Here is a 71,075-nt window from a genome sequence, read left to right on the forward strand (position 1 = left end):
CATCTATCAGGGATATTAATTCTGCATCCAAGGACTTGATGACCAAGGTTTCTTATAACACTGTAATTTAATGTTTCAGGACACACACACCTGCCAGGAGCTAACCATCTAGATCCTGAACAGGGACGTAGCTAGGATTTTAGGAAAGGGGGGGGGGGGGTTCCAGACTAAGTGCCACCATTATAATGGGGCTTGAGTGTGGCAGCGCAGCAGCACACACCATTCATTTTTCTAATGGAAGGGGGGGTCCGGACCCCAAGAACCCCCCCCCCCCTTGGCTACGTCCCTGTCCTGAAAATCTAATATAAAATTATGTGTTCTGTTCTGGGTTCACCGTTCCCTAATTCCTAGCACCAGAAGTGAACTGACTCAGTAGTAGCATGCAAAAGGTCCCTAGTTCAATGTCAAGCATTTCCATTTAAGCTGGAAAAACTCATCCTTGAAATACCAAAGAGCCAGTGCTGGTCAGTGTCACAAGTAATTAACCGATATTGTTCACTTATTTATCTCATCCTACATCATGGGATCTCAAATGTGACATACATGCAAACTCAGTTTAAATAGTTTAAAGCAGTTTAAAATTTAAATTGAAGGATTTGACATGCACTCAGAGACGATCTCTTCATGTTTTGAGGCAGAACTGTAATTGAAAATGTATGGCAGGACTTATCACTGTTCTCTGTAGTCACTATCTGTAATGGACAAACAAGAAAGAGAGAGATAAAAGAACAGGAATAGAGATATTAGTAATGGAGATAAAGAAATGAAATGCCCAGTAGCAGTAGAGCAACAAGTGAAGCGAAACTAGGGAAGGATCTGATGAAATGGTGGTCTTCACAGTCCTGAGAAAGTAGACAAGACAGTAGCAGAAGAAAGAACAGAATAGAAGCTACTGTGAGAAGAGAATACAACAAAGAGGTCTGATGGAAGATGAACAATGAAAAGGAAATGGTGTGTGGTGAAAGCAAAGGAAGCTATATTAATGGGGTTCCATGTGAGGAGAATTAACCATGAGCCACCTTGAGTCCCATTCTTGGGAGAAAGGCAGGGTATAAATTAAAAGACTGATTCATTGAATGAGGAGGACTAAATACTTGAACTGAATAGTGAGAGACTGAAAACCAGTATTGATTCTGAGGAGCTTTTTCCTGGATTTAAGACACCCCACATGGCCATCGCATGAACATATCTTGTCTAGTCTTTCCTACAGTGCTCTGTTTCCCTTTCTCTGGTGTGGAACGAAAGAGAAAAATGATGCACCGCATTTGCAGCAGCACTTGTGACATGGCCTTGTGGCCTGTGGTCCTCGGGACCATTGCGCTCTGACCTGGGCTTCTGATCCGCCTCAAGCCTGGGACAGGTGGTGGTCTTAGTTGCTAATGAGCCCTTGCATAAAGGGGTCAGGCGCAAGGTCCCAGTGGACCCTCTCATGGATTGGTCACCAACTCTGTCCTTACCAGCCTCTCTCCCAGCACCTGGGCTGCCACTCCCAAGCCATGACGGAGTGAATTAGCACCTCTCTTCTCCCCCCATCCCTGGGCAGCAGCTGCACCTGACACGCCTCTCATTCTCTAATCACTGTGCTAAATATAATGCAGCTGGCGGAGTCCTCAATATGGGGTCAAAGGGATGCGTTCAGGGCCCATGCGCCATCCCCCTGCTTCTTTGGCATACTGAAGCCTGGGGCAAAAATATAAGTGACTCTGAGCTGCTATTTGAATGAAAATATGCGACATCATCACTTTGGGACAGTATATACTCTTTTTAGGGAGGGAATGAAACAGAGCATAGCTAGTCCCCATTGGGCAAGGGGTCTGATTGTAAGATTGATGTTACTTTCATTGTCTCCCGCCGGCGCCATTTGCTCCGCACGGGAGCTGCAGCAGCCAAACCGCGCGGAGCAAAAAAGAAGCTCCATTTCGGAGCTTCTTTTTGCGGTGCCTTTATGACATCGTGAGGCGCCGCTGGCACATTCACAACGTCATAGGCGCCGCGACACGTCTGGACGCTATGCGTCCAGTACGTAAACATGGCGGCCCCCATGTGGAAGGGGCGCCGCCATGTTGTACGTATTCTATATGTACTAGGGTTAGGGGGGTGCGGAAGCACCGCCCCTTCCTAACCCTAGTACGTATAGAATACGTACTATATGGCGGTTTGTATCCCGCCATACATTTTATATACATCGTTATCAGCCCTGAGTCCCCTTATTGGGAGAAAGATGGGATATAAATACATAAAATAAGAATAAATAATTGTAACATTCAGCATAATAGCCATGTTAGTTTGCAGCAAAAAAAAAAAACAAAACTTTTTGGCACTTTAAAGACTAATAAACGGGTTATTGCATAAACTTTTGTGGGCTTCACTTCACTGGATGCATCTACAGCCAGGAAAAACCTTATGTCATTGTAAGTTTATTCTATATCAGTTTATAAGAGCAGCATAGTGGTTTGAGTGTTGGATTGCGACTCTGGAGACCAGGTTTTGATTCCCCTCTTGGCCATGAAGCCAACTGAGGATGGCCATGGCAAATTTTCTCTGAACAAATCTTGCAAAGCCCCAGGGTCACCTTAGGTTGGCCATAAATTGAAATGACTTGAAGGCACACAAGAACAACAAACGGCCTTTTAAGGTATCATATGTTTCTTGGTTGTTAATTATTATGGCCCAAATAATGTTCCCAAATATTGTGGGAACTTGGTTATGTGAGTTCCATCATTCAATGGGTCTTACTCAGTTGAGATTATCAATTAGATTTAGGCCTATGATGATAACTAATTGCATTTTGAATTTCAAAGGGGTGTCAAGCAGAGACATTAATAAATTTAATAACAATTTCTCTGATGAAAGAACGTCTCTGAAAGGATAATTCATTGAATGTTCAGACTACTCTAGGAATCTTATTCAAGGTAGATAAGAAGCAGCTTAGGAGGCTCAGCTACAAGGTTGTGTCGATGACATTGTGGTGCTATCTGGTGGCCAGTTCTGGAAGTTCATTTGCAAGATTGCATTTGACTAAGCATTTCACAAAGCAATATAGATTTCTAAATTCATACTTCCAGACATTGAAAACCAAACACAATTAGGACAGATAAAATGTAGCATAGTAGAAGAGTGTAGAGCTTCTTGATTCAAATCTTGTCTGTACTACAAGTGGACTAAGATAGCTATTACTACCTCCACCTCACCACTCCTCCCATCTGAAAAGTAGTAAGAATAGCATCCATTCTGTTTTCAAATATTAGCATTTTGGATGTGGTCTGAACACTTGACATAACATATATACCATGATGATTGCTCAGGGATCTCATATTTATTTCACAAAGCACCCAGGCTTCTTCTCCCCAAATATTTGAATCAGCACTAACTCTTGAAATGGGAGATGCTGAGACTGAAGCCTACTTGGAATTCAAGATGTCAGGACTTGAAAAGCACTGTCTGTATGAAACCATTAAGCAAATAAAATATGCCAGGAATAAAAGTACAGACCTTCCAACTGTCCAAGTTTGGCAGAGATTGACCCAATTAATTCTGCCATCCCACTTTTTCAGCTCCTTATAAAATGTCCCAATTTATTCTCTCTTCCTCCCACCTTTGCCCTTAGCTTGCTTCAACTGCTGCACAGTGAATACAAAGTGTACGGGTAATGTGCACTCAATTAACTTGTCAAAGTGTAAGGGTAATGTGTACTCGGTTAACTCAGCAGTGAGGAGAAAAGTGAAATGAGTGAAATCTTGCCCTTCTTTGGAAGGCTTAGGCAAAAGCCTCCCCTGGCTTGTTAAAAAGTTCTTCCTTGTATGCCATCTTGACCACACTCTGATGTTGCTTAACTACATGTGTTCTGTAAAATGTTGGAGGATATGAAACCTTGGAACTAACTCAAGATAAGCGCTTACTCAAAATAAGAATATCTTGAGGCATGTTCAGTGTGAACATTCTTCACTGTTCAATTATCTTCATCCCCCCACTAGTGCTGGAAACTGCCACTGGATGGACATTGTACATATAATTCAGTAGGCCAGTACAATATTCCATAGACAAGTAATATTTGGTACCTGAATTTGCTTGCTTTCCTCCTCCTTCCCCATCCCTTTTTCCTCATATCTTTGGGATTGAAAGCATATGTGCAGAGACTCCTATTTGTTACTTTGCTAGTACTCTGGTGCCCTTTTAGCTGAAGAGTGTAAAGTACACTCATGTCAGAGGGTGGAGGAGGGGGAACAGTCGGGTTGGGGTCCCGCCCTGAACGAAGATGCTTTGGAGGACCCAGAGGGAGCCTTGAACCAGGAAGAAGCACCGGTCGGTGGTGAAGCAGCTGCGCCCAGGGCAGGAGCGGAGGGAGGGGCGGAGTCCCAGGATAGAAAAGGGGAGGTAGCGGAGGAAAAGGGGGAGGAGGAGCGTCAGGACCTGTGTGGCGGCCGGAGGAGACAGGATACAAGGGAGAGATAGAGGCGAGGGTAAGTGAGGCTTTAGCCACAGAGATTAACCGGCTACACTTTAGAGGCCCACGGTTTGGCCCAGGACGGCGGTCAGAGGGACGTCTCCCGCCTGAGAGGTGGTGGCCTACACATCCTACTGGGAACGACCCTGAGCCCTATCAAGCCCGGCCAGTGTTACACCCGGGTCCCCGGTTGTTGTGGGATATTCGAGGAAGGTGCTGGCCTGTAGGAAGGAGAGCCCCTCCCAGCCCTCGACAAGACCCCCGAGCCGGCTGCGAGGACGTCGAATCTGAGGAGGTTTAAGCCACGTGGGCTTACCCCGGACTCTGAGTTTGTTTGGAGGATTTTCAGTTTCAAGTTTGCAAGGCTCGGTGGAAAGAACCAGCCAACGGTTTGCTGTTCATTTGTTCATCTGTTATTAAAGTTACTTGCAGCATACTTTTGTCTTTGACTGTGAATTATGGAACCCATGGGACCACCTCCTCCCCCTCCGGAAGGTACTCGGGGCCCAGCGACAACTCACTTTATATATATAAAGGAATAAAACAATTTGAGCTGGATAGCTAAAGTTCTATTCTGCATGTCACAAAGTATATATGTTTTAGCTTTTTAAAAAATAGCTGGCTTAAAGTTAAATCCCAACATGAGCATGGTGAACATATTACATAGAAAGTGTATCTGGTTTACCAGAAAAATGAAAGCGAAATATCCATATTTGAAAAATCCATGACTCCTTCCATTAAAATTTAGTATATTTTAATAGAAAACACTTAGCCATCATGTAATTGTTACTTGTTCAAGTAATTATCCAGTTATCCATCCAGAAATTTCTCTTAGCATGGTCAGTACCCAGTCACAATTGGTTCTGCATTTCAGACATTGCCACATTTGATTCGTTATCCATCAGCCTCTTTGATTTATAGAATCTTAATATATGTATGAAACCTGTGTGTGTGTGATATATATGTGAGAAACATCATAAGATATATTCTCATGTATATTAATTAAAACTGGTATAACCTGGAATACTCCAAGCAAGAAGGTATGTTTGATACAAATCGGAAGGAGCAGCCTGAAATAACTGATCATGTCTTACAAATATCAGGAAATGTGTGGAAATGTATAGTATTTCTCAGCTCTCCCCCACTTCACTCATTAACACCTTTAGGTTATACATAAATGGACCATAACCAGCATGACTAGGCTATGGTCCACTACAGTCTCTTTCTGCAATGGTTGTGACCTCTGCTTACAGCACATGTAATTGCATGGGTTGATCTTGGGCCCTCTCCAAGCAGAGTTTGACTACCATAGATAGCATTTTGGTCCCTTCCAACTCTTATTTACCTGGTCTCAGAGGCAACTTCTGTATCTTTCAGGAAGTGCCCTTTTCATTTTAAGGGGAGTTGATTTTGCAGCTGATCCTCATGCTGCCAATAAGGAACAGAGGAGGACTGGACTGAAGCCTGTTGTCCTGGGATAGGCAGTGCCCTCACCAGATGACGCACAGAAGCTGCCAGTTCAGTTAGACTGTGAGCAATAGCTTCCAGCTGGGAACCTTGATGCTGAATAGTGGTGGAGAGGGAGCCCAGATCCCCACGGAGACCTTCCATTGCTTGGACCAAGTTTCCCAAGGCAAGCGATGAACTGCAGAAGTTGTGATGTTCTTCTTGTGGCTCTTGTCTAACAGGGCATCCAGGGGATGATTTACTGAGCTTAGCAGGGTTTATGACAGTCTCAGCTGATGAAATGTTAGGGCCTGGTGCTTTAGGCTGAGCTGATGCCAAGATGGTATCAGTATAGCCTGCAAGATAGAAAAGAACCAATGACTGCGTTATGCCTCTAACACCATTTCCCCAGCAACCAACAGAAAATAGTCCCAGGCAATGAGCCAATGTTTGATTAAAACTGTGTGACCAACTGAGCTGAAGAAAATTCATGGAAGTGGGCTTTGACTACAATTAACAAGAGTAGCTGAAGAATTATAAACTGGGGAAACTTTCTGTGTAAACTAACCTAGATCAAGGACAAATCACATTCCTAGCTGCTGGGCTTAGGCCTGGAAAATGAGGCATTTGGAATCATATTCAAGGGGCTCTTTGCTTAAACAACTTGTGCCAAATAATAGGAGGATTGTGCTTTCCAAGATACTTGCCACACTAAGGCTGCTAGTCTCTTATGTGACAGAGGGCCTGGCAGCTTCAGATATGGAGAAAATAGTGTGCAAGACCTTTGCATTAAAAAAAAGACCTTCAAGATTAGATTCTTTTCCTAACTTCCACCAAGAGGTTTTGTCTCAGATACTTACTTGTTCCACTTTCTGTGTCTCCTGAGTTCACTAAACCATCCTCAGATTGACCATACGCTAAGACTGTGTGTGGCACTGGACTTCGGAGCCATTCAGTTGTATTGTGAACATCTGTTTCATCCAAAGAACTCACATCACTGAGAGTGAAGGTGGATTCTGGTGTCAAGGGGAGAAGAATGTGGTTAACAGAGATGGGAAATGAAGCTTCCTTGCTGCTTCCAGGATTTTGCTCAAGAGGGATAATAAAAATCTACTTAAGTGAGTTAGTGGGCAATTGCTGCTGTTTTTCCTCCACTCCACCTGCCTTCACTTCTCCTCTGATGGGGAGAAGGATGAAAAACAGCCACAGCTCACAACAAAGAAGGGGCCAAATTGTGGTACCGTCTGCCTCCCTGCCCCTGCCCCTGCCCCCATCCTAGAGCAGGCTAGGGATGGTAATTCTCAATTTTCCCTATCTGATGGGAGCCTTATTACATGAGAAAAGAAAGCCAAAAAAATGGAGTGAGGAAATAGCACTTTCTCTGTACCTCTCTGCATATTGTTGTAACACTTCCATTCTCTTCCAGAGGGAGACGGTCATAACAGTAGTGGGTACTGTTTTCCCTCCTTTCTCACCCCAAAGTTACCCAGTAATTGTTAGATGTCACATTACAGCTGTCAAACCAGTGGAGAGCTGAGGGGGAGGAGAAAGCCTGAAACCTCTTGTCTGAGAGTTTGCAGCCTTCAGCCAGGATTTCTGTGGAGATTTTCAGACAAGGAAAAAAGCCAGGAGGAAAAGACATACTTCCAGCAAAATCACGTGATCACGCTAAAGATTTTCAGATGACGTTGTGCTGATCCAGGAGTTCTCCCAGGATGAACCAGGAATGCTCCAAAAACAAACCATTCATGGGACTTTGCCATGAATGGTTTGTTGCTGGAGCATTCCTGTTTCTTCCCAGAAGTCCTGGATCAGCGCAATGTGTCTGAAACTCTTCAGCACAGTCGCACAACTTTGCCGGGAGTATGCCTTTTACTCCTGGGTTTTTCCCCCGTATGAAAATCTCCTTGAAAAATTTGTAGTTGGGGGGAATTGTGGAGGAAAGTTGGGGAGGGGGAGAACGCACACAGCTAGTTTGACAGTTGTAAAATCTTTTCATAGCTGATGATTTCTGCACAACCTTGGGGCTGGAGTAGAAGAAGGGAGGGAATGTTACAGAAAAACAGTACCCAGAATGTGTCAGCTGGAAAAGCTGGGCATTTTCCAATGAAAACTGTGCAGTTTTGGACCTGGAAGAAGAAAAAAGTCCTGCCAAAGCTGCAAGAACTTTGTGGGGGGTGGTCTTACTGTACAATTTCCAAAGACACTGGGACCTCCAATTTCCACCCCATTTGGGAAACTGCCAAATTCCTATGCCACCCCTAGAGGTGGCTCCAGGGCAGTCTCTCACCTATGGGCTGTATGGTATGAGGATTTATATTTGAACTCTCTTGCTGCTTCTGACTGGTGTCCTCTCCAGAGTCTGCAAGGATTTTAGGGTAATCTTTTTCCATGTACATTACAGGGTGCATATTCTCTGTGGTGGTTGGCAGTTCCATCTTCACTGTAGCTTCTAAATTCTTTGAGAACAGAACCAGTTCCTTTGCTACATTATCAGTTGCCTCCCTATCTTTTGCAAGGTCTTGGATCCACGTGGCAGTGGTAGGTTGAACTTCCATTACAGTGCTGATGAATTCTACATCCTGTGTGATGTGAGACACTTCAGGCATATTGCTCCAGTGTATGGGAGGCACCATGTCTGTTGCAGGCTTAACAGTTTGTGTTACTGTGGGCAGTTCCATTTCTGATGGACTTGTTGACTCAGCTTCTCTCTCAGATTCCAGATCCCCTGTGACTAAGGGTGGCAGGAACTCAGTGGAGGAAGTAGACTTTTGTCCCCATTTGTGTAGGGTTGGCCTTGTCTTTGGGGAGCTATTTGATTCCATCTCTTGACCATTCTGCAGAATTTCCAAATCAGGTATGGATCTATCCATGGTCCTATGGGTTGTTGTGGTTGCTTCTTTTTCAGATTCCAAATCCAACATGGTTGAAGATGGCTGAGATTCTGTTGTAGCATGAATTAGCTTTTGTTCCCATTTGTGCAGAGATGTTGTGCTCTTTGGGGAGTTGGTTGATTCCATCTCTTCACTATTCTGTAGGATCTCTAGATTGGCAATAGTTTTATCCATACCCCAGCGGGTTGTTGTCTCTGTTTCTCTTTTAGATTCCAAATCCAGCATTGTTGAGGATGGCTGAGATTCTGTTGAGGCATGGGTTGGCTCTTGTTCCCAGTCATTTGTGTATGATTTTGTCTTTGGGTGGTTGGTTGAAGACATCTCCTGAACATACTGCAAGATCTGTGGATTAGGCATTGTTTCATCTGCGGTCTCCTGCAACCATTTGTATGTGGTTGTCCTTTTCCTTGGAATGTCAGTTGAATCTATTTCTTGCATAGGAAGCAGGATTTCAGGATTATGGGCTGTCTCAACTATGTCCATGGAGCTTGTTGGCTTTGTGTTATGTTCTAGTTCAAGCTCCACATTTTGTGTGACCCCTAATGGTTCATTGTGGTCCAGTGGCTGCAGTGTCTCTGTCTCCCATTCATTTGGAAAATTCCAAATGGCTCTGGTAGTCTCTGGCACATCCAGAGTGCTTTGCAGTCCTGGCCCATCTGCAGGCCTTGGGACCTGTGTTGTAGTGGTGGTAGTAGTGGTAGTCGTAGTGGTAGTAGAAGCAGTGGTGGTTGTAGCTGAATCTCTGGATAGCTTTGGTAATGACAGACGTTTCCACTTCCCTGAAATCACAAAAGTGCCACAGACTTACATCAGATATTAAAATGGTGTTGACAGTTATTCCCTGTCTCCCAGGTAACTGTAGCATGGTGGGAAATCTTAGCCAATTCTCACCAGCCCCATCAAAGTAAATTTACCAGATTTTTCAGCAGGAAACTACCCTAGTGTCATTTTGGGGACTCAACTATAGTTTTAGATCTACATTACAAGCATAGACTTGAGTTCCCAAAAGGACACTGGATTTAAACCAGTAGAAGAGTTAATACAAACACACACACACAACCCACTGAACTTTGAACTTTCCATTATTGTTTTACATGGAAAGTTCAGAACAGCTATGATAGCTCTCTGCCCAGAATGTTGCATACTCTGTTCCATGCAGAAATTAAAGAAATAACCATGTTAGTCCAGAAAACAGTAAGGAAAGGGATTTTGTAGCACCTTTGAGACTAGCTGAAAGAAAGAAGTCGGTAGCATGAGCTTTCATAGACTTGAGCTTACTCAAGTCTACAGAACTTGGTGTTATCAATTTCTTTCTTTCAATTAGTCTCAAAGATGCTACAAGATCCTGTTCCATGGAGAAATTAAGTAGTTCCTCACCTGTGCAGATGACAGAAGCATCTTCATGGTGATTGCAATTATGCTTTCCCCAGGGCTGAGAACGGCAGCGTCGTAGAGTGAATTCTGACCCAGTGCAGTTGACATCATCCAACCAGATAGGTCCGGATCCTGGCCCATAACGTGCATTGCCGGGACTGAGAAGAGGGGCCCCACAGCCCAACTCACGGCACACCACAGCTGCATCTACCAGATCCCAGCCATCATCACACACTGTTCCCCACTGGTCTTTATACAGAACCTCCACTCGCCCAGCACAGGAGCCAGGCCCTCCTTCCAGCCGTATCTGCCACCGGTCTGAAATAGAGAAGATGGAAAATCCTTAAATGTTAAAAGTCTGAACATCACAGTTCTCAAGTAGTCATAACAGTGGATGTAGAAGGTCTGTATTTCTTATTCACACAAAGACATACATAAGCAGAACCATTCTAAACAATCTGGACACTGTGGTGGTATAGCCGATGGCTTCTGGAAGCAGGTGAGGTTCACATTCTATGGTGGAGTAGATTCAGGCTAGATATCATGTAGAAGTTCAAAAGGCTTTAGAGATCATGGATTTCATCAAGTATCCACCTTTACCATTATAACTCAGGCATTAGCTTTTCAACCCTTTTCTGCACAATAAAACAGCACTGCAAGAGTTGAAACCATCACCACCATTTCAGCCTTACATTTAGTTTGAAAAATCACATTTCTTTATAAAAGCCTACCTTTGCTCTAAGATCTGCAGGGAAAGGCTTTCTCTTGGACCCACCACCATCCCAAGCATGTCTGGTGAAGACATGAGATAGAGAATCTGTATCTACACTGCAGAATGAATGCAGTTTGACTCCACTTTAAAGGCCATGGTGGCATTTGTTGTTTGTTGTGGCACCAGAGCTTTCTGACAGAGAAGGCTAAATATCTCACAAAAAAACAATTCCCAAAATTCCATAGCATTGAGCCATGGCAGTTAAAGCCGTTCCAAACTGCATTAAAGAACTTTTAGTGGCTCTTTTTTATTGTAGTGTATCTTTAAAACATTTTGGAGTCTCTGTTGAGAGAAAGGTGGGATATAATCTAAACAAATAAATAAATAATTTAGATTCTAAAGTCCGGTTAGTGGACATTTCCCATCAGCTTCCACTCTAGAGCCTTCATAAATCACCCATGCTTGTCGGAAAATCTTATTATGTATTCATGTATTCTCATTCATTGTCAGATGGCTTGGGAACCTCTTCTCAAACAGCAATGTGAAATACAAATATTTAAAATAAACAAATGTTTAGGCAAGGAACAACACATGAACAATTGTCTGGGGTTCTCAATCCTATTTTTTGCTACCACTCACCACCTAACATATCCTCTGAATGATGTTCCTTTGGCCTCTTTTCTGCATGTGGTACTTCATTAGCCACCGGTTCTTCCTGGCGCCTTGAAGGCTGAGTGGGACGTGGAATTCTCTTAGGGGCTACAGATCGGAGTCGGTGAGGTGCCAGTGTCCTTGTGATCATGGCCACACGTTCTTCCACCATGGCAAGAGGCATCTCACCTGCAAAGTAAGCTATGCGATAAACTCAAGCTAAATATCAAAGAACCTACAGTACTGCCAAATAATATTTTTGAGCAGTATTCATGTTTGTATAATAATTACTATCTCATTGGTCTTCTGTGGCCCAAATATATATTTAAAGCCAAGTAGTTCATCACTCAGGTTGCATCCACACTTCAGAAATAATACCTTTTGACTTAGCTGCCTTGGCTCAGTGCTATGGAATTCTAGGAACTGTAGCTTGTTGTGGCACCAGAGCTCTCTGAAAGAGAAGGCTGAATATCTCATAAAACTGCAGTTCCCAGAATTCCATAGCATTGAGCCATGGCAGTTAAAGTGGTGTCCAACTGGATTATTTCTGCAGTGTGGATGCAGAATTCCACAGTGGCAATGAATTCCACAGTTTAACAATGTAAGAGTTTAAGAAAAGATAGTCACACCTGGCAATTTGGACAGCTTTTTCAGTGGACAGTGGATAAATTCATTGAGGTTATGATCATCAATAGCTATGGGCCACGGTTGTTATGTTTCACTTCCAGTATCAGAGGAAGCCTGTCTCTGTACATCAGTTGCTGAGGAACACAAAACAAAAGATGCAATTGCACTCGTGTCTTGGTGTCAGGTTTCCTTATTCCAGGAGTGGGAATCATGTGGCTTTTCCAGATGTTGCTGGGCCACAACTCCTAGGATTTCTGAACATCAGTTGCGCTAGCTTGAGCTGCATGAAAGTGCTGGTTGGAAACAATGCCTTATGAGAAACAGTTTAGAGAGCTGGACATGTTTAGCCTGGGGAAGACGAGGTGAAGAGGTGACATAATAACCATGCTTTAAATATTTGAAGGGATGTCATATTGAGGATGGAGAAAGCTTGTTTGCTGCTGTTCCATTAACTAGGGCATGGAGCAGTAGAAGCAAACTACAGGAAAAGAGATTCCACCTCAACATTAGGAAGAACTTCCTGACACTAGGAGCTGTTCAATAGTGAAATCTGTTGCCTCGGAGTGTAGTGGAGTCTCCTTCTTTGGAGGGTTTTCAGCAGAGGCTGGATGGCCATCTGTCAGGAATGCTGTGATTGTGTATTCCTGCATGGCAGGGGGTTGGATTGGATGGCCCTTGTGGTCTTTTCCAACTCAATGATTTTATGATTCTAATATCTGGAAAGGTGCATGAATCCCAACTTCTATATAGGCCAATTAGCTTGCCACTGCATGATCAGAATGTTGGACTAAATAGGCCTTTAATCTGATGGTTCTTCTTCTGTACTTATATATGGCCTGTAACTACAAACTTGAATTTTATGTGTAGTGAACCTGATGCAGGAGGGTTTAGGTGGCAGGGAACAGAATGGAGTGGGTGTGATTGGTTTCTAGGGTAACATAAGAGCATATAGTTAAGATGGATGGTTGGAGAAAGGAAGAAATAAGAATATGGGAATGAGATAAAAATAGCAATGTTAGGTTTACTTCAGCACTATTGTTATCTAGTACTTTATATACTTGATGTACCCAGTTGCCCATGTATCTCTTGCTCACTATAAATATGCTGATTCTGTTAAATTGTAAAATTACACCTGTTCCTGCTTTTGAGTCATAGTAGTATGGCATAGTAGTTTGAGTGTTAGACCACAACTCTGGAGGCCAGGATTTGATTCCCAGCTTGGCCACGAAACCCACTGGATGACCTTGAGCAAATCACACTCTCTCAGCCTAAGGGGTAGGCAATGGCAAACCTCCTCGGAACAAATCTTGCCAAGAAAACCCCATGATAGGTTCATCTTAGGGTCACCATGTCAAAAATGACATGAAGGCATATAACAACAATCCTGCTTTTGAAAGAAACCAAAAATGGAGTAGTTTGGTAAGATTGTGAGAATTCCAGTAGAGACTTCCAGCCTCTTGCCCTCTTAAAGAACCAGAGTTTGCAGAACTTTAACGACTCTTAAACAATAAATATAACTGTGAACCAGAGTTTGCAGAACTTTAATGACTGTTAAACAATAAATATAACTGTTCACACGCCAATCTCACCTGAACACACAGCACCAGCGTCTTCACCATGTCGGCAGTTGTTTGTCCCCCAGGGACTGGTATGGCACTGCACCAGAGCTGACTCTTCTCCTTGGCATTGCACATCATCTAGCCAGATGACACTGTTCCCTTCGCCAAAAAAAGCACCACCCGGTGCTGCCAGAGCCTCCCCACAGTCTAGTTCCCGGCAGACCACGGCAACATCCAGAAGGTCCCACATGTCATCACACACTGTCCCCCACTGTCCCTCATGGAAGACTTCTACTCGACCAGAACAGTGGCTTCTGCCACCGACAAGACGGAGGGCAGGGGCCCCTGGATGAAGAAAGAGAAGAGTAGTATACTATAGGGCAACCTACAACTGGTGTGGGAGTAGTAGAAAGTTCCCCAATATCACATTACATTGTTTTTCAGCCATGAAAACACTCTTTCTTTACACATTTTGAGATATTAAGCCCACAAATGAACCTTAAGGCTTATGACTCTTTCAGATGAAAATCAGACATGTGGCCCAGCGTACACTTCAAGGAGGAGACAGGTGGAGTTTCCAGAACCTATTACCATTGCTTTCACCACTTGTATCTCCTTTAACCCAACTCAGGAGATGTATATTGTTCATGTAAGCAATGGAAGTAATAGGTTACTGGGATGCCTGTGCACTTACCTTGAGCAGGTGTGGGAGACACCAGTGGTTTTGCTGTTGTTACTGCCTCCATTTTGCCTCTCCTGTGAGTTGTATGAGGAGGGGAAGCAGTGAAAGGAGGAAAACGTTGTTCTGTAAAGGGAGAAAGGGAAAAAATTTAGACAGACTTGTTGGTCCATAAGGTAAGGAAAAACACCTAGCATCCTTTTTTCACAGAGACAGAGCAGCATGTTGCTAAGAGTTTAACTTTGCATCTAGTTCCATATCCATTCAGCCCAAACATCACCAACAAATGTTCTCAATGGCATTCAGCCAGCTCAATATATTCTTCTGTAAGGTGAAAAATGTATGCAGATGTGGGATTTTTCTTTAAAGGGATGCCAAGGTATAGTTTTGTATCTACATGAATATCATATTCTAATGCATCTTATGGAAGAAAGACCTCCTCTTCCTCAAGTTTAGCCAAATGCTTCTCTTCTAACCTTCTACGGACAGGTCTTTTACCGAAGCATTTAACGTGCATTTAAAATTAGCCTTTAGCAAATGTCTACTTTAAATTAGACTTCATAGAAGCCATCTCAGTGGCATTCTCTTTGACTGGAAAAAACAGAGCTCTTCAAAGAAAGGCAATAAATGTAGCAGGATTTGGGGTAGAGGCTGGTATAGGTGTATCCTGGAGAATGTTGTGTGTTCATCATGGTGATCAGTTTCTAAACAGAAAAAGTGCTGAACTGAAGCCATACCTTCTGAGCTGGAAGCACCCATGCTTAATTTGGCAAAACTGTGCTACAGTAACTCAGTGCTGAGGGAAATCTAATCCTTAGACGAAGGATGCACTTTGATGTTGTCTTGCTTAAATGAAACCCTGGCTGTGTGATATTCCTTTTCCTTTTTTGTAAAACCAGCATATACCAGTATGATAATTTTGGGTAACTTTAGTCTTACCTGAGCAAATGGCACTGGCATCTTCTTCATGGGTGCAGACATGCTTCCGGAAGCCCAGGTGGCGGCAAGAGTGCAAGTGCCACTCAGTGCCTGCACAGTGCAACTCATTCAGCCAGATGGGCCCAGCTCCTTCCCCAAACCAGGCCCCATGGGGTGCTGAAAGAGCCTCTCCACAATCCAACTCCCGGCACACCACAGCTGCATCCCGCATGTCCCAGTCATCGTCACACACCGTCCCCCACTCGCCTTGGTGGAAAAGTTCCACTCGTCCAGCACAGAGATTTGGTCCTCCAGTCAGACGAACTGGAAATGGGTCTGCCAGAAGAAAGAGAGGTCATCAAAGTCATATTCATACAGGCATGTATGTCTACACTTTCTCATTTGAAATGGGAAACAGAATTTTGATACGCCATTTTCCCACTTAACTGTGAAATCCCTTCTCTGGATTCTATCTTCATTTATTTTGTTCATTTATTCAGATTTCCTAAAGAATGTTACTAAGGACTTTACCACACAAGCCCCATTTTACAGCAATTACATCTGTTAATAAATGGAAACATACCAGTTTCAGAGCAGCCACTGAAGATTTCCATACCTGGCCGAATTGCTGATAAAACATTCCTGAAACGTCCCTCAAATGTGGAGGAAGCGTGTGTGTCTGAACGCCTGCCGTGCTTCCTCAATCATCATGCAATTGTCACTCCCTCTAGCATCCCTGAATTGTTCCATGGGAGCAGATTTACTATGAACAGAAACTTTGGGTTCATAGGAAATCCGCTCCCCTTGAGACGTTTCAGGGACATTAGAGGGAGTAACAATTGCATGACGATTGAGGAAGCGTGCCAGATGTTCAGATACGTGCACTTCCCCCACATTTGAGGGATGTTTCAAGGATGTTTTATTAGCGATTCAGTCAGGTATGGAAATCTTCATTATTGCATGTCTTGTTAATCACATGACTAGGGCTATTTCTGCCATTGCACTCTTTGCCGGAATCCCACCTAACTCTGCCTTCCTGCCCTATGATCTACCCAGCATGGCTTTCTTTTTTTTTTTCATTTTAAAAAACTATTTTCACTTTTTCATGCAATTTTAGATTTCTACTAATGCTATTTATGTAAAAAAGATGAGAAAGAAGAAAAAATATGGGTGGGCAATCAGCCTGTTTGGGAATAGCGAGTGGGATGGGAACAGGGGGAAGAGGTGAGAGATGGGGATATTGAAACTCATATGACTGCCAAGATTTTGGCTGCCTAACAGCAACATTTCACACCTAAGGACTAGTATGACTGGGAGGTCATTGATGGGTTTCTCCTGTCAATGAAAAGGGATGCCCGAACTGCACTTTGGGGACAACACAGTAGCTCAGGGTCAGAGGTGTCATGCACTAAGTATCACTAAAGACACTTTTTTCTGGATGTAATCATGGTTTAAAAGCCACATGTAGTAATCTCTTCAATCTTAAAGCAATTATCCCCAAGGATAGAACGAGTTAGACTGAAATAATTGCCTTTGGAACCAAGCTTCTTTCAACTCCATAATAATAAAAACCGTAATGAAAAGGTTTTTATCCTGTTGCATTTAGGTCATATTAGAGCATGAAAATGGAACACAACTGATATAAAATGGAGCTGTTTCAATTTGGTCTACATTTCCCTTGGTCCATTCATTCTTCTGCCTCCTGTCTTGCAGTCCCCCCCCCCACTTCTCATTCCAGCAGTCATGCAGCACTTCATGAGCATGGGGCATGGTCTTTTTTCAGCTGTGGTGGGGTTCCCACCCACTTTGGATATTTGTCCCTATTTCTTCAAACCTTTCAGTGCACTGTAGCCTGCTGATACCTCTTTTGTCTAGTTGGTATCCTTTTGACTGCATTAGGAGCTTCATTCAAAAAACTGAATTTGATGCTGATGAGAATATATATTGGCAACAAACCAGTGTGTGGGATGTTCAAATAGATCAGAGTTAGAATCCCTGTCCAGACATGGAAACCCACTGGGAGACCTTGGGCAAGTCATACTTTCTCAGCCTAAAAGGAAGGTAATGGCAAACATCTTCTGAATAAATCTTGCCAAGAAAGCTCTATGATAAGAGTTGCCATAAGTTGGAGTCAACTAAGGCACATGACAACATATGAAAATAACTTCCTATTGTGCTGGTTATTGGAGACAATGAAAAAAGTCTCATTAGAGGCAGGAATTCAGTTTTTACCTGTGACATGAAGACTCAAGAAGAGAACTGCAAAGAAAAAGTAAGAGGTTAAGAAATAATAAGAACAGGTTGAAGGACATCCTATTTTTATTACTGTGTTTTGGAGATCACATCATGTTGGGATGCGCTCTGAAGGTCACAAAGTGTTGTTAAGCCCTGGCAGAGGTGGGTTTAGAAAGCCATTTTACTTTAAGCTTATGTTGTCAAAGAACTTGAATAATAACAACCAAAATAACAGAAATAATATTCTTGGAGGATTAGACAATACAGAAACACTACAGTAATTAATAATTCTTATAAAAAGGAGGGTGTCTTGTGGTATCTGTAAAACAAACTAGATTATTTTTAACTTAATTGATTGACTTAAGATGTACTTTCAGCATTGCCTTATTTTCATAATTAATTATTAAGTCATCAACTAATTGAATGAGAGGTAAGGGCTGCATATATACTGCAGAATTAATGCAGTTTGACACTGCTTTAACTGCCATGGCTCAATGCTATGGAATGCTGGGATTTCTAGTGTTGTGAGACATCTCATCCTTGCTGTCAGAGCTCTGGTGCCACATAATAAACTCCAGGATTTCAAATTTTACATCTTCTCACATGATTAGTTATTAAATGCAAACAGCTATGGAAATTTTGTTGATTTTGGTTCATGATTAGTGTATGACAGTTTAGGTAATTCCAAGTTTATTGGGTTTTTTAACCAACATATAGTACAGTTTGGAAGGAGGGCAGTTTTCTTTACATCCACATGGTCCTCTTCTGTTCTTCACTAGACACTAATCTGTCCCAGCAAGCTAAATTCTAAAGTTTTTATTTCTGTGACTTTCATTGGGATCCACATGGAAATCCACAAGATAAAGAAAAGGGAAGGTTGAGGATCTGAGATTATAAAGGAGGGAGAAAAGAAAAGCAGGATAATGGTTTTTGGTTGGATGGGTAGGTTGGGTGGGCATTTCAAAAATGCATGCAGCTGTTTATTTCTCTCCAAACTCATAACAGGGGCAAGGGCAGGATAAATAAAATCACTGGTGGTATTTCTTACCTTCACTGTAGTAAAGATTTTAGCATAGTTTTCTAACTTAAATACTGTAGTTAAGTTAGGATCCCATTTTGGGAGGAAAGAAACATATAAATGCAATAAATAAACAGCAGTTTGACATAGACATAACATTTAATTTATCCTTAACATCAATTATTCAGGTTAAGGTTTGGGGATTTGGGTTTTTTTTACTTTGTTATATACTAACCACTAACTTTCTTATCTATGAGAAGGCATGGGAATCATAGCCCTCCTAATGCTATTGGACTAAAAGTTCGAGTGATCCTCAACATCATAGCTAAAGGTGTGCATGCTCAGGGTTGCAGCCTAACATCCCATGAAGGGCCACACAATTCCTGCCTCTGATACAGTATATAGGGCTATGAGATTAATCTAATTCAGTGCATAGGATTAACTAGGAAAGCAAAATAAAACATTCCAAATAACCAACCATAAACCTTTGAGTTTGAGAACCAATAACAGGAAGCATGTCTTGTGATTCTCAAATTTTACAGAAGCATCTAGCAGGAAACAGGATGGTGAAATATTAGAATAACTTTTGGACTGATTCAGCAATACTATATGATGTATGCTCATATCTTTGAACCATAAGCCCCAGACACACTCCGATCTGGTGCCCTTAATTAAATGGCTTGCTATACCTGCTGTTTTAACTGTTGCCACTAGCAGCAATTGTAGCCCAACTCCCTCCAGTGTATAGATTTTTCAATAACCTGTGGGCTAAGTCAGAAATCAGGCAATGGTTACCTCCAAGAGGTGTAATGTAGGTGCCCAGTACTTTAGTTATCAATACACTTTTGGAGGAGTTCTTTGTTAAAAGGTGCTGGCATGCAATAGTTTTTCAGATTTCCCCCCCTGTCCTTGGTTTCTTAGAAGTCCCATTTTGATGGGCATGGGGACAATATTTTCATTCCAGTGCATAGGCTTGTACAGAGCTTGCCAAAATTCCATTTTTGGATTACAGCTTCCAGAAGTCCCCAAAAACAAATTTTCTCCAGCTCTGTGCCCACCCATGGATACATGCAAAATTCAGTGCATGCTTTTCTTCCATCTCCTCATCTCTCTGAACAAAGCCATAAATGTTGCAGAATGATTTGAGTTGCAGCTTTTCTATAAATATTGCAACCAGATCCATAATGGGAGTTGGCATACTTAGGGTCATTGTTTTTTTAAGTAAACTATGACTGTCAATTTGCTAACATTTCCTAGCTTCACAAGCTGGTGCCGGACAGATTGTTGCAGAATAAATGAATGCAAGATGTAGCAGATGGAGAAAAAGGTTTTCAGCAGCTAATGTCAGGGAGAGATGGAGACAAACAGCTAGTGACATGAAAATAGAGGCATGGCATGCACTCTGGGGGGACCCTAGTTTCCATTGTAAAACATTAAAGCTTCTGTTGCACCCATGCATGAACAGACTTCTTTTCAGGGGCTGCAAAGTAGAGGCTATTCCCTCTCCAAACCTATGAGTCAAACCCAAGCATCATTCGCGCGCGCACACACACACACACACACTACACACACACCATAACTCTGGTGGAATCCAGCCCTGCTGATGGAAGCTTTCAGCCTCTCCGTGGCAGTTAGATGCCCAGAAGGAAAATAGTGACTGCACCTTGGCATAGACCATGTGGCGGGCAACACTCACCCACAAAGAAGAAGAAGAAGCATTGCATGGTGTTAATGGCACAGCTGGTATCCTAGCTGGCTGAAAAAACAACTCTGCAAGGCAGAGGAACTTTTATTGAAGCCCGAGGACCCAGGCAGTGAGTCAGCTAAGCAGAAAAGAAAATGGGAAACACCCCTGCTTGCTCTGGGTCTCTCGCCTCCAGTCTGCAGTCTGGGAAGGAGGGAGAAAGAAAGAGAGAGAGAAATGAGAGAAAGAAGAGAATAGGAGAGAATGATAGGAGGAGTCCCAACTAAGCTCAGCCTAGAAGAACCAAGTTCAGGAAATTTCTGAGAGTTTCCAAGATAATGGCATTGGATAGTAGCATTCCTGCTGCAGAGTGTGTTGTACTTAGGTGGAGGAGGTACATGTTGGCTTGCCAGCTGTCTCAAAGGAATCCTTTCAGGCCCTTGTTTAACTCAGTGTAATCATGTATCCAATTTTTAGCATAGATTGTGAGTCTTGGGGGGGTCATTCACACTTTTTTAGCACAACTATGCAACTAATCTCTCTCACACATCCCAGATTTGTTGTTCACACTATGGAACCGTATCAGTGCACATCTCTACAAGTTCTGTTGCTCACATGTGTCAGTGCTCTAATAAAGATGGAGTTGATGGTGCGAATGTATTCAAAGCGCATTCAAGGTATGCAGTTTTATCCAGGGTCTATTCACATTGGTTATTCATGCAGCTGAGAAGGCAAATATTTTAGAAAAACTCAGAACCCCCCTCCTAACTTAGCTGATGGGTTAAGTGGTTTTTTTGCCAGCCCCCCAAAATGCATGTGAACAACAAAGATTCAACCCAGATTCTACCTGGATTATTTCCACTGTCTGAGTAACCTCTGGGTTGTGTAGCACTTTAGTAGAGATTTTTAAAAAGTCAAGATCTTTCCAGGATCATGCCTCTTCATCTTCCACTTCTTTCTTGTCTTTCTGTGTTCTTCAATCTACACCTCTACTCTTTTTATAAGAAAGGCTGGGGCCTTGCTTTTTTTAACATCTGCATAATTAAACTTTTCCAGCATATCCTTGTTCCAAACTCCTGCTGCTGAAGTTGTGCCATGCCATGCATTTGGAGAAGGTTACATGGAAGCCCACCCTTCTGTTCCTCTCTATCTTGATTTGGACACCTTCCCCTTTCCCCTTCCTCAATGTACCATCTCATTTTCCATACCTCTCCTCATCCTCCCTCTCATGCATTAACTTCAACTTTCAACCGAGTAGAACTTTCCACCTAGTCTTATGTGCTTAGTCTGTTTCTCAGGATCAGTTCCAGGCTACTCTTTTAATAACCACAACTTTTTGAACACTGAATAATTGATAGACAAATATGATCAACAAGAGTATGTCTGGTAGTTAGGAAGTCAACCTGTCTGTTAGATGTCATGTTATTTGTAAGTAGATATCTAAGGGTAGAGTTGATAGGATAGGAGGAAGAGAGATAGGAGAGAACTGTTAGATATGCAGTTATGTTTGTGATTTAGATGCTTGTATGTTTTTTTTATGTTCTATGTGCTGTGTATTATATGTTTTTGTATGTGTATGCATTAGTATGTATTTTTTTTTAATCTAATAAAATTTTTAAAAATAAAAATAAAAAAAATAACTACAACTTTTAACAATCGCTTCTCGGCCTTTTGGCTAAGATCAAGTGTAGTAACAACTTCTGTCATCTTGACCACATTCTGGTATTGTGTGTCCTGGGGCTAGACTACACGTAGATGTATTGTGCAAATTGCTGTGGATTTTCACACATTCACACCAAAGTTTGTCTTCATTTGTGCATATTTGCAGCTATTCTCCCTCTCTCTGACAAAAATGCAGCCACGCGTTCAAAAATGTGCATCCTCATGTAGATGCTGGTAAAAACCACAAAGCCTTTTTCTCTGAAGTTTAAGGTGTTTTTCGCCTCCCTCCCCAAATCCCTGAACTCCCTGCAGGATCACATTCTAATAGACAGGAATGAGGAATATTATAATTGTGTAGATAAACACCCCATTTTCATCTGTGAAATGGAATGTACAACGTCTGGGAGGTAACACAGGTTTTCCACCCCTAGCTCTATTCCTTGCTCCTTGCCCTTCCCAGTAGGCAAAAGAAAACTACTGCAGTTTCTCCTAGCTCTGTTTCTTGGCCACGCATCTCCCAGTTTCCATCCGTGAAATTTTGGAGGGTATGCCATTTTCACTGAAATAGTGGAGGAAGAATACAGTTAAATGTAGAATACTTTCCTTTTACATGGATTGTCAGATTTCCAGTGTAACAACTACATTTTGTTTTTGGGCCAATCCTTCCATCCCAGTTCCCCAACAGTAATCCAGCACAGGAGGAAAGTGTGATGACTCCTCCCAGGCCCAAGATTCTGGTAGGAAGGGTGGGATACAAATGAGCATGAATGGGAGTAATTGGGACAGGATGCTTCATGCTGTGGCCACGATCTGTTGAGGATTGTACACTTCATTATATGTTGCATTTCCTTCTTTTCAGTGTTACACCCACATGGAGATAAAAATGTAGGCTGATGCTTGCTGGTAGCTCTGCTAAGCAGCAAGCCAAATCCATCCATAGGGAAAGCGTCACAGGAAATATGAGTCACAGCCTTCATCCCAGCCAGGACGGCCTGGGAACAGAGAAGCAGCTGGTCAGTTTTGCATTTGGAAAAGAGAAGAGCAATAACTAGGTCCAGGTGGAATTGTGCAGGGAGCCAGGTGGGAGGGGAAACACCTGAAGACAGGCCTTATTCAACCACAGAGTTACGTAATCTTGTGCCAGCCTAGAGTATCCAATGCTGGTTGCCTTCTATTTTGTGAGACATTTTCTTTGTCCAAACACCTGCACAGCAGGGTTTTTTTGTTGTTGTTGCTGAGCCAGTTCCAAGCTTTTTGGCACAATAACTAATAACCATAGCAACTCAGCGGTATACAGCTAAACATTTGAATCTAATTTAGAACATTGGCTGGCTACTTTGGAGGATGGTTGAATGTGTGGCCACTAAAGTACAGACTAACAGAGACAACTTGCTCAGGTTTTTAATTATTTCTATTATATATATGTGTGTGCATGTTCAGCAATTTATTCAACTTAGGCTGGGATCCTGCTTTTTTTTTAAAAGGACAGGTAGAGGGGGGTTTTGTTTGTTTTTTGGTATAGTTTTTATTTCTACTAATGCAATTTGCAAGCCATCCTCCAGTTTATATTCCCAGAGCAGAAATGTACAGAGACTTTCCATGAACTAATGAGTATTCATAGCCAAAGTCCTACAGTTTGGACTTGTGGAAATAGCTGCTGGGTTCCTTCTATCAATTCTTGAGTACCGACACTTTTGTTATTCAAAATACTGTGAAGCTAGACTTCTGAACTGAGCCCTAGATGGGACTACCCTTGATAACTTTTCAGAAGTTTCAGCTTAGGTTACACATAAGCAAAATACTGTTCATCCCATTTAGTCAGTTACTAATTTTTCAGATTTCAGTTTGCAGCACCTCCAAATAATTTTGTACAAAGTGCAACTAAATGTTCAGGCCTGCAAAATTATTTGATTAAAATATGCACTTTAAACCATTTAAATGTTCTAAATTTTATTTATTTATGAAATGGCATTCTAATGCCTTGACATCCTCTTCAAGTCATCCTTGTGTGGACCCATTGTACATTCTTTTCTTCATGGAACATCAACAGCACCTTACTTGTAACTCACACACATCTTTAGTATCCACTCTCTGTATATTAACATACATACAGATTTCATCGCCATGGGAGTAATAACTCTGTGACAAATTAAGCACATACTTTCTGCTCCTCCACCCCACTGAAAAAACCCTGAGAGGCCCATGTTTTACCTAATTCTTCCCATGGTGGCCCTGAGGACAAAAATAGAAGTGACACAGGAGAAGAGATCCCCAAAGAGGGTTCTCTGCAGCTTTAAAAACATTAACAACAGCTGTGAGGGGTGAGAAACTTCAGAACAGTATAATCGCATTTGGGTAGGTTAACCTGTGCCATTCTACCACTTGAAACACTACAACACTACTACAGATGTGATGCCTATGTATTTTTCCTGATAGAGCTTCAGGTTTTCTTCCCGCTTCAGGTAAATAAGTAGGGGGGATTTAACTTCACATAACAGTGCTAGGTAAAATAATAAGCACTCATGTTCTGGAATGTTTCTAAAGCAAATCCTCCTTCACCACCACCCCTTTTAAAGTTTTATTTTCAAAATCACAGCAGTCCCTGGTTGTGTCATGGAACTCTCTATTTCACCTAGTTTGGCTCTCCCTCTGAACCCACTTCTTATTATTCCTTTAAGCGACAATTCTGTGCTAGGTCTGGGTCTGACTGTGTAAGCAAGTGACCTGAAGAATGTGAAAAACCAGACTTTGGTAGCAGCAATCCTGGCCTTTATTTATCCCTATTACAAGTCATGTCAGTGCTATAAAGCCTGGTGGTTTGGATGGAGTGCTGCATAACATAAAGGGCAGAAACAGGGATACTTAGGGCGTGGTACAGTTGTCCAAATATATACAAATAGCAACTCTGATATTAAATTACTGTTATTATGATGCCACAATGAAGCTGCTGGAAAACCAGAGGGAAATATCAGCAAGGTCTGCACCAACAAAAAAGTCCTGGGGGGGGGGACCCTAAGTGTACAACCCTTAAACCTCCCTTTCTCCCTCCCCCCCCCCCTTCTCTCTCTATATCAGTGATGGTGAACCTTTTACAGACTGAGTGCCCAAACTACAACCCAGACCCCACTTATTTATTGCAAAGTGCCACATCCCTCTGGCTTTCTAGTAAGCAACTCTGGCAAACTCTGTGCTAGAGTGACAGCATGTGTGCCCGCAGAGAGGGCTCTGAGTGCCACCTCTGCCACGCGTGCCATAGGTTCACCATCACTGCTCTATATATATATTTACAGTATTTATACCCCGCCCTTCAGCCCTAAAGGAGATAGATAGATAGATATCAGTAAGAACTGAGTAAGTTTAATAACTACAGAACGCCAAGTATGTTGGTAGGGTGGTTAACCAGGAGGCCTTCCAAACTGCAACACTGGGGGTGTAGGTTCCACTTGCAATATGCCATGCTTCCTGAGGCTAGTTCCTTTCAGAGGACCGGTCACACTACACAGTTATAGCAGTATGAATCCACTTAAACTACCATCACAACATCCTACAAAATCCTGGGGTTTATAGTTTGGTGAGGCACCAGTACCCTCTAAATCTAGCCTTCCCTAAACTGCAAATCCCAAGATTTCATATTTCTATATTGTACAGTGTGAAATGGACTGGACTGGTGGCCATTGGCTGAGGACAATGAGAGTTATAGTGCAGCACATCTGGAGGGCATCAGGCTGCTAAACCAGACCCTTGCTTCTAGACTCACCTGAGTCAGTTTGCAGCCTAATCCAGTGGGGTCCTCAGATGTACCTGCTTGCTTTTCATATTAGTGAGTGGTTACCATTCCCTCCTGTGAAAGTAAGTAACTTTCTGTCATTGCGGGCACTGGTGCAGAGCGGGCAAAATGGTTCTTTCATCCCTAAAATCCAGTATCCCATGTTCCATTGACAGGGCTTCCACAATGTAAAGACACTCCCTCTTACCTGGAAGCCCAAGCATTTCATTAGATCTGTTTATGTAGCAGGGGTAGGAATCATGCAGTCCTCCAGATTTGTTGCACTGCATGCAGACCACAGAGTACCCTGTGAGCCACATATAGACACCACAAACCCAGCTAGACTATGTGCAGTGACACAGCTCTGCAACCTTGCGTTGGCAATCACCTAATTTGACAGCTATAAAAAAACGGCAGGGAAAGAAGTCTTTGCTGTTTTTCACTTTGCCAACTGGGTTGAATGATGCCTTACTCAAAGGAGTGTAACAAAATCCCATTGGTTCCTTTGACTAAGAAAAGACAGGAGGAGCGGCCTGCTTAACCCTATCCCTGACTGCCATTCTTCGGATGATCTCAGTTGTCCTAGCTGCATGTCTCCCCATTGTCTTCAAAGCAACCACAGGAAGGGGTAAGGGCTACACGATAAACATCTCTTGAAAGGAAGCAGACCTCTAATCACTTTCTTACTTTTCTTCTTAGTGCACCTCTCCCAAATACCACAAAAACTCAAGTATCTGAACAAAAGCATTTGTTAAGAATTAGTTTATATACGAAATAAATACACATGCATGCATTTGTAAACAGCAGAACATAATCTCTAAGAACACAATCTAAATTGTCTCAATATGGTGTTTTGAAGTGGGGGACTAGAATCTAAGAAATAAAGTTGTGACGAGACACCTCCTGTTCTTTGCTTCAAATAGATAGATCTGGAATACATCTGAAACCCTAAATACAACATGAAACAGCCTGGACCTTTGAAATACCACATCTCAAAGGAAGAAGTTTCACATGGGAAATTTAAACTGGTTTCTACTTCAGTCCTTTTATAAAGCAACTGTAAAACCTGTGATGGCCTGGAATGTGTTCAACTTTGTTGTTGTTTTTTATACCAGTCCTGCTTCAGGACATTTGCACATCCCACAAAAAGCACTGACACGCTTTTCAGTGTAGCACTAAAATAGACCAGCAACATCAACTTTATTTATTTATTTGATTTATATCCCATCTTTCTCCCCAAATAGGGTTCAAGGTGGCTAATCTTACCTATTCAAATCTAAATACCACCCAATCTGAGGAAACTGACTCTTTCCTAAACTCATTCACAAGGGAGTAGGTTTCAATGAAAAGTGCAGAACTTCTGCAGAAATATACCTAGAAATGTGCTCCCTGAAACAAGGGCCCTTATATACTGCTGTTCTTTATCCATCCGTCTCCGGCACCAGTGGTAGCTTGTGACTCTCTTGTCACAGGGAGGATGTGAGTCTGGATTTTGATGGAGCTATCCAAGTGCTGAACCTATTTTGGGTAAAAGTTCTATATTTTAGTTTAAAATCAGGGCTAAAACCCAGAGCAGATTCACTGGCCTCCTAACATGGAAGCCACCAGCCACCATTGCCTGATATATCTAGAAAACTCACCCAAGGGGCTATAGAATCCCTTTGAGGGATGCTTGCTGGACTATCGGAATAATAGAAAAATAGGGCGGTGGCAATTGCTGGACAGTTAAACATATTGGCCTGTTACAGACTGCCAAAATAAAGCTGCTTCGGGTCTCTTTGGAGGTATGCTGTTTAAATGATGCATGCACCCTAAGAATCCGGAAGCTGCACCAAAGCTACACTCCAGTGCTTAGGAATGGAGTGTGGCTTTGGCGCGACCTCCGGACTCTTAGGACCCATGCATCATTTAAATAGCATACCTCCAAAGAGACCCGAAGCAGCTTTATTTTGGCAGTCTGTAACAGGCCTTTGAAAGTCTTAGCTTTCTTCCTTTCCTTCTGTGGGTAAAGATAACTTGAGCATAGTTAGTAAAATGAAACTTAATTTTAGATTGCTAGGTTTTTGGGACAAGGCCCTCTCATCCTCTAAAGTGGAACACACACCAATGGCGTGATATAAATAAAATAAATACTGAACTTCCAATGTGCTCCTTTTGCATAATTTACCCAGAACTCCTGAATTAGAGGTTATCTTAGTGTAAAAATTCGATGTGCTTCATACAAATTACACACAGCTTTTGTGTGGCACAAGGCATGAATTGGAGAACAGGAAACTGGTTCTCCATGTTCCTCAAACTGAGTTCAAAATCTGGAACTTAAATCCCAAAATAACACAAAGTCTGAATGCCCTGCCAGGCTCAGTAAACTGTAACAATCATTTACCCCAGTTATCTGACAGAACCTTCCTTTTGCGGTTGGAAAGAGCCACCTTGTTCTGCCAAGGACTACCCTGTTTGGGGCTTGACAATCACTTCTTTCACCACAGCTGGTTTGGGGAGCTCTACACCTTTCCTTTTAGGGATCAAAATGACTCAAAAACCCCACATGCTATTCCGCCTGGCTCCCTAAACTTGGCAGCAGGTGGTTAAGTAGCAAATATAGCTACTAAAGCTCCTTTCTGAACTCCTGCTGAACAGTGTAACCTAGCCACTGGCGCCCACCACTCACACTGTATCCAGAACTTTCAAAGAGCCCAATTGCTGCCTTGGTAACAACTGAGACCTGGGCCACTAGAAAACTGAAGCCCTGAGCTTTAGCCTGCTGTTCCAGGAAACTGAGGAGGTGGCGCCCCACTCCAGAGCGCCGGTACCAACGGTTGACAGCCAGGCGCTTGAGCTCAGCAGTGTGCAGTTCCTCGCCATGGGGCTCCAGGGCCACACAGCCACAAACATCATCTTCGTCATACACAGCCACCCAGAGTCCACGCTGGCCTGCACTGTAATAAGCATACAAGTGTCTCAGATCAGGGGAGCGCCACAGCAGAAGTTTCAGAGCCACTACAGTGAGCAGCACCGGCAGGACGAGGGCCACCACAAAAGAGTTCAGGAAGAAACGCAGGCCACTGCTCACCACCGCCATCAGCAGCAAGGCCAGTGGTCGGGTAAGCACATACAGTATCAAGCGGTTCTCAGTGTCCTTGAATCCATCCTGGTGGGACAGAAATGAGAAGGCATATGAAGTATGGATCATGGAGCTGGGAAGCACGCAATAATCTGAAGCAGAATTTGCTACACTTAAGGCTATACTCCTGTACATAAGCTTGGTCCCCATTCTTTCTCTTACAAGCCTTCAAGGAAAGAAAGTTTACAGCTTTTGCAACAATTTGCATGTCATTAAGAAAAAAACAGAGAATGCTAACATCCCTGAAGGCCATCATCTGTTTGGCAAGACCATGATGCAGATAGGGAGAGCCACTCTTTCTCACATCTCTGTGGTAGAAATCTCATTACTTGGCTGTTCTGTTGAAAATAGGAAGCTCTAATGTAAGTGTTTTGGAACTGGGAGCCTTGATTGCTTATTCCAGTAAGCTGAATTACTCTCTTACTTACAAAGCTTGCTTCTGGATGTGTAACTAAAGTAGAAGTTAACACCAGGGTTTGTTGTCCTATTCTTGATGACCAGTTGTTTCTCTTCTTGCTAAAGTCCCTTAAAATATAGTAACTGTAAGTAAAATATCTGCATCATTTTGGAATCTACAACAGACCTGCCTGAAGTGCTGCATGATGCTATAAAAGTAGCCTCTCCCCTATCTCTCCCTCTGTGCACATATACACTCATGCACTCACAAATACATACATAATTTCCGTTTGAGCACAAAGGTCTAAAACCAATTGTTAGGTTCAACTGATGTACAACACAACGGTTAACTTACCAAGTTCCCAATGATTCAGTGGGTCTACTCTAATTGGGACTAACAATTGGGTTTAGGCCAAATGGCTACTGAAATGCACACTGCACTGTCTTTTAAGAAAGGTTAACAGTCTCTTTAAGGAATTCTTAATCATCTTCTGAAAAGCCCCAGTTCCTAGTATTAGACCAGAAAAAAATGACCCAGCCTGCTCTTGTGTCTTTTAAAGCAGGGTTATCTGTAAAGTTTCACACAATTAGTGCAATCGCCTGCTAATATCTGCTCATCAATGTTCTTCTTTAAAAGCTTATTTGTAAATTCTAGTGAAGATGTTGACAACCCACTGCTCTAAATGAATTATTCCTATTCATTACTATCCTTCCTGAGAGCCAGCATGGCATAAGGTTTTGGGCACTGGTGATAGTGAACCTTTTTGAGGCCGAGTGCCCAAACTGCAACCGAAAACCCACTTATTTATTGCAAAGTGCCATGTCCCTCTAGCTTTCTAGTAACAAACTCTGGCAAACTGTGTGCTGGGACGATGGCACATGTGCCCATAGAGAGGGCTCTGAGTGCCACCTCTGGCACATGTGCCATAGGTTTACCATCACTGGTATGAGTTTAGAGAACAGGGTTCAGTTTCCTGCTCAGCCATGAAACTCACTGGGTGACCTTGGGCAAGTCACATGCTCTCAGCCTCAATGAAAAGCAATGGCAAACCTTCTCTGAAACTACCAAACTATCATTTCCAGCAAACAGAGGTAGGAAGCAGCTGGACATCCAGCAGTTGTGGAACTGTTCCTCACTGCTGGCTGTGCTGGCCAGGGCTGCTGGGACTTACAGTCCAGAAGGCTCTGGAAAGCAAAGCAGAGATGTAGCTGGGACAATTCTCTTCAAATCCACCTCACCTTCAGAAGTTCCAAAACCATTGGTGCTTCCTCCTCTCTCATTTCCCTGATGGCCAGTTGCTCAGGTTCAAGGGTAGGCATGCTGGCAGCAAACAAAGATGGCACCTGCAAGGAAAGAAAACTCAGATGTTGGTTGATTTAGTCAGTGATGAGACTCTGGGAAGGAAAAGGAGCAAGCCTCCCAATAGCAGGTACAATCTGTCAAAGCTCAACCAGTTCCAATGACCAGGAAACCTCTGGCAGGATGAGGAAAGAACTTCTTTGGAGGGAGCACAGAACAATCATTCCTCTTTGAGCCCGAAGGCGTTTGGGGGAGAAAGCTAACACGATTTGAGAAACACCAGCTTTATGTACAGTAAAATGGAGGTAATGTCCAAAACACACTGCAAGAAGTAATCCAGTTTGAGGCCACTTTAACTGCCCTGGGTCAGTGCTAGGGAATCCTGGGAGTTGTAGTTTATTGTGTTCCAAAATAAAAATGGAAAACAAACCAAACAAATCCCCAAATCCCAAAGACTTCTGGTCCCAAGCATTTGAGAAAAGGGAGGCTTAACCTGTAATTGATTTCATTAAATCCTTAAATACCGTTTATTTAAAGGCCATCTGATCTGCTCATTTCCAATGGGGGTCACTCCCACACTGCTCCCTTTGCACAAAAATAGCCCCAAATAGGGGTGGTTTTCAGCCATAATGCTCATTAAAATGGTAACCTCCCCACCCCCTGAGAATAATAATAATAATAATAATAATTTAAGGGACAGTCCTTAAAACAAACTCCATTCTGCAATGAACTGAGAAGACAAAATGTTACCCATTCTGCTATTTTAAACCCTGGGCAAAAATAGAAGCGCCCAATATAGTCCAGGAATCAGACCCCATCACAATCCCCCCCTTCCAGACTCAATGGACTCACCCAGCCTGCAGAAAGTACCTGCAGCAGCCACCCCTCCAGAGCAACATGGAATGTCCCAGTCTCTCGAACAGCCCCGCCTCCCAAAACAAGAAAAAAAGGGAGGGGGACAGAACGTTGACCCCTCGCTCCAAGCTTTCTCTCTGTGCAGCCAGTGTGTGATTATGCTCATTTGCGCATGCGCCTTGGTTCTGCCTCCTTCAGCCTTCCTCTCCCATAGCAACTGTTGCTAAGGGGGCGAAACGAGGCCTACAGGGTTGCCAGAAGCCTGAGCTGTAGTAGTTGACCCAGGCCCGAAACCCACCCATTGTCCCTTGTTGTCACTCATTTCCTTTTATGGTAGAAAATGCATGTTGGCCAGCTGTCCTCCTTTTCCAGGACAAGGCCTACATTTCAGCCTTCTGTCCGGGAGGGGCTTCAAAATGTCCTCCATTTTAAGCATGGCTAAGGCCCAAAGCACACTGCAGAAATAATCCAGTATAAGGACCCTGGCTCAGCGCAAAACTGGGAACAGTAGTTTTGTGAGACATTTAGCCTTCTCTGTCAGAGAGCTCTGGTGCCTCAATAGACTACAATTCCCAGAATTCCCTATCACTGAGCCAGAGCAGTTAAAGCAGTCTCAAACTGGATTATTTCTGCAGTGTGTTTTGGACACATATCCTTGTCCCTTTGTAATCACTAGGGTTAAGGGCACAAGACCCCCATGAATATGGAAAAACCGCCAATAACAAAAACCACCATGTTTTTACCTGAGAGGACACCTCTCTAGGAATCTCTATGTCCTCCAGTGCAACTCTGTGGTCAACGTCCAACAGACACTGACCATAGAATTGCATTGGAGGAGCTACAAATGGCTAATGGAGTGTTCTCTCTAGGAATCTCTAGGTCTTTCAGTGCAACTTTTAGTTAAAAGTTGACCATAGAGTTGCCCTGTAGGACCTAGATATTCCTAGAGAGAACATATTAATCAAATCCACGAATAATCAAAGCCACAAGTATCGAGGGATGAGTGTATTTCATATACTCTTATATACATATACACATACTCATACTTCATACAAAGTCACCCTGGTTGTGTTGCACAGAGAGGCGGGGTACAAATAATAATAGTAATAGTAATAATAATTTGAATGTTTTAACTTTTATTTGGTCATGCCCTACATTTTGCATTGCCCTGCCCTCCTTTGTCATATTCTGAAGAGCCCCAGTTCCTAGTATTAGACCAGAAAGTTAGGATATCTGGTTAGACTGAGAGAAGGGAGACCATAAAGTAGGTGGGCACCATCTCTTTTGCACTGCTTAGCTCTAAACTTCTCTGTGGTGAGGGTCCTGAGGCTTGCTGATGAAGCAATGCAGGGGCATTGAGACAGGAGATCAGGGAAAAGCTTCACCTGTTGATATCTACCTGTTGGGGAACTGCTAAAGATGAGAGAGCTGCTGCTGATAATCCTCGATCTCCTTATCGGAAGCATCTTTCAGAACTGGCATGCACTTTTCCAATTATCTGGAGAAATTTAAGAGGATAGAAATGAAGGGATTTACTTTTATTGCAAGGGAACTTTATTCTTAGGCAGTTCAACATTCCTGGCTTCAGTAGGTTGCAGTCTCTAAGCCTTTGACCTAAAGATGGCTAGAAATTTAAATACAGTTGTTCCTCCACGTTTGCAGTTTTGACTTTTGCGGATTTGATTATTCACGGATTTGATTAATATTTTCTCTCTGGGAATCTCTAAGTCCTCCAGCAGAACTCTACGGTGCAATGAAGTTGCACTAGAGAGCCTAGAAATTCCTAAAGATAACACCTTTCTAGGCATTTGTCGGCCCTCCAGTACAATTCTGTGGTCATCATCTGGCAGAGGTTAACCACAGATGCATAAACATTGGCCTTCTCTTTCCCCTTATCTGAAAACTGCAAGATGTCAGGCTGTGCTACCCTACCTGTGAACCTGTTTTATATCCATTTGGACGCTGCTCTGAAACAAGTTCCATGTGGCTTGAAATATTTAGGGGGGAAAAACTATGCCACATTAGTACCCGCAGGGACGTAGCCAGGATTTTAGGAAGGGGGGGTCCAGACTAAGTGTCACCATTATAATGAGGCTTGGGTGTGGCAGTGCAGCAGCACACACCATTCATTTTTCTAATGGAAGGGGGGGTCCGGACCCCAAGAACCCCCCCCCCTTGGCTACTTCCCTGGTACCCGTAATGGGTTTTGCTATGTTCATTAAACTTGGAAAATTGTAAATCACTGCAAAATGATTTAAACATTTTAAACCATCTTAAGTGTTGCATTGTATCTATATAGTCTGAATGCACCCTCCTGTGGTCAGAACCAGGTAGTGAATGTATCAAACGGCTCACCTTTACATTTTAAAAACTACTATGTGGAAATTTGACGTGCAAAAAGGTAATACACAAGAAACAGCTACCATGCTCCAAAACACAGTGCAGAAATAATCCAATTTGAGACCGCTTTAGTTGCCCTGGCTCAATGCCACGGAATTCTGGGAACTGTAGTTTTGTGAGAGATTTAGCCTTCTCTCTCAGAGTTCTGACAGAGGTGCTACAATACACTAAAATTCCCAGGATTCCCTAGCACTGAGACAGGGCAGTTGAAGCAGTCTAAAACTGGATTATTTCTGCAATGTGTTAGATCTGGATCTTGCCCCATCTTGTTCATATCTGTGAGACTGCAAAGGGATCTTATAGCATCTTTGGGACCATGCCAAAGAAGTAGAATAAGCTTTTGTAGATGTGGTCTATTTCCTCAGATGCATGGAGTGAACTGGTACCCAAGCACTCCACACATCTGTTCATTAGTTTCCTATATACATCTGAGGAAGTAAACCAAGTTTAGAAAAGCTTATGCTGCAACATCTTTCACTCAGTTTCAAAGGTGCTACATACTGCATACTGATATTACAGACTAACATGTCTATCTACAATATCTGTAAGATCTTCCCTTTCTCTGCCATAACACATGCTTAACATAGGAAAGTTGGTTCTGCAGATCACAAAGCCAGGTTTGAATTTTGTTCCTATAGATGTGTTTTCTCCTAGCTTTCTGTTGGATGAGTGGCCGATACTTCATAATAGTTCAGACATTACACGATTGTTAGTTCATGATTATTTTAACCTGTGTTGTTATAGCTTACTGTTTTAATTTTTTGTAGAACCTGCCTATGGCAGGTTTCTATTTCTATTTTTGTTATTTTAACTTAATTGTACAGCGCTATGTAAACTTACAGCGCTTTATAAATAATAATAATAATAATAATAATAATAATAATAATAATAAGGGACATAAAAAGAAGAAATATTTTTAATAGCCAGAAAAAGTAATAGCCTGCCCAGTTTTTGACTTCAGAAGACAGTTATCAGAAAAGTAAGTAAATAGCAAGTCTATTTTCCACCCAGATCCATTAAGAAACAAACAAACAAACAAACAAATATCCATCACTTAATGGATAGTAGTCTTTATGCTATCTTTCTTTCTGACTCGACCATTGGCTCTAAAACCAATCTGCCAGAAACCACAAACCCCACTAAAACATCTAACCTAAGCCCTGAGACAAGCTTCCATTTCAACTATTGGGATTAAAATAAGTTTCCAGCTGTGGCGTGGGGCATGGTAACCAGTGCTGGGGGAAAAAGAGGAATAAGCACAGAAAAGAACAGGAAAACCTGAATTACTAGGTTGTGTTCTTAAGTCTGGAAAGAATGTAAATTGAAGGGTGTCCATCAGACTTTACTTGAGCCAAGGGAAATGAAGAATACAGACTCCCACCATATTTTCCCATTCCAGTTCTTGCACTTTACAAGGGGAACATGGGAAGTTATATAATTACAACACAAGTATACCTCAGTTAACAAATCCTCTAACAAACGAGCTCCTTTTCATAAAGCGGTTTTATGCCTGCCCCCTTTTCCTCAGCCTCTGTCTATCAGATGTTTTTGAGCAGCATTAACAATGGAAGGAAGGTGAAGGAGGGCAAGAAATATAGATTTTGAGTCTTGGGTTGCTGCAGCATGTCTTTAGTAAACAATGCAATAACTCTTGAGGTGGAAAAGAATGGAATTCTACTCTAGCTCATCCCACTGTTGCTATATCTGCCTGCCTGCAACAAGCAAGGCAAATGGCACCTGCTTCCAGAATCCCTGAGTATCCATGAACAGCAAAACAGAAAAGGGGGGGCTAGAAGATGTCTCATTGCCGAAGTCTCGAACTTCCCTGCCTCCCAGGACAGGGAGAGTGGATAAGCTGGCCTCACCACCATCACTGCCCGCAATGTTAAAAAAAGCACAGGTCTGAAAGTTTAGCCACTAAAATGGAACTAATAAGAAAACTGGACATTGGTGAAAATAAAACCCATCCCTGAAAACAATTTGCAAGAAGTCTTGGGGCTCATTCACACTACGAAATAATCTGGTTTGGAAAACAAGTTATTTCCCTGTCGTTCAGACTTGCACCAATTGTACTCAGGACAGTTTGCAGGGAGGAGCACCAAAAAAAACATTTAAATCATTGCATTTGGCACCGGATCCCTTAGTTGTTCTTTAAGGACTGCAATGAGTTGCATCTCCGATAGTGTGAATGCACTATCGCATCGATTCAGATCACACAGTCACCATTCAGGAAATGGAGGTGCCTCCATTTTGATCCGGAACTGTGGCGAATGGAACTTCAAACCAGATTTAAATGCCATGGGGAGATTCTCTGCCTTAAAACATAGGAGGAATGGTGAATCAATTTGAATTGATTCACAGATGTGAATGTCTCTGTGCAAAAAAGTACGTGTGAATGACACAGAAAAGTCTCTAGAAAGTTTAAAATGTTTTGTTTATTCAAGGTTTATTGTTGTCAAGTGCTTTCAAGTTGACTCAACTCATGGCAACCCCACGAATGAGACATCTCCAGGACCTCCTATTCTCAGCCTTTCTGCTTGGGCCCTGCAGGTTCTTCCCCGTGACCTCCCTAATTGAGTCCATCCATCTGGCATGCAGTCTTCCTCTCTTGCTGCTGCCTTCTATCTTCCTAGTACAGTGAAGTCTACTTTTTTCAGCATCTGCAGATGGCAAGCCACTCATGGTCCCCATGGTGGCATGGCCACGTACACATACCACCATTTGGGGCAACGGGGGCTGGCTGTTGCTAATGGCAGCACAGCTCCGTGCACACACCACCATTGGGGACATCAAGACATGAGGTCCCATGGGTTTTGTTATCTGTGGGTGGGTCCAGAACGGATCCCCCATGGATACTAAGGTCCCACTGTATTTTTATATTTTCTAATGAGTCATTCTCATGATGTGGCCAGAGTACGACAGCCTCAGTTTGATCATCTTGGCTTCCAGGGAGAGTTCACATGTGATCTATTCTTTTTGGCTGTCCACAGTATCCACCTATTAACATAATAACCAAATCTGGAAATGCTCCATGAATTGAGGAGCTTAAAACCAGTAACTCAGTGTTGGGGATTAACATAGTTTTCCGGTCTTTACACCCCATGCTTCTGGAAATGCTTGGGGGATGTTGCTGGGAGGGGTATGTTAAGGATTCTATTTACAAAGAAAGAATATTGCAAGAAGGATTTCAGGCCAGAGTACCTTTGGTCTGTTAGATAGTTCAGTTCCCAGCCCTTTACCATTGTCTTTGCTGGATGGGGCTGGTGAGTGCAATAGGCAAAAAACATATAAAAGGTCAAACGTTCCTTTTGTTTTCAGGCATATCAGGCCTACATGCTTATCCATCCAGATTAGCACATGAGGAGTTACTGTTGATAGCTGCAAGGTGGACATGGCCCTCTCTCCCTCAGGATATCTTAGATCACTAAAACATAATTAAAAGCAAGCTTCATCAGGCTGGGTATAGAAAAAGAAAGTGCAGTCCCCAAGTCATCCCAGCTAAATGGTGGACCTACAGAATCTGAGTTAAATTCAAACATGGAATCTCCAAATCGGTAGAACATTTGAGGTGTTCTGACACGGGATTTCACTTCAGGGGATGTGGAAGATCTCTGTGCTCACCCTGATAAGAGTCCTGTAACTTGCCTTTTAATAGTGATATTTTGCTAATAAACCACATGGCTATATTTTATTTTGGTCCTTCTGAAGATTCATGTTTTGGAAGTCCAAATCAATCTAAGTTGGACAGCCACCTGGTGGGAGGATTAAGCTAAAACCGCACCAGAAGTATTTTGATAGAACCATTATTTGTAGTACCTTAGAGGTTTTTACTTGCAATGTAGAGTACAAGTAGCTATCTTTTCAGACACCGTTTTACATTTGATTAACTCAATGGTTGAGAGTTTTCTAGGTATAACTGGGGGGGGGGGGGGGGGGGAGGGAAATCCTGGAGAGTGACTGCTGATCAGTTTAAGCAATATTGGGCTAAATGGATCAGGTATAAAATACCTTTGCACATTCTTATATCACTACTCCTTGGGGACTGTACATCCTGTTTCCAAAACACCAAAGAACTATGGCTGGTACTGTGTATATCTACACCTGTTCTAAAGGTATGCTAGAATGCTCTAATGCAATGTTACTCAAAATGGTAGTCCCAAGACTGGGATCAGAACCAGTCATTGCAAGTCATCACCTAATGGTCTCTGGAGAGACCAAAGATTTCCAGTAACAAAATACAGTGGGACCTTGTTATCTGCTGGGGTTTGGTTCCAGGATCCCCCGTGGATAACAAAATTTGTGGATGCTCCAGTCCCACTAAATACAAAGGTAGAGCAAAATGGTGTCCCTTATATTCATTTTATTTATTACGATCAACTGATCAAACATGGTGTCCCTTATATAAAATGGAAAATAAAGGTTTGCTACTTGGAATTTATACTTTTAAAGCCACAGATGCTTGAATCTGTGAATAAAAAAGACGGGGATAAGGAGGGCTGACTATAAACAATTGCAGCCAATGGGCCCAAATAAACTATGCACTCCTGGCACACTGGTGAAAAAAATAATTGCTGCCCCCCTTAGATAGCTTGGAAAGTACTGCCCTAATGTACTCACCTGCACTGCAGTTCACCAGGTATCCAAAAATGGCCTGAGTTCAGCAGAATTCACTAGTGCTTTCTTGCAGAGAATTTTATGTATTTCACTGAACAACAAATCTCTGGATTCCTAAGAGTCATGACTGCTAAAGTAGTAACAAACCGATATAATTGATTCAATAACGCCTCAGAATAGAAACCCATGTATTATTAGAGATGTGAACCCAGCCTGTGTGTGAGGCATTCAAGAAATTGACTAAAAGAAAGGCAATGGTGCTTCAAAAGCAAACTTTTATTTTTATTCTAGGGCAGAAATGTCTGTGGCCCTCTTGTGTATGTTAGCACCAGGAACTGGGCTCCACTCAGAAAAGTGGTTCTGCATATGGTGACCGTGAGGGACGGGTGGAATGGGGAACAGGAGACAAGAAGGGGCTAAGTGGAAAAGAACATATGCCTGGGAAATGCAGCCTGTGGCAATTTCACAAGGCTGCCTCCCAAAGCATCCAGAACCAATGGAAGACCCAAAAAACCTGACCCACTGTTGTGTTACACAAAAGGAGCTTACGTAACTACATAATGCTTCAGGGTATTCTGGTCCAATGTTGTAGCATGGAAAGAAAGTGAGAAAGAAGCCAGAGGTGCAGTTGTTAACCACTAATCACCCTCCCTGTTTTATGTGACAAGAAAAGAGCAGCCTTGGCTGCCACACATAGTCTTAATCATCAGTCTGCACATATATCTGGATCTTGACAAAACAAAATATATCAAGCAGAAGAGGAGAACGGGGTGTATATGGGACAGAATAGAGGGCTTATTTGGCTATCCCTTTCTTTCATGCAATATAGGGCATATAAATGCTTGGGCATGGGGGATCACAGTGGCTGCAGGGGCAGTAAGAAGCAACAGCAGACCCATGAGCAGAAAGGGAAGACCTATGATCATGCTTTGCGGTCACACTGAGAAAGACTTCATTGTGAGGAACCAAAGCTGAGCTCACTGGCAGAGATGGCAAACTCATCCCGGAGTCTTGATGCTGCCCAGACAGAATCCACCCGGAGCACAAACAACCAAATTCTAGCAACCAACAGGTAGCCCTCCCCCACCCCCATTTGTTTGGAAAAGCACGACTGAGTCCCGGCTGATGCACCAGCACAAAGTGCAGGGACACACCTGCTTTCAGAAGGTGTGAACAAGCTGCATGCTAGGTACTGTCTGCACAATCTGAATGGAGGGCAGGCCTTGGGGTGTCACTGGGCTCTGCAGAAGCTGCACCATTTGAGAGGTGCTGTTATTGTCAAGAGCAGGTTGTGTGCTGTCCGGGCTGCTCACCTGCAGTGTGGGAACACTCTCTAACACCTGAAGAGTCTGTTCTCCCTGAGTGCTGCGAATGATCAAAAGGTTCTGCCCAGACCCTGAGCTACCCTCAGGACCTTGCAGCTGGAGGCCAGACAGTTCTTGCACTGTCTGGATGTTTTCCACTTCCTGAACACACAGCCGAGTCTGCTCACCACCTGCACCCCTTAACACCAACACATTTTGAACCCCTTCCTCAGTCTGCAGTGTTTCAAAGTGCATGTCCTGTACACCCTCAAGGCTCTCCACCTCAGTCCCAGGCCCTAACAGCTCCTCTCCTGGAGAGTTCTGCACTACAATTAGATTCTGGCTTTCTTCCTCCATGGTAGGTCCTTGCTGGAGGTCCACCTCAGTCAGCTCATGAGAGCTGGACAGAGCAGTCCCCACCTCGCTCATCTCCTGAGGTGGGCCCAGAGTCTGGAGCTGGGTGTTGTCCATCTCCTCTGAAGGCTGCAGCTGCTGCTCTTCTTGGGAAGATACCAGGCTTTGGATCTGAATGGTACCATCTAATTGCTGGGAAGGTGAAAGACCCTGGATTTCAATGTCATTTGCAGACTGATTTGAAGGGGACAGATTCTGGATCTGCAGAGTGTTGGCTGGCTGGGGAGATGACATGGTCTGGATCTGAAGGGAGCTCAACTGCTGGGAAGGCTGGAGGGTTTGAAGTTGCAATGCCCCTACCTGCTGGGAGGATGGCACAGCCTGAAATTGTACAGTGTTCACTTTTGGGGAAGACTGAACTGTCTGGAACTGTACTGTGCCAGCTGGAGGACAAGTGGACAGACTTTGGATCTGCAGTGTGCTTGCTGGCTGAGAAGTGGGCAAATTTTGGATGTGGACAGTACTTGCAGGGAGGGGAAGGTTTTGGATTTGCACAAAGCCAGGTTGTTGGGCACGTGGGATTGCCTGGATTTGGATTGTGCTAGTCTGCTGAGGAGCAGGCATGGCTTGGATTTGCAAAGTGCCACTTGCATGAGTAACAGGAAGGCCCTGGAGCGACTGGGGTTGCGGCAGTGTTTGAATCTGGAGGGTGCCTGCTGGGGGAGTGGTTGTCATGGTTTGGATCTGAAGTGTGCTCGCTTGCTGTTCTGGTAAGCTTTGGAGTACAATAACACTCTGCCCACTAGCCTGCAACCCTGGTGTCTTCTGGATTTGCACATTAGGAAGAGGTTGTAGTCTGGGCCCAGTGCTACTGGGCACAAGAATGATATTCTGATTCCTAGACACCGGTGGTGGCAGAGAAGGCAGCGGCACAGATTTCTTGCCCTTGTTTTGACGGGGCAGGGCAGATTTGGCAGAGGTGGTGGGAGTACTTGGCAAGAGGGTAAAGGTGGCAGGAGCAGTAGGTGTCGTTGACACCACCTGGGGACTGGGCAGCAGTATGAGTTTGGGAGGTGAATTCTGGAGTGGTGGAGGTGGTGGGGACTGTTGCTGTTGTACACTGGGGATAAGTTGCAAGCCCTGTGCTGTCTGCACTAGAAGGAACGTCTGAGTATTGGAAGGACCAGCTGGGGCTGGGTTGCTACTTAACTCCACATTCAGAGTGGCCTGCATGTTGGGCATGATTTGTACCTCCTGGGTAGCAGTGGGGGAGGCAGCCGCTGGGAGACTAGCCACCTCAGTGCTGCTATGAGTACGCAAGTGGCGCTGTAAGTAAGCAGCCATGACGAAGGCTTTGGAGCAAACAGGGCACTTGAAGGGACGCTCTCGTGAATGGGTGCGTCTGTGCAATGCCAGATTGGAGGAGTGGGTGAAGGCCTTCCCACAATCCCGGCAACAGTATGGTCTTTCACCTGTGTGCACCCGCTGGTGCTGCCGGAGGTTAGATGTCTGGGTGAAGGCCTTGCCACAGGTCTGGCAGGCAAAAGGACGTTCACCTGTGTGCAGTTGCTGGTGCCGGCGAAGGCATGAAGTGTTCTTAAAGGCTTTCCCACAATCCTGGCAAGCGTAGGGGCGTTCACCGGTATGCTGGCGTAAGTGGTATTGGTAATGAGAGGCCCACTTAAATGCCATCCCACAGGTGGGACAGGTGAAAGCCCGCAGCCCCGTGTGAACTCGCTGGTGGATGCGCAGCAGAGACGAGCGCTTGAAGGCCTTCCCACACTCGCCACAAGCATAGGGACGCTCTCCTGTGTGGTCACGCAAATGGTAGCGCAGCCCCGACGAGCCCTTGAAGGCCTTCCCACACTCCCCACAAACATAGGGCCGCTCCGGGGGTGGGGGCGGTGTCGCAGTGGCCGTGGGCACCGGCTCAGCCTGTGCTGGACATGTCACCTCAGCTTCCTCTAGCCGCTGCTCAGCAGGGGGATGAGATCGTTGGTGGCCTAAGAGGCTAGCCAATGCTGGGAAAGAGCGCTCACACACCATGCAGGTATACGTTCGGTCTGAAGAGTGCTGGCTCTGCTGGTGCCGCGCTAAGCCTGCTGCACTCTTGAAAGTCTTACCACACACAGAGCAAGCTAGTGAGGGTGTGGGGGACACCACAGGGGCCGCCTCTTCTTGCACAGATTCTAGCACTGGTGGTAGCACTGGTGGTGGCAGCGACGGTGGTGGCGGCGACAGTGGTGGTAGAGGCAAAGGGTCCACTGGAACCAAATGACTTTCCTGATGGCTCAGCAGCTGCTCCTCCAGAGGGAAGGTAAGATGACAGATGTTGCATCGAAAAAGCATCTCTACAGTGGTGGTTGGTTCCTCCAGGAAGAGCTGTGCTGGGGGTGCAACATCAGCATGAGTCTCCAGGTGACGCTGCAGATAAGTGTCTGATGCAAAGGACTTGCCACAGATGACACATGTATGGGCAGGGCGGGCAGCATGAGCTGATCGGCAGTGCAGTGCCAAGTTAGACGAATGAGTGAAGGCTTTTCCACAGTCCTGGCATCGGTAGGGCCTCTCGCCCGTGTGTACCCTCTGGTGCTGTCGGAGATTGGTGGACTGCGTGAAGGCCTTGCCACAGATGGGGCAGACATAGGGACGCTCACCTGTATGCGTGTGGCGGTGCCGCCGCAGACTGGAGGAGTTCTTGAAGGCCTTGTCACAGGCTGGGCAGGGGTAGGGCCGTTCCCCCGTGTGTTGGCGCAGGTGATACTGGTAATGAGAGGACCACTTGAAAGAGAGGCCACACTGCGCGCATTTGAAAGCCCGAAGGCCCGTATGCACGCTCTGATGAATCTGAAGCAAGGAGGATCGTTTGAATGCCTTTCCACATTCACCGCACTTGTACGGTCGCTCCCCCGTGTGTCCTCGTTGGTGGTATAGCAATGCTGAGGACCCTTTGAAGGCCTTGGGGCACTCTGAACATTTGTAAGGGCGCTCGCCCGTGTGAGTCCGCTGGTGGTGGATGAGCCGCGATGACCATTTAAACACCTTCCCACATTCCAGGCACTCATACTGGTGATCTCCACTGCTACCACCAGGGCCTGCGCCGGCTGGGGCTGCTGCCGGCACTGCTGCGGCCTGCATCTCTAGCTGCTGAGCTCCCACCATTGCACCAGATTTCACCTGCCAGAAACAAAAAATGTGAGTGTGTCCTCTGATCACAACCTTCACAGATCTGAACCTCACACTGCCATTTCAACCATTTGTTTCTAGATGTTGAAATCTATACATAGCACCTTGCTTTCACATGGGAAGGCAGGACAAATTCTAAAAGCTAACCCCTTTTTTAAAAAAAATGGCTGACAAGCTGCTTTTTTAAAAAAGAGTAATTCCCCAATTTTCACATTATGTACAGGGCAAGATGTAACTGTACAACTTGCAATCCAGTGGCTTAGGTACACCACTCTTTAAATTTGCTGTTGCTGTTATTGTGTGCCTTAAAGTCGTTTCCTATTTATAGCAACTCTATCATGGGGTTCTTCAGAGGGGTCTGCCATTGCCATCCTCTAGGGTTGAGAGAATGTGACTTGCCCAAAGTCTCTGATCTCCAGAGTCATAGTCCAATGCTCAAACCACTATACCACACTGGCTCTTTTTAACTTAGCTCAGCATAACTCAAAGCTGTAAAGATCTAGGTGCCCTGATCCCCAATGTAGGCTGTTATCCAACTGACTGAACACTACTTTTCTAACAATCTGTCCACTAGCACTGAGGAATCACACTGTTTTAGGAATGTAGTATCCTTACCTATGAAAACTTTTAAAAAGCAGAAAGAGCAAGATAGGAGAATGTCTCTATGACAGTACAGTGACACCCTACTACCTTTGTTGTTAGAATCATAGAATCGTAGAGTAGGAAGAGACCGCAAGGGCCATCCAGTCCAACCCCTGCCATGCAGGAAATCTAATTCAAAACATCCCCAACAGATGGCTATCCAGCCTCTGCTTAAAGACCTCCAAGGATGGAGACTCCACTACACTCTGAGGGAGTGCGTTCCACTGTCGAACAGCCCTTACTGTCAGGCAGGTCCTCCTAATGTTTAGGTGGAATCTCTTTTTGTTGTGTGCCTTCAAGTCATTTCTGACTTATGATGACCCTTAGGCGATCCTATCACAGAGTTTTCCATGACTGAGATTGTGTGACTCGCCCAAGGTCACCCAGTGGGTTTTCACATCCAAATAGAGAACTGAACCCTGATCTCCAGAGTCACAGTCCAGTGCTCAAATCAATACACCACATTGGCTCTCAATACTATTATGTATTAGTTCAAGAGACAGTGAACACGTTGTGGAACTTTGACTTCATAAACAAGTTCATATATGTTTTGACACTATATTAAAACTATCTAACCCTGGAATGTATATATTGACTTCCCCTTCTATCTGGCCTTTTTGTTGTTATTATTATTATGCTGTTTTTAATGCTGTTTTTAATTGATTTTATTGGAATGTTTTTATACATAATTGTTCGCCGCTTTGATCAAATTTTGGAAAAGCGGGTTACAAATAAACTATATTATTATTATTATCATCTAAATATTCTTCTGAAATGAGGCTGGATTAACCATGAGCAGACTTTTGTTTGGACTGACTGTGAGCTCAGTTTTGTTCTGGTGGTACTCTAAATCATCCAAATAAATCACTGCTGTCTAATTGTAAGCTTTTTGAAGAGCGTCGGTTCCCAGAGGAATGGTAAATACCAAAACAAATCCAGCAGGTCTGAAGTCTATCTATTCTCTCTGTTCCTTCAGCAAGAATAGAGGCTGAAACTCAACACACAGACACCCACCTTTACCTGCAAGGAAGGCTATCTCTCTGCCAGTTAAGGATCAGCAAATAAGAAACAATCTAGTTTTCCTGTACCCCCATCCCTAACTGAAAAGATCCTTTATGCAGCAGGGAGAGCTGCTGTCCCTTTACAACACAACAACAACATGCTGTGATATTTAAGGATTTTTGTATTGTTAGCCACTCTAATAAATATACAGTATGTTCAAATGATTCGTTGCATCCATCAGGGACCCAGAACCAACATGTTTGCAGCTTGATGCTTTAAGAACAATTCTCTTTCTCTCTCTCTGAAGACACTGGGAAAACAACTTTTTATGGAATTTATCACACTAAGGAGATCGGAAGTTTATCCTGGGAATATCCTGGGGAAATTGCATAATTAGGCGTAACAGTGTCACACAACGCCACACAAAACCCACCAATAAAGTGGTCACAAAGAAGCATTTCCGATATCACTTTATTTGTGCAACTGCGCGTGATAATCATTCGCACAATTACTCCTCATTTCCGCTTCATTTGTGGGATGCTTTAAATGCGCTTTAATCTCTCTTTAATGCCCAAATCAGCCCCAGTGTGATAAACTCCTTAGACTACAACTGCATGACTATGACCATACTGGCTGGTGGATTCTGGGAGTTATACCACCCCAAAATATCTTTTTTTCAAGCTCTGTATAAAAGATATGCAGCTTAAAGTCCGAAGGATAAGAGACACTGAACCAAGGTAGCGCTTTCCCTTTGAGCCAGCTTGCACCAATGGACACTTCAGAGATAAGGCTGCAGACACAATGGGTGCACACTGGCCTTCCGGGGGGGGGGGGGGGGGTTGGACTTCAGCTCCCAGAATTCCTGACTGTTGGCCAAGCTGGCAGGGACTGCTGGGAGTTGAAGTCCAAAACAGCTTGAAGGCCAAAGTTTGGGAACCACTGATCTATAATGTACAAATAATGGAGTTTGACACCACTTTAACTGCTGTGGCTCTGCCATCCTACAGAATGCTGGGATCTGTAGTTTGGTGAGGCCCCAGCACCCTTTGGCAGAGAAGGCTAAAGGCCTGGCAAAACTACAAATCCCACCATTCCACAGAATGGAGCTATAGCACCTGATGTTATGCCAAACTGCTTTCAATCTAGGGTGTAGTTGCACACAATGTTGACTGCATCCACACTGGAAAGATAACCCGGTTTGGCACCGCTTTTAACTCTTTTCTGACTCAAGGCTATGGAATTCTGGGAGTTGGAGTTTGTTGTGGGGCCCGAGTTAAAAGCGATGCCAAACCGGGTTATTTCTGCAATGTGGATGGGATCTATGCTTCCTTTTAAAACGATAAATTGGCCACCCATCACTATTCAGGAGGATATTCTGTCGGAGGACAAAAAGTACAGACCCCTGCGGCATCCCCTTTAAGAGCGCGTCTTCCCCTTTAAGGAGCCGAGCTGCTCTGCCCCTCCCCCTTCGGCCTCGCGACGTCTTTTCTTCCGCCCTTCCCCCTCCCCCTCTTTTTCTGTTTCTGAGGGATTCTTTGCCTTCTCACCTGGCGGTTTTTTTTCTCCCTCCGCGCGCGCTTCGCTGCAGCGGAGGGTGAAGGGGAGGGGGGCAGCGGGGCTCGCGGGGGGAGGGGCCCCCGCTCCTCCCTCCCAGCAGGCACCGGCGCGAGACACCCAACCTTTATCTCGCTCACACTAACCGCCCGCGCCGCCGAGCTCGCCCCGCCCCTTCGCCCTTCTGCCATTGGCCGCCCGGAGCATCCTGGGAGTTGTAGTTTGAGTGCGGCTGCCGCCATCTTGCCCTGGTGTCACGTGACCCCCTCTAAAATTGAGCCCAAAATATAATGATAATGATAACAATAACAACAACAACAATAATAGGAGTTTGGAGAAAGAATTTTATTGTTTTGTGTTCTCAACAGCAGAAATAATCCAGTTTGACATCACTTTACCTGCCATGGCTCAGTGCTGTGGAATCCTGGGAATTGTAGTTTGTGACACCCCCCCCCCCCCCCGCTTTCCTGCTGACAGGAAAAGCTCGATGTCTCACAATTCCCAGAATTCCATAGCATTGAGCCATGGCCATTAAAGCAGTGTGAAACTGGATTATTTCTTCTGTGCGGATGCAGCTTGGGTTACCCACATCCATCGCTGAGGAGCATTATCTTTATCACATGAAGGAGATCAGGAGTTTATCCCGTTAATATCCCAGAGAAAACGTTTAATTACGTGTAACAATTTCACACCACATCGCACAAAACCCACCATTAAAGTGGTCACAAAAAAGCATTAACACGCATCCTTTTTACTTTTGGGATACCAGTGACAATGCATTTCCAATGTCACTCTATTTGCACAATTACTCGCCATTTTCACTTTATTTGTGGGATGCTTTAAATGTGCTTTACTCTCCCTTTAATGCTGAAATTAGCCTCAGTGTGATAAACTCCAAAGTGTTATTGCCTCAAAGAAGAGTGGTAAATCGGCTATCATTGGGTTCATCTGTCGAACGTGGCATCCACAGATTCTACATCCACGGATTTAACTATCCATAAACCAGAAAAATTTTATCATTTTATATAAGGAACACCATTTTACTACATCACTGGTCCAAAACACACTACAGAATTACACTCATCCCTCCACATTCACTGGGCACAGGACCCCATGAATGTGGAAAAACCACAAATACTGAGAACACCTCTCTAGGAATCTCTAGGTCCTCCAGTGCAACTCTGTGGTCAACATCTGCCAGACATTAACCATAGAATTGTACTCAAGAAGCTAGAGATGCCAGTGGAGTGTTCTCTCTAGGAATCTCTAGAGAGATTCAGTGTGACTTTTGATTAAAATTGACCATAGAGTTGCACTGGAGGACCTAGATATTCCTAGAAAAACCATATTAATAAAATCAGTGAATAATCAAAGCCACAAAGGTCAAAGCCACAAATGTATAATCAAGTTTGAGACTGCTTTAACTGCCCTGGCTCAGTGCTAGAGAATCTTGGGAAGTGTAGTTTATTGTGGCACCAGAACCTTCTGACAGAAAAAGCTAAATGTCTCACAAAACTACAGCTCCCAGAATGAGCCAGGGCAAGTAAAGTGGTCTCAAACTGGATTATTTCTGCAGTGTATTTTGGACCATTGGGACTTGAGCATCCATGGATTTTGGCATGCTGGAAGTAAACCTCAGTGGATATCAAGAGTCCAATGTACTTGTGTTTTCCATGCAAATTTCAACAAATTGTCACTTCTTCATGGGACAAATGGTGGACAAGTGATGGGAGAAGTGGCAATGGGTAGAAAAGGGAGTGGAGAGGGTTCACACTCAAACACAAGACAGAAAGGACAAATTTGGATTAGGGCGGTATCATCAATATTATTTTTAAAAATCTACTTTAAAACATCTAGTTGAAATTAATTTATTTAACATGAATTTCTGTCATGCTCCAGCCTTGAAAGAGTCTAGCAATCAGAGACAAATGTGAGAAGAAAAGAGCATAGCAGGTCTGAAAAAAATGGCTTTTTAAAAAGCCGTGTGAAATGAAGGCATGCTGCTATGACCCCACACTTGTATATTCCAAGTGGGAAAACAAACTGTCCCTTACTCCTCCTCTCCCAATTAGGCTAGTATTCAGTGTATTTGTTGCCTTGCAGGATTTTAAGTGAAGGCATCTGTTGTTGTTGTTGTTGTTGTTGTTGTTGTTGTGTGCCTTCAAGTTGTTTCTGACTTATGGTGACCATAAGGCAACCGTTATCATAGAGTTTTCTTGGCAAGTCAGAGGAGGGGTTGCCCTTGCCTTCCCCTGAGGTTGAGAGAGTGTGACTCGCCCAAGGCTACCTAGTGGCTGAGCATCTTGGAGGTTGTCTAATCCAACCACAAGCTTATAGGAACAATATTACATTGGTTTAAATGCCTCCAGTGAAGGGCCACCTCCTGAGGCCCTCTGACTACTGTTTGCTTTTTCATTTATGAAATTCTTTTTTATATGTTTGGCTAAAAATGTTCTACCTCCTTGCCGTTTCCACCAATTGGTTTTACTTTTACCCTTTGGAGCAAGTCCACTTCATCATTCCCATTACAGCCTTTAAATACTCAAACTCCCTTCTCCCCACTATGCTTCTCCCCCACCCAGTCTTTGGCGTTTATCACACCGGAGGAATTTCTCTTAATTTCGAATGAAAAGAAAGTGGGGCCAGAACGCATTCACGTGAATTCACTAGTTCAGCGAATTTACGTGAATTCGAATTGCGTTCAGACTGACTTCCCATTGCTTGAAAATAGCTTGCCATTGCCCAAAATTGTGTGTGATCACCTCTCACACAATAACGTGAAACCCCATGATTGCGTTCGGACTGGCTTCACATTGGCCAAAATTGTGTGTGGTAGTCTATCACGCAATAACGTTAAATCCTATGATTGCATTCGGATTGCCATTGGATTATACTTCCAGTTTCCCTTGTCTGATAACGTCCTTTCTCTTTCTCTCTTTCTCTTTTTCATTTGATGAAAACATTTCCGCTTTGGCAGGCATTCACTTGCCAAGTGTCCTTTTTACATCCTGTTTTATCTGTGGCCTCCCTCATCTTTGGTATTCTTAGACCAATCTGCACTGCAGGGTTAATCCAGTTTGACAACTGTCATGGTTAACTGCTGTATTCCATAACTTATGGAATTCTAGGCTTTGTACTTTTGTGAGATATTTAGCCTTCTCAGTCAGAGAGCTCTGGTGCCACTGCCACAACAAACTACAAATCCCAGGATTCCATAGCACTGAGCCATGGCAGTAAAAGGGGTGTCAAATTGCATTATTTTTGCAGTGTGGCAGCAGCCTTTGTTTCCAGAACCCATATGTCCTGGTCACTATTTCCCCCACACACACTAGTTGTCGTCAGTGTCATTATAAAATGTGACAGTCAAAACTGGACGCAGTGCTTAAGAGTGAAACTATTGCCGGTTTATCTCAATAATCAACAATTGACTAATATATCCTTCATCCATTTGGGGGCAGCACTTAGTCCTGTTCATTCATTCTACCAGAACTGGAAGAGAGTCTTTTGCTGACTAGAAAGAGCAAGTCAGATGAACTACAGGTCTAGCTTCTTGGCTAATAAAAACCTATGGCTAGCTGGTACATTTAATATGACTGTGGTTACAGATTTTGTTGCTGTTGTGCGCCTTCATATTGTTTCCGACTTATGATGCCCTTAAGCCAAGCCTGTCACTGGGCTTTTTTAGCAAGATTTGTTCAGAAGGGTTTGCCCTTGCCTTCTTCTGAGGCTGAGAGAATGTGACTTGCCCAATGTCATCCAGTGGAAATCCACAGCTGAGTGAGGATTCGTTCCCTAGTGTCCTGAGTCACAGGCTAACAGTCAAACCACTGCACTGTACTGACTCTGCTGTTGCAGATATACCTCAGTTAGCAAAGTAGGTATTTTTCTGGGCATTTTGTTTATAGCAAAGTTTGGTGCCAGAGGTAGAAATAACATAGAAAGAATAGGGATGTTCTACACCACAAAACTGAAGATCAGCTCAACATGTTTCAGCAAACTTTGTATCTTACACTGACAACATGCAAATGTGAAATGAAGCATCCAGGTCTGGCAAGCCTTGCAAGAGTAAACAAAACAAAAACAAAAAAACTGAACCTTCTAGAAACCATTTAAAAGCTTCTTCCAAAAGAAGGGATGATTTGGAAATCCCTTCCATTTTCCTATGATTTCCATTTTGACAGGCAAACATAGATAGTTAGTAAGACAGGCTTTTCGTGCTGTTCTATAGTTCCTCGCATGTTATGTTCATTGTGAGAACCTTGCAAAATTGGCTACAATAGGATCAACTAGAGTAGAATCTCATTCTATTGCAGCTCAAACTTTTATGCACTGTTTACTGCAGACACACCACATGTTCATTTATGTAGGATATAAGCACTCTGCTTTTACATCAATAAAGCACCAGCAGGTGGCTTAAGGATGTTAAAATAGCTGTTTAAATCATGAATGAATGAATGATGAATATAAATTCTTTGAATTTTGGACAATTGAATGGAGTGTAAATGACTTGGTAAAATGGCAGTGTATTCATTCACAATGTTAGATACAAGGGCAGAACTTTGAGCTGGGCTTGAAATATCTTATGAAATGATACACCTCTCCCGCTGCCTTGGCTCAATGCTAGGGGATTCTGGGAAATGTAGGTTTGTGAGGTGTTTAAACTTCTCTGTCACAAAGCTCTGGTGCCACAGTAAATGACAATTCCCAGGACTCCATAGCACTGAATCAGGACAGTTAAAGCGGTCTCAAACTGGGTTATTTCTGCAATGTGGATTGGATTTGTGTATTCTGAGCTTTTGTTGGTATTATTTCACTAACAACAATTATATTGTAAAGGTTTGTTTTCAGGTGTTGCAAATACTTTTGATCCCTTTGCATGTGCAGTTTCAAGCTCTTTGCCCTCTGAGTGCCCTTCTGTGAGACTTTTGTTTGTAGCCTGATAGCTAAGAATTGTATAGGTTGGCAGTGTGGGTAGTCAGAGGGTATTGTCATTGGGCAGGTTGAATATACTAAATAGCCTCTTTTGGTCCTATCTGATATTTGACTTTGCATACATTCCAACCAACAGAAGTCAACACGATCTCTTGCTTGGAGACAAAGGAAGCCTAAAAGCCCAGCAATTCCAGTGTGAGAGTGTGTGTGCTGTTATTGCTGCAGGGCAAGGCAAAGGACCTGGATGACCTGTTGAGTTGTCCCAACAGCTGAATGGCATCTTGGGGGCCAGCTTGAGCTGCTAGCTTGCTGGAGGGGGTCCAACATGCCATGGAGTCGGGGTGTGAGAGCAGATTGTCAGCATTGTTGACAAGAGATTACACAAACACTTTTGCTGTTACACAACAGTCCTTTGGCTGCTCTCCTGAAGCGCCAGCCAGAGGGTCACAACAACATCACTTGCATATAGCCTAATAGAGTCAGAAGTTCTTTTTTTCTTCACATGACAACAAAAATCTCAGGGTTTTTTTCAGTGCTGGTAACCTAACTCAATTTAGAAAGTCCTTAACATGTTTTAGCTGCCCTATTATCCACCCTGTCTAGGTGGCTCAGGTGGAATCGAAGGTTGACGAACAAACATTTTCTATTGAGGCAGAATTCAGAGACATAGCCATGTTAGTCTGGAATTTCAGTATGCAAGGGGATCTTGTAGGTGCTACAAGATCCCTTTGACAACTGCTTCAATGTTTTCTCTGAGTTTTTATTCTACTAAGCAGAGATGCTGTAGTTGTGAAGCAAGAGGACAGGCAAGTATCTCAGAATTATGGTCAGAATAAAGGAGTTGCCGTTATCCCAGCAGATTTTGTTTGATTCTATTTCATCCTGCTATATTTTATCCAGAGGCACAAACTCTTATGCTTTCAAGCTATTACAGCTCAGTCTTATGCAGTTTTGATATGCAAAACCTACTGCTTTTAATAAGACATGCAAATGCACTTTTCATATTATTGGATTTTATATACTGTGATGTTTTTAATCTTTTGTAAGCCGCCTTGATCATATTTATGGAAAGGCGGGGTATAAATAAAAATTATTATTATTATTATTATTATTATTATTATTATATTTTTATTGTTTCACTCTGTAAGTCTCATCTGTTTGGTTTCTGATGTTAGATTAACTGTTTGAGAGCATCTGGGTTCAAAGGGCTAGTAAAAGAATTGACTACAAAACTTATATCTTGCTTAAGAAAACCCTAGGAAATTCATGAGGTTGCCAGAAGTTGATAGGTGAGTTGGAGGCACATACGGTGAAACATAAATCTACCCAAAAGCTAAGGATCTGCATGGTTCCTTGGAATTCCCTTTCAGATGACCCTAAAATCTTTTCCTTCAATCTAGCAAACTGAATGTCCATCAAATGCTGGAACTTTCTGCAATGTCTCACATTACGATAAAACTAAGAAAGCAGCATTAAAACGGGGCATTTTCTGGTCAAAGCAGGCTAAGTTGAAGAAACAGGACTGCTAAGTTCTTGTCTGGCTAGTCTGATCTGAGCAGAAGAGAAGGTGTGGGAAAGGTCTAGAGTCATTGAAGAAGGCCTGGCAGATCTAAACTCCAGCATATGATTTACTGTGTGCTGTTCTGCCAACATCAGCCACATTTGCTGTGGACATGACCAAGGATGTAAATCAAAGGGAGGAAGAAACTCTTGGACCAGTGCCATGAGTAGAATTAGAAGTACTTTGTGGGCACAGGTTGTAGTGACTAAATCCGCAACAGAGCTGGAGGGGAAGGTAGATCAGATAGGCATCTCTGTGAGTGTCTCTCCATTTCAACTGGCAGCCATTTTCTGGATATTTGGAGTCACTTATATGAGAGTTGTAGTCACTGACGAGTACGACTCTTGATCAGCTGTAACAATATAAGAAAAATGTGTGTCCTCAGACCATGTCACACTCTCTAGGTTTCTGAGAACTTGGTGGTAGGTAGATTGTTCAGTGCTGAGGCTGTAGTCCTGGGGGGCTAATGACACAAAGATACTAGCTGTTCTGCTTTTTTACATTTCTACCCTTCCACTCTCTAAAGAAGAAATTGCACAAGAGAGATGGATGAAAACAAAGCTTCAAGTGGATATAGAGCATGTGCCTCTTTGCCCAGTGTGAAATGCTTTCTTGATTCTGCTAACCAAAGATCAACTGGCCAGTTTGATCAGGTCTGTTTTGAAAGAGAAATGAGCTGTTAGTGCTTTGACTGGGAGGTCTTAACTTGTGATCCGTAGACTTTTAAGAATCTTTGGATGCGCTTCAGGGTATTTTTCTGGGTTGGGGGTCCTTAAATTTCAAGAGGCCCATAACCCAGAAAAAGATTAAGAACCCATAGAGTAGAGCATCTCACTCCCTGTGGATGGACTATTCAGTTCCCAACATATCCAATTGAAAGGTTAAGAGGGTTGGGCAGGGCCCCTGTTATATACACCACTGGCCTATATACACTGGTGGCCTGACTCATATACAGTAATTTCAGGGGGTTTCCCCCCCCCCCCAGTTTTTGTCCATTGTGATTTTGTGATTCATTTTGTGATTCAGAACTGAATCTAGGATATTTTAGGATCTAAAAATGACACCAAGCACTGAGCAGAACCCCAGAAAAAATGTTTAATACAAGGCCAAAGGTAAATGTTAGTGATAGACCTTGCTGAACTGTAGTGGCTCAAACAGCTGCCTAAGAAAATTAGATGCTGACATCAGTCCTGCCATCGTCTCCTTATTTTTGGCTTTATTTACTCCCAATTAGTGCCCACTTCTTGATGGGAGAACTACTCTTCTTTAAATATGAAAAGGGTTGGGTCCTTGTAAATAGGCTGAGAATAAACAGATAGGATAGTTCTGGGGTGGGGTTGCATCAGTGATAAAGTGAATTCCTTGGGTGGGAAAGAGGTGTCTCAAGACCTGGAAGCTTTGCTCCTAGGTTTACATGGCCTGGATATGTGCTCTGTATAGTTCTTTAATGGTGATGTATTCTGAACATGTTCTGGGGCTCATAGGTTCAAGGCATAAGCCCTGGTTTCTATTATTATTTCTAGGCCCAAGCTCTCCCTCAAATTTAGCTCTGCGGGCTGTTTTCTTTCTCTGTACAACTTCGTTAAAGATTCCCTGAAGTCTCTGATGCACTGGGCTACATGAGTTCACATTCATACCAAGCCAACAACAATAATCGTCTATTGGAAAATGAGTGATAATGTGTGGATGTTTACTGGGGTGGGAATGGAAGGCTTCAAATCTAGTGTGTCCTCTGTAAAGCCCTTTGCGTCAGCTGCAAAGCTGGCTGGTACAGACTAACTGCAGCTAAGATTGCAGGACACTGATTATTCAGATGGAACCTTTGGCACGCTTTGTAGAGAAGAAAGTGTTATAGTCTTATAGGCATGATAAATCAGTTGTTCTTTGTCGCTTGTTGTGATGTGATCCATTTAGATGTGCCTTTCTATTGTGATCTCATCCTCTCAGCATCTCCTACCCCAGATTGTGATGATATCCATGTGATGTTCTAGCAAAACAGAGACTGTTTTCTGCCTTACAGGGATGGATGAGCCCAGGATCCAGAACAGTCTTGTCTCTGGCTGTAAAGTCAGTGTTGTTCAAGTTGTTTCCAGCTTATGGTGACCTTAAGGTGAACCTGCCATGGGGCTTTCTTAGCAAGATTTGTTTAGAGGGAGTTTGCTTTGCCTTCCTCTGAGGTGGAGAGAGTGTTACTTTCGCCAGGTTATCCAATGGGTTTCCATGGCTGAGCAGGGATTAGTACCCTAATCTCCCAGCAACCAAACCACTACACCATGCTGGCTTTCAGGATGCACTCTTACCTGATATGAAATTTTGGGGATAAAGAGTTCCAGACTTAGGTGTATGGTTCTCCAAGACCAGACATTTGTCTCTGTTCTCAGGTACTCTATACTCAGGTACTGTTGTACTGCATCTTTTTGCTTGTGGCCAAGTGGTGCATCACATCACCCATTCAAAGAGACCAGTGCTCAAATTAAAATTAAATAAATACACTTCATTATATAATATGGAATAGATAATCAGAATACAACTTATCTAAAGGTCTGTCTAACACATACAGTTGAAGAGTGAAGAGGAAGGAAAATGTGCAGAGGTTTAAGATACAATGCTCCTAGCATCCCATGTGATGCTTTAGTATGCTTGCTTGTCCATGATGGTGCAAGCAAACACATTAATAGCAAAAGACATTGTCTTGAGGGTATCCTTACCCAGTATGCATTCTCTAACTTCTAACCAAACTGGTAAAAGTTGTGGCTAGTTGACAGTATATACTGGAGCAGGGTAACTGTGTTTGCTTCATGACTGCTGTGCAACTCTGTGCCTGTTCTGATGATGCCGTAAATAGGTAAAAGAAATTGGAAGGTGAAAGAGAAAAAATGGAGAGATTCAAACAGGAGGTGTTTGCTCCTAAATAGTCATGACACTGCTATCAGATGATTGCATGATGCAATAAAAATGGCCAGTTGCCACCTACCCAGCAGTACAACTTCATGGAATATGTTGATAGTATTTGGCTGATCAGATAATATTGCTGTATCAAATATCACTTGATTAACCACCTGTACGTATTACTTCATCAGCCAACTGAAAACATTGTTTAACTGGTCAACTGACTGCCATCTAGACAATACTCAATACACAGCACCTATAACTCGAAGGAGAGGGTGGCCTGGTGACATTTATGCACTTGATGAAAATGGGTGGGGGGAAGGATCAGGGCATTTTCCCTTTGCATCTTCCTTTTCTGTAAGCTAAGCAAGCTAATAGCATCACAGCCAATTTGAGCAGGTTGTTGGAGAGAGTCATTTCTCCAGTCCCTAGCCTCAATGGCCTGCAGCTAGTCGCTGGCTGGTGCAAACAGTACATGCATCTAGGAAGAGGCATTTTCAGTGTAGCCTCATCACAACTGTTCAGATAAGCACCTTGGCTACGTCTTCATCACTCTTCAGATCTTCACACCCAAACTATCAGTTTTCAAAGAACTTTTTAAAGTGGCAAAGGATTAGAGATACCCAATGCCTGCCCAAAGGTCAAGAAGACTTACAAGCAGCAAAGTACATCCAGTGCTCTCTTAACAAAATTTTATGCTTTGGCTCAAACAGCCCATTAGAAAGATCCAAGCAAACAAACATTTTGCCTGTAACAGATCCTTCTCCTTGGCTGTTCATGATGAAACAGTTCAGGATGAGCTTTCGTAGACTAAAGTCTACTTCCAAGCATCTGAAAAAATAGACTGAAGTCTACGAAACCTCATGCTGCCAACCTCTTTCTTTCAGTTAGTTTCAAAGGTGCTATAAGATCTCTCTACATATGTATTTGGTTATTAGCACTGATAGTTTGTTATGTGTGGGAGCTGACTTGTAATGAGACAGATATGAGAATTTTCTGATATCTAAGTAACAAATTAAGTAGTAGCTCCTCCACTCTCTCTCATAAATTCCTCTCCTCTCATCGTTCACTCTATTTAATTTACAGCCCCATGGGCTGAGTTTGCTAGATGGAAAAGACCCCAAGGGCCATCTATTCCAACTCCCTGCCATGAAGGAACTCACAATCAAAGCACCCCTGACAGATGGCTGTGCAGCCCCTGTTTAAAGACCTCCAAAGAAGGAGAGTCCAAGGGAGTGTGCTCCACCTTGGACTCAGGAAGTTCCTCCTAATGTTTAGGTGGCATCTCTTTTCTTGTAGCTTGCATCCATTGTTCTGGGTCCTATTCTCTTATGACAAGGTTTGCAAACCTTGGGCTGCTCACTCAAGAAAGCTGTGTACAAAACTGGCATTTTTACAACTCTTTGTTATCTCCTCTGTGCCCCATTGCAATGTTTGTCATGGTCTCCTTTGGAAAAAAAAATCCAGAACGACTTACAAACCTGTTGTTCTTCAGATTGCCCCTTATCCAGGTCTATTTATACATTATTTCTACAGTGTAGATGCACCCTCGATTATTGACATTTGGTTACTTTTGCTTTCTTCCTTTACATTGATACAGTTTGCATTTCTTCCTTTAAAAAATCCCCCAAACCTAGCACACTAACCAAGAAAAATCAGTGCATCCTGGCACACCTGTTGAAGAAGAGCGACCCAACAAGTAATGCTACAGGACTGACACTTCTCTGGAAGCCATTAATCAGAGACATATGTTACTCTATTTTAAACTAAAGCTGAGGTCAGGTTGAGGGGAGGTGGGAAGAACACGTTCATCGTCCAGGTGGCAGAAAAACTATCCAACCCCATTTGAAGCCAGCTCCCCAGCGATGGTGTCGACTTTACTTAGTTTACTATGTTTTGAACATAACTCCATGCCTCGCCAGCTCCACTAATTCACCATGGAGACTGACAGTTTAATGACTCCCTCACATTGGTCTTCCATCCTAGAAGCTGACAGCTGGGAATAGCCAAGAATACTTTTTAGGGCCTCTGAAAAAAAAACAGTGACATTGAGGATAGATGGGCACTAGGTGCAAAAAAAGTGATGGTGGCCTTACTTTCCCCACTGCAGGATGCTTGGACCTGCAATGGATATCCCTGAAAGGTAGCCACTGTAGATTGCAGGTTGCCACTGCTGGTAATGTCATTGTAGGAAGCTTTTGGTGAATAACAAGAGGAAAAGGGAACAGCAACTATATTGGCCACCCAAAAAGGGAGAAAAAAGAAGAAATTTTCCCTTTCATTTGCCTGGGCGGAAGAAAGACATTTTAAAAAAAAATCTTAAATTCTCCATTTCCAAAACACAAAACTCAAAAGTGTTTCCATCCTCTGTGAGGATCACAAGTCCCTTTCTAGTGGAAAGCAGAGATCCTTAGGCAGTCCTTATAATGGCAATGCTGAAGACAAGGTATTGAGTTAAATGGAGAAAATGGCAGCCAAACTGAGTAATTTTAACTACTTATTTGGAGGGGCTTTCGCTTGGAGAATAAAGTCCCAGACTCAAGTTGTATACATATACTTCCTCCAGGGCAGAGTCTCATAGCTGAGCATCTAAATTTGCATACCCTCCAATATTTCACAGATGAAAACCAGAACACCAGGAGTCAGCAACATCAGAGTGTGATCAAGATGGCAAAAGTTACTTATTAAAAAGAACACACAACATAGCAGAGGCTGCAGCAGTTTGCTTTTGCCTGAGTCTGCTGGGATGGGCAGGATTTTGCACTCTCCTCTCTCCCCTGCTGAGTTAGTCGAATTCAAACAACTTTTGCACCTTGAAATCAGTTTGCATCAGTGGAAGTAAGCTGAGGACAAAGGGAGAAAATGGTAGGAGGAGAAAGAAAAGGGCATTTTAGAAGCTGATGAAGAACTAGGAAAACAGAGGATTAACTGGGACTGTTCCTGCCAAATCAAAGCAGTTTGGGGGGGGGGGGTATGAATTTGGTGTTCTCAAGTCATACACAAAATAATAGCTATGTTACTTGTAAGGGAAAAAAACATATTGTGGTAATACTTTTACTAGGTCTTTTGAAAAAGCACAAAAGTTGCATCGGTTGTTGTCAGATTGTCAAATTAAATATTTATGGGCATTTAATCTGTTTGTCAGGATGGATGTTTCAGAAAGCAGAGGGAGGAAAAGGAAAGTGGAGAAGAAAGAATTGGAGTTTAAACACAATGTTTACATGTTCCCTCTGGGAGGTGATGGTCCAAAATACACTGCAGAAATAATCCAGTTTGAGACCACTTTAACTGCCCTGGCTCAATGCTAGGGAATTCTGGGAACTGTAGCTTGGTGAGACATTTAGCCTTCTCTGTCAGAGAGTTCTGGTGCCACAATAAACTACAATTCCCAGGATTCCCTAGCACTGAGCCAGGGCAGTTAAAGTGATCTCAAACTGAATTATTTCTGCAGTGTGTTCAGACCAGAGGAATGAGCTAGAGATTCTTACATGGGTCTCCTCGCATGTGGTTGTGATGTTTCATTGAGAGCAGTCCTTGCATTTGCTCTGAAGAAGAAAGGAAAAGTAGCTTTTCATCCTACATTTTGAAAACACAAACCCAAGTTAACATTCAACAACACAGAGAGAATCATAGAATCATAGAGCTGTAAGAGACTCCAAGGGTCATCCAGTCTAATGCGCTGCCATGCAGGAATATACAGGCAAAGTACTCTTGTTTAAAAATATCCAAAGAAGGAAACTCAATCACTCCCTGAGGCAGCATATTCCACTATTGAACAGCTCTTGCCAGCAGGAAGTTTTTCCTAATGTTTAGGTAGAATCTCTTTTCCTATTGCTTGAATCCAATGTTCCATGTCCTAATCTTTGGAGCCACAGAAAACAAGTTTGTTCCATCTTCAATAAGACAGCCTTCAAATATTTAAACATGGCTATCATGTCACATCCTAGCCTTCTCTTCCCCAGGTTAAATATACCCAGATCCCACAGCTGCTCCTCATAGGGCATGGTTTCCAGACTTTTCATCATTTTGGTCGCCCTCCTCTGGACATGCTCCAGCTTGTCCACATCCTTTTTGAATATAGTGATCTCAACAAAAGAGACACTGTATATAGTAACTATCTAAGACTGAACTCTCCCAAGAAGCCAAAGTGATTAAACTGAGTCTGTTTTGCTTTGACCATATCATGAGAAGATATGACTCACTAGAAAAGACAATAATGCTTGCTAAGGTAAATGGTAGTAGGAAAAGAGGAAGACCGCATGCCACATGGATAGACTGAATCAAAGAAGTCATTGGCCTGAATCTGCAAGACATGAGCAGGGCTGTTCATGATGGGATGACTTGGAGGTCTCTCATTCATGGGGTCATCGTAGGCCGAAATCAATTTGACAGCAGTTAAGGCCAACCATGTGATCCAACCATTCGCTATACCCTGTGGTGAACAAAGACTGTCACAAATTTCATTGACTTTGATGCAGTGAATTCATTGGAGTCAGCAAAACTACTGAGGATTCAGTCCTTTGGTCTAGACACTGAGCTCATGGAAGAGAGGTTTTTAATTTATATTTTAACAACATCCTTTAGTGTATTCCTTCACTTTTTTCCAGAGAAATTAATAGTCATAATTAATGGTTGTACAACAGTCATAAGCCAGTCATTGAGTACAACAGTCATTAGCATTTAGCTCTGTGTGTAGCTGAGCCACATGGCAAGCCAAATGTCTGGACCACTAGCCACCTACTGGGAACAGATAAAGAAGTAGTAGGCAGCAAGCCATTGCCTCTGATCATACAGGTGTTGCCCAGCTCCTTTCTGGGTTTCTGAGTTAACAAGTAACTTTCTCTGGGTATTGCTGGTGAATGTTCAAACTTATCCTTGCATCCTTAAGGACTAAAAAGCTAAGAGATCAGTTGGGAGATTTGTGCTGTTTGTTGGAATGTCTAGTTCTGTGTCAGGTACCAGATTTAGTGATTGTGTGCATGATCAGCTCTAGGTGCAGAGAAAGCCACACATTCATGAACCGAATCCTCTTCAGACTCTGTGACCCCATCCATAATTTGAGCTCTTTCCTGAAAAGACTCAAAGGGAGAGGAAGCAAAAAGCAGAAGAACTGTATTTTTCTCCCACCCACCTGCTGTGGCCATCTTCAGCCTTGGGTTATATTTAGCAGGTGCGTGAGAGGACGCAGCAGCCCAAGCCAGACTGGCCACTTGTTAATCGTTTCCGGTTACAGCTGCTCTTGGATGTCGGTGTCTCACAGCCTGAAGAGCTTCGTGCTGGACAAGGCTTAAGAAGTCAGAAACCCTTCAGGGTGTGGGACAAATGTGTCCCCTCCTTGTGTAGTATAAATATGCACAGGGTGACCAGATGTCATAACAGCGAAGGAGGGCAAGGCACCGCAAAACATAGGGCAGTCCAGAAAAATGGAGAACATGAGCAAAGAAAAACTACACACACACACATAAATATAAATGCATGCTTCTTAGGCATGCTCAAAATGGAGAACATTTTGGAATTCCTCCTGGGGGGGTGGGGAAGGCTGAAATGGAAGACATGTCCAAGAAAAGGAGGGTGTTTGGTCACCCTGAATAAGCACCTTCCCTTCAGAGCAGTCCTTTTGGATCACAAGCCTTCACCTTGCTTGGTGACTGAATTGGTTTGCATCGATTATTGGTGGAACTTGGAAATGCTGGCTGTGGAAATTGCCATCCCCAGAAGCCAATTTTCCAAGCTCTCATTTTAGGGAAGTTTATTATTAGGGCTGCTCAGTTGCAGGGTATGAACCTTCTTTTATTGTCCTCAAGGTAAAGGGGAGGAATCTCAGGGAGAGACCACTGCCTTCAAAGCTGTATATCTATTTACTATCTTCATTTGTTAAACCTGGTGCTTTTTATTTGAATGGTGTATTCTGTGTAGTTACCAGTTGATGCTTGAGGAATCACCCCTGATGACATTACCAGGGACTACCCTTTGTAACATCACCAAGGCCCAGCTCCTGTAATATCACAAGAAGCCATCTCTAAGTCTCAAGCTTTGAAACCTGAAATCTCAAAGCCTGAGATAGCCTAACCCAGCAACTTTGTTAGAATGAATGAGTAATGTTAGCTTCTACCCTGTACACATTGTAGTAGTATTTGTTGTGTGCCTTCAGGTCATTTCCGACTTATGACAACCCTAAGATAAAATTATCATGGGGTTTTCTTGGCAGATTTTTTTCAGAGCAGATTTGCCCTTGCCTTCTTCTGAGGCTGAGAGAGTATGACTTGGCCAAGATTACCCAGTAGGATTCCACGGACAAGCAGAGATTCAAACCCTGGCCTCCCAGCATCCTAGCCCAACACGCAAGTCACTATCACACACACGCACGTGCGTGCACACAGACACACACTTTCCATATACAAGATCCAGTACAGATATTCTAGATCTTTTTTGAGGACTATGATACCTGTCTTCAAACAAGCTTTTTCTGCTTTGAAATATTTCTTTTGGTTCTGATTTTTGGTCTCCATTTGCAAAATATGCCTTGTTTCCTCTGTTTGAATGATCTGGAGTTGTTTGGTTTACAAGCACCTTTGAGCAACACATCTCTTGCTCACTATTTGTAGTTTGCTGTGGTCTGGATTGTGTAGAGTAGATAGGTGTTTGGTTGTGCATACATGTGTGTGCAGGTCGACAGGGGATGGTTTTACATTTTAGCAGGAGGTTGAACTTAATTACCATTTTATTTCAATGGTCATAGTATTTTTTAAAATGTTATTAATTGCATTTACTCCTTTCCTCCAATGAGCCAAAGATAGCATACATAGCTTTCCCCTTACTTTATCTTCACAATAACCCTATAAGGTTGATCAGGCTGAGTGAGGTTGGCCAGTCCATAGTCATGAAACAAGGGATTCTATGGCTCAGTAGTTACCATAACTTGAATCTTTCAAGTCCAAGACTTTGGAAAGGGCTGTCCATCAGTGGGGACCAGTGGTTTCCATATCACTGTGGTGATGATTCTGGTCCAGGTTGTCATCTGAACTTTAAAGGAGCTATCTAATAGGCTGGCTCTATTTTGAGATTTTTAAAAAAGCTATCAGTATGAGAGCACCTTGGACAGCTATTTTAAGTTCAGGCAGAAACCTGGCAGAGAGTCACTGGCCTGTTGACATGGAAGCTACCAGCAATACTGCTGTCATATAGAGAAGGAAAGAGAAGCCATTTGAATCTGACTTCAGAGAGGGAAGCCACATGGAAAATGAGCTCAAGAGCACAACTGGAGGAAGAAGCAGGAAGAAATTTCAATGATGGCTCATATGTACAAGAAAAAGATAGGAAGATGATCAATTCATTCGAAATGTGGTGCTGGAGAAGAGTGCTGACAGCCAAAGAGACAAACAAATGGATCCTAGAGCAGCTCAAGCCAGAAATCTCCCTGGAAGTCAAGATGACAGAACTGAGGCTGTCGTACTTCAGACACATTATGAGAAGGCATGATTCACTGGAAAAAACAATAAGAAAGGGGGAAGGAAGCAAAGAGAGGAAGGCCACATGCTAGATGGATGGACTCTGCAAAAGAGGCCACAGGTATGAGTTTATAGGAAGTAAGCAGAGCAGTGGCGGACAAGGGTTCTTGGAGATGCCTCATCCACAGGGTCACCATGGGTTGAAATTGACTCAAGGGCAGTTAACAACAAGAACTATACTTACAACAAAAGGAGGTGACAGAATCCTGAGATGGCAGAATAAACTGTAGTACTGCAGATCAGGGATAATTATTGTGAATGCTACTGTAGTTCAAAATCTGTGCATCAGTATAAATTAGAAAAGGTGGTGGACCAGGTCCTTGACTGTGTGCTGTTTAAATTTATCAGTAGGGAAGTCTAGGGTGCAGGAGAACATTTTAAAAATGTGATCCTACACCTGCATTGCTACAGCCCACTCTACCACCATAATACTTGGCCATCTTGATGTCCAGACTGCAGGTAAGAAGCAGGGACTTGAGAGAAAGAGGTGGAAAGGGCATGATGAAAAAGGTCTTATGGGAAGAACTGCACATAGGGGCTAGAGAGCATGAATAGCATGCAATTATTACAACAGGTATGGATGTTTTAAAACCTGGATGCAACAAGGACCCAGAGACAGGATGGCTAAAGAAAAAGGGTGAGAGAAAAGAGGTGGATGGAAATGCCAACTTGTAGGAAGGAAGTCAGTGCAGAGGAGGGAACCTGTTCAGACTTTGATCAAATCATCTTCAATTCCTGACAATGAGTGCAACATCTCCCCACTTTGGAAAAAAAGACTGGCAAGATATAGTGTAACTACAATTTATTTATTTACAAATGTACAAATTGAATTGGTAGTACAGCAGCAAATAAGCCAGTGCATAGGCAAGTAGTGCTACACTCATAGCAGCATCAGTCGCTCAGCACTGCCCATGGTCCATGTTCAGTGCATGCCAAGCAGACACTGAATGACAGGATACCATGGTTCACAATAACACAGAAAACATTTCGTAAATCTGACCAGTGTTGTTCTGGAAAGCAAGGTAACTCATTTCCAAACCATTCATTCAAATGTAATTTTGAGTCAACCCCATTTGGTCTGATCAAGAGTGAGCAGGAAGAGATACCAAAGCTTCAGCACCTAGTAGATGCAACTCTCTTTGATTCCTTTCCCTTAGGCTTTATTTATAAGATACAATGATCAGCTATTGACCAAGAAGAGCCCAAAAACAAACCTTTGGACCTCTTTTCCAGAGTTTGAAGATGGGACTAGGGACTGCTACTTTCCTAAGGGTAAAGGAGAGTGAGGTTCCCTGAGGTATTTTGTGCAGCTTGATTTGTTTTCTGAAAGTGACACCAACTTTACTCTTTTACCCTGGCTTAACAGGATTTTCTCCATGTTACTGAGAACAAGAGCATGTCCTGACAGTGAGTGTCTTCTTTGGTCCCTCAACTGCTAAGGCACGATTTGGAATTGATAGCATCCTCTCCCTTCTCTACAGAGCTGGCCTGGCTCCTTAGCACCGTCGGCTGGTGCCAAGAAGTTCCCTGCTGGGCCGGGCACAACTTTGGACCTCTGGGAGCAACCAGGGTGATTTGATATAATTCATCACCTCTTTGGCATGGCTGCGGTGAGCTGGGTTGGGCCTCAGCAGGCCCTGCAACATCTCCAATGCCTGGGGGGTGAAACGCTCCCAATGGGGTGGACGTGGAGCAAAGCGCGGGCTGCGATGCCAGCTGAGAAAGCTGCGGTAATACCGGTCAGTGGGCACAGCTGTGAGCCAGGGGAAGTAGCCAGTTAACACGCAAAAGAGCATCACTCCCAGCCCCCATATGTCAAGGCTGGGTTGGGCCTCCATGCGAGCTTTAGGACCCAGAACACACAACTCAGGTGCTGTGTAGGGCAGACTCTCGGGCAAGGCCTCGATAGCTCGGCCTCGTGGACAGCTTAACCCAAAATCTGTCAGTTTGATGCGTCGGCACTCAGGGTCACACAGCAACACATTCTCTGGCTTGACATCACGGTGAACCAGCCCCTTGTTCTCCATGTACTCCAGGGCACTGGCAACTTGGAGGGCACAGCGCTTCACCCGCTGCTCAGGTATACCGACCTAGAAAAAAAGGGGAGGAAATCCAAAGATCAGTCTTGACCAAAAAGACTCCCTAAAGTCAATAAAGAATGCCAAACTTTACACCTCGGTTTTCCACTGAGAATTTTAGAAAGGGCTGAAGGGGGGGGGGGGGGGGGACAAAAATTCTTAAAATAATGAGGAGCACATGCTCAGAATCACTTTTATTAATCCAGAATTCAAAGATATAGCCGTGTTACTCTGGAAAATCAGTATGTAAAGAGATCTTGTAGCAGTTTTCAGACTGACTGAAAGAAAGAAGTTGGCAGCATGAGCTTTCATAGACTTAAGTCTACTTCCTCAGATGCTTCAGAAGCTCATGCTGCTAACTTTTATTAATACAGGGTTTCCTGGAAAGAATCTGATGATAGCTTTTTTAATATTTGAAATAGAGGCTCAGGCATGTGAGTGAAGAATAGACTGTCCTCTCATCTCTATTTCTCCTCACCTCATCTTTGAGAGTGCTTTTAAAAATGTAGAGGGGAGGGGCCTGATAACTCTGGAAGACATAGATGGCCCAGGGGCTGCTAGCGGCCATATTCAATTATCAATCTAATGAAATGTTTGGTTGGCTTGTTACCTTTGGTACCATGAGAGAGAAGAGGTCCCTGGCTAAAGCCAATTCTTGTGCAAAGACATAATGTTTAGGGGTTTGGAAGGCAATTCCAAGGGCTGTGGCAATGCAGGGATGAGCTCCCAAAGTCAATGCAATGCAGTATTCACTTAAGAAATCCTCCAGTTCAGTATCCTTCTTATGTACAAATTTCAGAGCCATGGGTGTTCCTGAAAGAGAGAGAAACATTTAAAATGTTCAGTTTATGAATGAGAAGAGAGCGTAACAGAATATTAGAATCCTAGAGTTGCAAAACACTGCAAGGACCATCCAGTCCAACCCCCTGCCATGCAGGAAATCTAAATCAAAGCATCCTCAACAGATGGCCATCCAGCCTCTGCTTAAAGACCTCTAAGGAAGGAGACTCCACTACACTCCGAGGAAGGAGTTTGTTCCACTGTCAAACAGCCCTTACTGTCAGGAAGTTCCTCCTAATGTTGAGGTGGAATCTCTTTTCCTGGAGCTTGCATCCATTGTTCCGGGTCCTGTTCTCTGGAGCAGCAGAAAACAAGAGCTTCCTCCTCAATATGACATCCCTTCAAATATTTAAACAGGGCTATCATATCACCTCTTAAGCTTCTCTTCTCCAGCCTAAACATCCCCAGCTCCCTGAGTCCTTCTTCACAGGACATGGTTTCCAGACCTTTCACCATTTTAGTGGCCCTCCTTTGGACACATGGCTCCAGTTTCTCAACATCCTTTTTGAATTGTGGCGCCCAGAACTGGACACAATATTCCAGGTGGGGCCTGACCAGAGCAGAATAGAGTGGCACTATTACTTCCCTTGATCTAGACACTAGATCCCTTTCACATGTAGTCTCGTTCAGCCAGGTATCGCCCATCCTATATCTGTACATTTCATTTGTCTGCCCTAAGTGCAGTACCTTACATTTCTCCATGTTGAAATTCATTTTGTTACCTTTGGTCCAGCTTTCTAATCTATTAAGGTCATTTTGAATTTTGATCCTGTCCTCAGGGGTATTAGCTACTCCTCCTAATTTGGTGTCATCTGCATATTTGATAAGTATACCCCCAATTCTGTCATCCAAGTCATTGATAAAGATGTTGAATAGCACTGGGCCCAGGACAGAGCCCTGTGGGACCCCACTGGTCACTTCTCTCCAGGATGAAAAGGAGCCATTGTTGAGCACCCTATGAGTTTGGCCAGTCAACCAATTACAAATCCATGTAACAGTTACGTGGCCTAGCCCACATTTCACTAGCTTATTTCCAAGAATATCATGGGGAATCCTGTCAAAAGCCTTACTGAAATCAAGATTTGCCTTCTCACTTCAAATCAAAGCAGCTAGTCTCATATACAGTGAGCCCTTGGTATTTGTTGGGGTTTGTTTCCAGGAGATCCTCCCCCCCAAGAATACCAAAATCCATGAAGTCCCATTATATACAACAGTGTAGTATGATGGGGAAAAAATCAAATAAAATGGCAAAATCAAGGTTTGCTTTTTGGATTTAAAAAAATTCAAACAAAGGCTGAATCCATGTGTGCAGAATCCATGGATATTTTTTTTTGGGGGGGGGGGGACTGTAAATTAATAGCCACACTAATTATTCTTATTATGGACTGTGTTCAATTTTGAGGTTATTAAGGAACAAGCCTCCAATATATACTGTCCTAGCGCTGTTGTTTTTCTAGCTTTTACATACACTTTTTGGACAAAAGAAACAGGAAAAATTCAATTTAAATTCTCATTAAAAATAGATTTAACATGGATGCATAATTAGCAAACTAATAAGTATAATTATGTTTGACAAAGTTCTAATGTATCAGTCTAAATTATACTGGTGAAATCCTATATGTGTGTATTTAGAAGTATGTCCAGTTGTGATTAATGTGACTTACTGACAGATAAGTGAGTAAAGGATTGCAGCCTCAGTTTGAGCTCATTAATTTCAGTGAGACAAGTTAGCTATGCCTTAGATCCCATTTATTTTGGGAACTCCTATGAGAATAAACAGTAAAGGCTATTGGAGGTTCAGCAAGGAGAATAAAAATAAAGATAGTGTGAGAAGATGAAAATGCTTCCACACAAGACATCACTGAGCGTAGTCAGACTACGCTGTACAACTCTCTTCACACACACACCCCTTAATATTTGTGTGTGTGTATATCAATGGTGGGAAAATATGCCTTGTTTCAAGTGGAAGATTACAATACCTGGACTCCCCATAAAATTCTGTGAATGAGGCAGTGCAGTTGTGTGATAAAACCCTAGATACCCTCCAAATTTATATTCAGAAAGCATATCCAGGGGAAGTTGTGTTGGCCGCATAGCAAAGTACAATAATATCCAAAATCTGCAAAACAGTGATACCTTTATTGGACCAACCAAAATGCACAAGTACTCGTGTTGCAATGTAGTACTTGTAACTTGTGTTGCAATGTAGTACTTGCAACATGTACATTGTGCATTTTGGTTGGCCCAATAAAGATATTACTGTTTTGTGGAGCTTGGATATTACTGTACTCCAGATTTATAGTTCTGTCAGTATAGAATGACACCTCCAATCATTTTCTACACTACAGAATCTTCAGGGTATGGAAATGAAAAGTATCTTTCTCTGTTGTGTGGATTAGGAACAACCATGTTTTCTCCTCCTCCTCCTGGAGAGTCAGATAAAAATAATTGAACACTACCATACATATTTCTTGGCTTCAGCTAGGACTCTTGCAGGTCCTCTATGTATCTCCACCTATGAATCCCACCATTTTAACTATCACTTTCCAACTCCCACTTCATCAGTCATCTAGGCTCTTAGGCCTGCTCTTTGTATGAGGGGAGGCTGTAAATAACCTCAATTCTGCTTGTATTCTAGTGCAGTTCAGTCCTGAAGCAAATTATCAGCTCATTGAGAATTAGACTCTAAATGGGCTCAAGCTGATTCTTATCAGATAATAATACTGAAAGAAAAGCACAGCACATATGCTTAACAGCACTTTTCTCTACTTGTTATGCCCTAGGGTTTAACCCTAGTGCTCTGTGGCTGAAAATTACATTGGTTCCAAGCTCTCTTTCATAGCCTTTCCCATCCCTTCCTCCATCTCCTTGGTTCTGACGTACCTTGGCGCTGGTGGACTGCCATCAGTACATGCCCATACGAACCACTGCCTAATTCTCGGAGGATGGTGTAACTACTAGCCACTTCCACCTGGGGCAGGTTCTGGGCTGTCAGCAGCACCATCTCTTCCAGTCGTTTTGCAATGTCACCAGGGACTAACTTCATGGCTGCAAAGGCAGAGAGAGGGAGAGAAATGAGAAATGTGCAAAAAACATGGGTCAATTGGCCACGTATTTCCATATGTACTTTCTTGAGTTTGTCTACGATATCCTACCAAATAGTAAAGAGAAATTTAAAATGAGGTGGGAAAGCAGCATTTCTTAGCTCCCTTCTTCTTTGTGTTGCATTATACACACACACACACCACAACTTTTTTGTAGAAGAGTATAGCGCAGACATAAAACTAAAATATACATTGTTATTCTGATGCTTCCTTTTTGACCCAAAGATGGTCATATTAGTGCCATATATCAGTAATTTTGAGCCAAGAATTTGATTGCCCCTTTCTTTCTATGAATTTCCTTTGGGTCAAGATGTTTGGTAACCATCTCACTATAAGGAGGAGAAAGACAGATGGCCAATACCAACTGGAAATGTCTGAGGAGACTTTTACCATTTTCCTGTTTCCCCAAATTCCATAATAAGTTTAAAAGTGTGGTATAAATTACCTCCTAAATATTTGGTGTGCTGTCCATTATAAAACTACACAAACTTTTTTCCACCTGGGCAAATTTAGGCAGCCCATTTTTACATGAAAGTCAGGTTATTTTAAAGTGTAGAGGCCTGGATATAGGGTCCCACAGTATGTCATCTTTCCCTCCCCACTCTCACAACTCCTGAGTCATATTGAAACAGCATGTATTCCCATGTCAGAGCTATCATTCCCTTTGGCACAGCTTCAGAAATGACAACACCAGAAGGATGACATAGGCAGAGAGCCCGGGTATTGGGTTATGTTGTAGAGTAACTGCCTCCGAAGGACAGCTAGATACTGTCTGTTTTTCTGCATCTGGATACAAAATTAGGGGCAAAGCACAGAATCCTGAGCCAACCAGATGAAGAGTTGATGCCAAAAGGACCATCTACATAGAAGATCCTTGGCAGATGTGATGGTGAGGGGCCCATCACTGCCTTCTCCAAAGACCCATGTGTGCTGCAGGGAGCAATATTGCAAGCTTTAGCCATAGGACAATGATATTAACAGTAACTTCAGGGGTGCTTGGTAACGGCCAAATGCAAATTGTCCTGTTGCTGCCGACTCTAAGTAGCCTAGGCTGGAGTTCAGACATGGGAAAGGGTAAGAGAAGGCCCTGACCGTGTATGCAGAGTGATGTTCCTTTACATCACAATCACAACCAATGCCTCCTTAACTGAGATTTGCGGAAAACGCTTGCAGGGGAAGAAGATGCAATTTCCAGGCTGTCGGGTTTCAGCCCCAATATTATACTGGTGGCTAGGATAGTCAGGGGCAGTAATCTAAAGGTGCTTTGCACTAATTTGCCATTTCACACAAAAGAAATGCATTTCTACAACAGTGGCATATTTGGAAGCACCTCTATAAATGCCGTTGGGCTAAGAGAGCGTCACCTGCAGATGCTCGTGTAGAAGAGAACACAAATGCACTTTTCTAGACTTTAAGCTTTGCATTTCAACTACAGTCCCAGGTATTTGCAAGCAGCAGTCTATGCCTCCCTTGCCTAAGATAGAGGCTTACCTGCCACGGTGAAGCTGGAGCACTTGAGGCTTTCCTTCTGCAGAACTTTGTGTTGACTGGCTGAGTGTTCGCTTTCTGCTTTCTACCTGCAGCATGCAGATCCCCATGAGCCTTTTATAGTGACCACTTCCCATCTGGTTCAGTCCAGCCAGGCAAATAGAAAAAGATGCCAAGCCACCCCCTCCCTCCTTCCCTGCTCTGCTCCAAAAGGTCAGGGCTCCAGAGTCCAAGCAGTTCCATGGGGCAAGATTAGCAGCCACTTATCAAGGTTATTT

The 71,075-nt window shown here is 43.3% G+C and overlaps 3 protein-coding genes and 1 pseudogene across 12 annotated transcripts in view; 1 reads left to right on the top strand and 3 right to left on the bottom strand.

Annotated features, from left to right (window-relative positions):
* Positions 1–5,550: 5,550 nt before the first annotated feature.
* On the bottom strand, positions 5,551–20,281 carry LOC149303478 (uncharacterized). Its single transcript, XM_089480737.1, has 10 exons — positions 20,254–20,281; positions 17,537–17,563; positions 15,326–15,640; positions 14,402–14,512; positions 13,738–14,052; positions 11,510–11,710; positions 10,162–10,476; positions 8,181–9,563; positions 6,751–6,906; positions 5,551–6,246 (listed from the first exon to the last, which is right to left on the bottom strand). The coding sequence occupies exons 1-10, from the start codon at positions 20,279–20,281 to the stop codon at positions 5,834–5,836; spliced, it is 3,264 nt and encodes a 1,087-aa protein (XP_089336863.1). The 3' UTR covers positions 5,551–5,833.
* Positions 20,282–21,896: 1,615 nt separating this feature from the next.
* LOC149303479 (U2 spliceosomal RNA) lies at positions 21,897–22,052 on the top strand (annotated as a pseudogene).
* Positions 22,053–26,425: 4,373 nt separating this feature from the next.
* Positions 26,426–46,480, bottom strand: LOC149303480 (putative N-acetyltransferase 14). Of its 9 annotated transcripts, XM_089481065.1 has the most exons (4): positions 46,391–46,480; positions 39,662–43,190; positions 30,426–30,517; positions 26,426–28,817 (listed from the first exon to the last, which is right to left on the bottom strand). In XM_089481065.1, the coding sequence occupies exons 2-4, from the start codon at positions 43,173–43,175 to the stop codon at positions 28,275–28,277; spliced, it is 4,149 nt and encodes a 1,382-aa protein (XP_089337191.1). In that variant the 5' UTR covers positions 43,176–43,190; positions 46,391–46,480; the 3' UTR covers positions 26,426–28,274. The 9 variants fall into 9 exon arrangements, with proteins under 9 accessions (XP_089337191.1, XP_089337183.1, XP_089337186.1 ...); XM_089481057.1 differs by lacking the exons at positions 39,662–43,190; positions 46,391–46,480 and adding an exon at positions 33,274–33,404 and having other exon boundaries at positions 30,426–30,530; XM_089481060.1 differs by lacking the exons at positions 39,662–43,190; positions 46,391–46,480 and adding an exon at positions 32,741–33,198 and having other exon boundaries at positions 30,426–30,530.
* Positions 46,481–64,088: 17,608 nt separating this feature from the next.
* Positions 64,089–71,075, bottom strand: part of LOC149303481 (serine/threonine-protein kinase SBK2-like) — an 8,257-nt gene continuing 1,270 nt past the window's right edge. Inside the window, exons 1-4 of one of the 2 annotated variants that reach the window (XM_089481054.1) lie at positions 70,801–70,995; positions 69,089–69,253; positions 65,976–66,178; positions 64,090–65,377 (exon numbers count right to left, since the gene is read on the bottom strand). In XM_089481054.1, coding sequence (XP_089337180.1) covers positions 64,784–65,377; positions 65,976–66,178; positions 69,089–69,251 — 960 coding nt within the window. In that variant the 5' untranslated portion in view covers positions 69,252–69,253; positions 70,801–70,995 and the 3' untranslated portion in view covers positions 64,090–64,783. Of the gene's footprint in view, positions 65,378–65,975; positions 66,179–69,088; positions 69,254–70,800; positions 70,996–71,075 lie in introns of those variants that run through there. The other variant, XM_089481055.1, reaches the window with a different exon arrangement.

The sequence above is a fragment of the Sceloporus occidentalis genome, unplaced genomic scaffold, assembly GCF_023333645.1.
Source record: "Sceloporus occidentalis isolate IW3139 unplaced genomic scaffold, rSceOcc1.0.p SCAF_14, whole genome shotgun sequence".
In the NCBI taxonomy this organism is placed as follows: Eukaryota; Metazoa; Chordata; class Lepidosauria; order Squamata; family Phrynosomatidae; genus Sceloporus; species Sceloporus occidentalis.

Excerpts from the sequence above, each read along its gene's own strand:
- LOC149303478 (XM_089480737.1), bottom strand. The coding sequence starts at position 20,281 with ATGCAATGCTTCTTCTTCTTCTTTGTGG. Across the intron at positions 17,564-20,253 it reads CTTCTTCTTCTTCTTTGTGG|TTCTCTTCTTGAGTCTTCAT; the intron begins GTGAGTGTTGCC and ends TTTTCTTTGCAG. Across the intron at positions 9,564-10,161 it reads TGCTTCTGTCATCTGCACAG|GGAAGTGGAAACGTCTGTCA; the intron begins GTGAGGAACTAC and ends TTGTGATTTCAG.
- LOC149303480 (XM_089481065.1), bottom strand. The coding sequence starts at position 43,175 with ATGGTGGGAGCTCAGCAGCTAGAGATGCAGGCCGCAGCAGTGCCGGCA. Across the intron at positions 30,518-39,661 it reads TCCCACACTGCAGGTGAGCA|TTGCTGCCAGCATGCCTACC; the intron begins GCCCGGACAGCA and ends TGCCATCTTTGT. Across the intron at positions 28,818-30,425 it reads TGGTTTTGGAACTTCTGAAG|GATGGATTCAAGGACACTGA; the intron begins GTGAGGTGGATT and ends CTGTCCCACCAG.